This window comes from Miscanthus floridulus, chromosome 8 (assembly GCF_019320115.1).
Source record: "Miscanthus floridulus cultivar M001 chromosome 8, ASM1932011v1, whole genome shotgun sequence".
Lineage (NCBI taxonomy): Eukaryota > Viridiplantae > Streptophyta > Magnoliopsida > Poales > Poaceae > Miscanthus > Miscanthus floridulus.
In genome coordinates, this window is record NC_089587.1 from 184,080,007 (window position 1) to 184,152,095 (window position 72,089).

Sequence of the window (72,089 nt, forward strand, 5' to 3'; positions counted from 1 at the left end):
CTAGATTCAGAACATGGTCGGGGTGGTCGTCTTGATCAAAGGTGATCACCTCCTGAGACCAATCGAGGTACCGGGGAGTGGCCACCTTGACCGAGAAGACCTCTCGGCGTTTCCTCTTCCGCTGCCGCACCGTAAGGCACGCCGAGGGTCCATCGAAGATCATGAAGGCGTTGCGTACCTCAAGGAACCCATCGTCCTTGTTATCGTCTCGGTCACCGACGCCCTTCTGCTTGGCGTCGTCGTCGGGGAGCTTGAGCCTGGCGTAGTAACGTCGCAGCATGGAGCAATCCTCGAGGGCGTGCTTGACCGGGCCTTGGTGGTAAGGGCAGGGTTTCTTAAGCATGTCGTCGAAAGGCCTAGGGCCTTTGAGGCCTCGGGGATTCTTGCGTTCTGCGGCTGCGACCAGATCGGCCTCCAGGACCTCCTGCTTCCCTAGGCGCCCCTTTTTCTTTCTCTTGGGGAGGTGGGAGGCTGAGGCCTCAGGGGCCTCATCCCTCCGCTTACCCTTGGTGTCGCTGTCGGGGAAGATGGCTCCAACAGCCTCCTCACCCGAGGTGAAGTTGGTGGTGATGTCGAGGAGCGCGGCAGCTGAGCGCGGCACGTTCCGACCTAACTCTCGAACCAAGTCTCGGCAGGTGGTGCTGGAGAGGAAAGCCTGGACGATCTCCGAGTCGTCGACACTGGGCAACTCGGTGCACTGTTTGGAGAAGCGCCGGATGAAGTCTCAGAGAGACTCATCCGGTTTCTGGCGACAGCTCTTAAGATCCCAGGAGTTCCCAGGGCGCACGTATGTGCCTTGGAAGTTCCCGATGAAGATCCTAACCAAGTCGTGCCAGTCGTGGATTTGTGAGGGAGGAAGGTGCTCGAGCCAGGCTCGCGCCGAGTCTGACAAGAGCAAGGGGAGGTTGCGGATGATGAGCAGGTCATCGTCCGCGCCACCTAGCTGGCAGGCCAAGCGATAATCGGCAAGCCAGAGTTCGGGGTTGGTCTCGCCGCTATACTTCACGAGATTGGCTGGTTGCCGAAATTGGGCCGGGAAAAGAGCAGCGCGGATGGCCCTGCTGAAGACCCGAGGGTCTGGCGGTTCAGGAGAAGGACTGTGGTCCTCCTCGCTGTCATAGCGGCTGCCTCGGTGTGGGTGGTAACCCCGAGCAGGCCCCTTGTTGTCGTGGCGTCGTCGCCTGCTGACCACCTCATGGTCTCCCTACACCTCGCGTCGATTGCCGAGGCAGTCAAGAAGCACGGGGACCCTATGGGCTATCGGCGCTCGAGCGGGCTCGGGACGAACCGAGGCTTCCCTATCCTACCGAGGCAGTGCTGCGGGCAAGTTTGAGGCGCCCCCATGCCGTCGGGAGGCAGAACTTTTGGCCTGCTGTACCGCGGCGGTCTCTAGGAGATCTCGGAGCTCGTCATGGACCTGCCGCCCCTCCGTGGTAGAAGGCTCGGGCATCGCGCAGACCAGCATTGCTGCAGCCGTGACGTTCTGGCTAGCGCGATTGAAGATTGGGGGTTGCTCACTCCCCTCGTCGTCGTGGATGCGGTGATGTACATCACGAGCCCTCCGTCGGGCCCCCCCCCCCCGCCTTCACCGCGACCTCGCTGCTCCTATTTGAGAGAGTCCCGAAGCTGCTGTAGAAGAAGTCAGTCTTGTTCGACCTTGGCCTGGAGCTCACGGAGTTGTTCTAGGTCTGGGCATTGAGGTCGCGCAAGAGCGGGGTTCTCGTTCCGTGCTGCTGGCATGACAATGCACGGAGGTGTGGCGGCGCCTGTACCCGGGCGAAGCGAGGAATGGCTACCTACCCCCTCGTCCTCCTCGCCCGCCCTCGGCATCCCGAGCCTGACGTGAAAACACTCACGAGTGGGGTGGTAGGTGCCCTCGTCGTCGGAGTCAGAGTAGCCGAAGCAGTAGTCGCTTGCGGCCAAGAAATGGCGCATAGCTCCAGGGTCGTGGAGTCCAGAGAAATCCACTCCGAGCCATGCCTCGTCTTGCTCCGAGGAGTCGGCGTGGGTGTCCAGGTTGAGAGAGAAGCGCTGGCGGTGTCCCACGGTATCCTTGTGAGCGGCAGTGTAAGCGTAGGCATAAGAGGCGGCGACATTTCTCAACCCAAAGGGGTATGGGGATGGTGCCGCCGCCGGGCTCTGCTCCGCCGGAGTTGGGTTCTCAGGGAGTGGTGGAGCGGAGCTTGATGACTGGGCGTTGCCGCGTGCCACCGGCGTCTTTTCCTCGTCCAAGCTCAGGCTAGACAGGTCCCCAACCAGGGACCTTGCGCCAACAGCTAGTTGTAGGATATCGGCGGGGAGCGGCGTGTCGCCCTGGATTCGTGTAGCGTCGGGGTGATCTTGCTCGTGTCGTGCCTGGCGAGCGCGGCGAGAGCGGCCGCCCGGGCACCGCCTGCGCCTAGGCTGCCGGTCCGTGACTTCGTCGTCGGTTGGTAGGGCTCGAGGAGTGAGGAGTACCATGTCGTACTCATGCCCTAGAGACATGAACTCTAGGCTCCCAAACCAAACCACCGTGCCGAAACGCAACGGCTGTACGGGGTCTGCCATCTGGAACTTGCTGGGATGACGAAACTGATACGCAGAGGCCCCTACCTAGCGCGCCAACTGTCGGTGTTTCGGACCGGGGGGTCCTCAACCAACTAGTGAATTTATCCTGTGTGTTCCCAATTCTAGATGGTGATGCAAAGAGACACAAGGTTTATACTGGTTCAGGCAATTCGGGCCCTACGTCTAGTCTGGGAGATCGATCTTGTATTCCTTGCACCGAAATGCTTGTTGTAGGGGGTTACAAGCTAGGTAAGAGAGGGAGTTAGTCCCAGGTCTCGGCGAGGTGTGGGCTGCTTGAGACGTTGCTCTCAGGTGGCTGGGAAGTGTGTGTTACAGGGCGTTCTTCTCCGTCAATCTCCCCTCTAAAATGGCCCAAGTCCTCTCCTTTTATAGCCTGAAGGGAGGACAAGGACAGTACGTGTGCTAACTATATGGTGTCGTGTGAATAGAGGCGGCGTGTCCGGGCCCTATAGCCTGTTCCTGTGGCAGCGCGGTCGTTGAAGTGGTGCGTCCTTGGAGCGCTGGGGCGATGTACTAGTCACATCTGACCCTGTGCGTCATGGGAGCTCCTGGGCTGCCTCGGAGCGGGTGTGGCAGTCAGGGTGCGGATCGCTGTGGATTGACTGTGCGCGAGGCTGAGGCTCGGTCGGTGCCGAGGCCGAATCACGGTGGGGGGTCTCGGCAGATGTGAGTCCCGAGATGGCCGAGACCTTGGTGTAGAGTGCCGAGGCCTGGAGGGAGCGGTTGATCTAGTGTGCCGGTTCGGAGGCGATGATGACCCAGGCGAGGCTGCCCATGTCGTGTTGTTTTCGAGGCAGGGATCGCGGGGCACAGTGTAGTGCGGGCGCTGATCGCGGGCACAACGTCGGGATACAGTGACCGGTAATCCCCGCCATGCCCTGTCTCAGCTGGTATGGCGCTGATGCGACCTCACGTCCCGTCGGCCATTCCGCGGTGTCAAGCCATCGTCCGGCTGAGATTGCGGGAGTGGATGACATATTAATGGGACATGACGTGCTGTCGGGAAGATCGGTCAAGGTGGGGGTGACAGGCTATGGACAAGCCGGCCTTGAGCGATACGGAGAATGAGGCCTCGCGCGAGACGGAGATTGGACTCCTTGCCGAGGCCTTCCGTGAGAGGCCTCGCGCGAGGCGGAGATTGCGTCAGGACGCCGAGACCTCCTGTGCAAGGCTCGAGGCGAGGCGGAGAGCCTGGTGGGCTCGGACATGGCCGGTGATGAGCCCATGGCTTACCTTCTAGCTTTGTTTTTGATGGGACTTAAGTGACCCTTTTGATGTACGCTCGGGGTACCCCGTTCTACGGTACCCGACACTGTGGCTCTAAGGCCGCTTGCTGTGAACCAGGGCCCTAGTTCTTGATCTTGTTCGCCTGTGGCGATTAGTCCTTTCGAATAAAGACTTGAACTCCTTCTCATTATCATATGCCTCATATTTATTTGCAATTTCAGATTGTGTTCATCATGTTCTTGCTTGTGTTCTCGATTCGCTTGCAGGAAAGCCTTCTCGGCGAGGTCAATCGCGTTCGCGTGGTTGATAACCAACGGAGCAGTGGTGTAACGGTTGCGGGGGTCCAAATCAGTCTTGGTTCGAAGCCTAGATCATGAACGTCGAGTCTCCACCAATCGACGCTATTGTACCTATCGGAATATCGAGCCTTGTCTACATCAAGTGGTATCAGAGACCTTGTTGCCCGTTAGGTATACTTTTATTTTCCCTTTTAGATTGTTACTATTTTTGCTTTACCAATAGTCCACAAAAAGCCAAAAAAATATACACCGCCTCATATTCCCTATCCTATAGCCTCGTTGTGCCGTGCAATTTCATCTCTATTTCGCGTTGTTGAGTTTGTGACCTAGGGCAAGTTCTGGTTGCTAGTTTTAGATCGTTTTTAGTCCAGTTTGTGTCTTTTCCTTTATTGTTCATCATAATCCGTGAACACCTTCAAGTCTTATTGTGTTTTCTTTGTATCCATCAAACCCTAGTCCACGCCATCTAATTTGTTACACTCATCTTCATTGTTTGCATTTATCCATAGCCGCCGCAATAACTTTTGCGCGTATTGTTCCCGTTTTGTCCTCTAATTCGGAGTCAGTTGTCAAAACTGATCTAGTTTTCGCATACAAACTCGGATTTTGACGTTCCATATATCAAAATCGATCAGAAATGTTTTTTGGATCCGTTCGTCCCTGGTCTTACCGGGTTCGAAAATTTTTATTTTGACCAAAAACTGGTCACAAGATCATCTTTTCGTGGTCATAAGCTTTTTGTCAATTTTGAGTACGACTTCTGAATTTTCCACAGGCCACGCCTTTCACTTGTCTAAGCTCATATTTTCTGTGGTTACTTCTTTTGTGCTCCTAAGTGAAGAAAAAATATCAAAAAAATAAAAATAAAAAGTCAAAGAATCCCAAAAAACAACGACAGCCCAAAAATAGAGAAAAAAGAGAGGGGCAAAAGTGGAACAATATCTAGAGGAGCACATAGAGAGCACCATTTGAGATGTGTTTGCGTATGCTGATTTCAACCTTGTTCCTAATCATATTCCTGTTGTTCACATCACTTGATACATATGGTACTTAGAACGTGAATAGGCCAGCAACTAAGACAAGTACTCGGGATAATTATTCAGCTTTGCTATTCAGTTACGGATATTGCTATTCCTTGCTACTATATTGTACCTGTCCAAGCTCCACTTTCTTCAAACCAAGTAAAGGTTCACCTTGCAACTATTACACTCAAGCTACAACAGTATCACAGTCACCGACCGATTGTACCGCCTGTTGCTTTGGTAAGAACACTTGTAAGACCATGGTAAGACGCTTGAGAGTGTGTGACTTTACTCCTTGACCACATCCTATAGTAGCTGATAGGAAAATACATACTTGTGTGTTTTCTTATTTGATGATAACAATGACAGGTTACAACACGTACCGATATGAGACATCAATGATGCATGAGCCACGCACTATTGCTGCTACACCTCCTCCCGTAGGTCAATCTATTCTTTCTTCCCCGCCTACTTATGATGGTATTGGTGCTGATGAGTACATTGAGTGGGAAACTAAAATAGATAATATTTTTGCACAAAGCTATATGTGCGAACGAAGGAAAATTAAAAATGCAACTAGTGTTTTGAGACAATCTGCATCAACTTGGTGGGAGTCTTTAAGTTTTTTAGATAAACCTCACACATGGAATGATATGAAAGATCTTATGAGAGAAAATTTTGTTAATCCATGTCTTAAATTAATTCAAATGATGAGGTGCATCAACTAGATCAATCTCTTGTTATTCCTCCTGCAATGCCTAACCTTTTGCAGGACAATGTACAAAAGAGCGAGGATGACATGATAGAAAATGATATGCTCATAGTCTCATGTGAAAGGTGATGCCCATGATGCTAAACTCACGAAAGGTGAGTTCTCTTGATGTGCTGAATTTTTCCACCAATCATGCTATGATAGAGCAAATTTTAGTGGAGCCTTCGCTTGATTTATCTTTGTCAAAAGATGATTTGCTTGATGTTCCTTGTGACGAAGATAACTTGCATGATGATATTTATGTTATACCTATGCAATAATTGAAGAATGATCATACTATATGTGTGCTGAAATCGAACACTTGTGCTGAAAATAGACTTGTTATTCATAATACTAGTAAAGTTGATGAGCTGAAATTGTTGTCTTATTTAAATACTTTGGGTTACATTGAATTTGATGTTCCGTGTAATCTTAGTTCTTTAGAGGAGAAACTTTATGCATATGCTGATTTACCATGGTTCTCTAGACATACATATCATGTTTTTGGCAAATATAACAACCAAAGACAATATTTGATACAACGAGTTTACATTTGTACAAATCTGAATTCTCCTTTTGTTGTGCAAAGTAATGATCAACTAGAGGATAGTAAAATCAACATTGTTGTTATGCCATATTCCTCTAGTTTTGCTTTTCGAATAGAAGTGGAATCCAAAGAAAAGGAGCATATGTTTCTTGTTAGTACTAATCTTTTGTAGGATAGTATTAGCAAAGATCGTGTGTATTTCAATCAAGCAGACTACATGTCTGTAGGACAAGACATGCTACAAACCTGGACATGTGGTCATATTCTTTCTCACAACATTGTCCATTCCCATTATTTTGGAGACCTTGTTTGTCCTCATGCTGTGCAGGATCGACATCAAGCAAAATCGACGCCGAGGATGGCTTTTCATCAAGAAAGGGAGGATGATAAGGACATGAGCTCCATGCATACGAGGATGCTTGGAGATAGAGGACGAGGAGATCAGCATGGGTGTCCTAACCGAGAAGGAGGCCCAAAACTCATCCGGTTCGAGTCACCAAGGTGGAGGCCCAAATCAAGTTCGAGCCCATCTCAGGTTCCAGGACCAGTCTGTCATAAAACTGGTCACATGGGCATGTCCGAGCTTTGTTTTCGATGATCCACATATGGATGGAAAGCTAATTAGATATGGAAGCCAATGCAAGTGGTCTCACATCAAAATCCCTTCAGAATCAATGGGAATCGTCGAAACAAGTCAGCGTCCAGAATCTGCCAGGGTGCTGCGACACTGTCTTTTGGTCCGTTGGATCGTGTATCGTGTTTGGGCCCATTAGGGGGCGCGTCCAGGGGGGTGATGTCTGGGGCTCTATAATTAGCAGATGTCGCTCTTCTTAGGGTTTGGGGTTTTGTTTAGTTCTTGATTTCCTCGTGAAACAGACATCGTTTTGCTGCAACTGTGCCGCCAAGGCCTCTTGCTGTGAACCATGGCCCCAGTTCTTGATCTTGTTCGCCTGTGGCGATTAGTCCTTTCGAATAAAGACTTGAACTCCTTGTTATCATAAGCCTCATATTTATTTGCAATTTTAGATTGCGTTCATCCTGTTCTTGCTTGTGTTCTCTATTCACTTGCAGGAAAGCCTTCTTGGCGAGGTCAATCGCGTTTGCGTGGTTGATAACCAACGGAGCAGTTGTGTAATAGTTGCGGGGGTCCGAATCAGTCTTGGTTCAAAGCCTAGATCATGAATGTTGAGTCTCCACCAATCGACGCTATCGTACCTATCAGAAGATCAGGCCTTGTCTACATCAGTGCCGCACTCCCTCTAGTAGTAGCAGCAAGTCCAACTCCGATTCAAGGATAGAACCTACAACCCATTTTTGAGGAAGAAGATAATGAAGATCTAGAAGGTGGACAAGAGGCCATTGATCATCCAAGGCTAAGGCAAACGATACAACGGGATCATTCTGTTGAGAATATCCTTGGGAGTCTTCGAAAAGGGATAACAACCCATTCACATTTAGCAAACTTTTGCCAATATTACTCGTTTATTTCCTCTTTTGAGCCTCTTAAGGTAGAACAAGCACTTGGAGACCCAGATTGGGTGATGGCCATGCAAGAAGAGCTCAATAACTTCAAAGGAAACCAAGTGTGGATTTTGGTGGAACGACCCAATACCAATGTCATTGATACCAAGTGGGTCTTCCGCAACAAGCAAGATGAGAATGGAGTGCTGACAAGCAACAAGGCAATGTTGGTTGCTCAAGGTTTCACTCAAGTAGAGGGCTTCGACTTTGAGGAAACATATGCACCGAAGGCAAGACTTGAAGCAATCTGAATGCTTCTAGCCTATGCCGCTCATCATAATTTCAAGCTATATCAAATAGACGTGAAGAGTGCATTCCTCAATAGCCCCATTCAAGAACTTGTCTATGTTGAGCAACCACCGGGTTTTAAAGATCCCAAGTTCCCCAACCACATCTACAAACTCCAAAAGGCACTCTATGGGCTTAAGCAAGCACCAAGAGCATGGTATGAATGCCTTAAGAAATTCTTGCTTAAACAAGGCTTTGAAATAGGCAAAGCCAACCCTACCCTTTTCACTCACAAAGTTGGCAAAGATATATTTGTATGCCAAATATATATCGATGACATAATATTTGGTAGTACTAATCATTCTTTTTGTGAGGAATTTAGTAGGATCATGACCAAGAGATTCGAGATGTCCATGATGGGTGAATTGAAGTTCTTCCTTGGATTTCAAATCAAGCAAGTGAAGGATGGAACTTTTATTAGTCAAACGAAGTACACCCATGATATGCTTGAGAAGTTTGACATGGTGAATGCCAAGCCTATCAAAACTCCCATGCCAACCAATGGACATCTGGATCTCAATGATGAAGGGAAAGCCATGGATACCAAGGTATATCATTCCATGATTGGCTCTCTACTTTATTTGTGCGCATCTAGGCCTGATATTATACTTAGTGTGTGCATGTGTGCTAGATTTTAAGCTATCCCGAAAGAGTGTCACTTGGTGGCCGTTAAGAGAATCTTGAGATATTTAGTACACACTCCTAACCTTGGCTTGTGGTATCCTAAGGGCTCTAAGTTTGATCTACTTGGGTATTCGGATTCCGATTTCGCCGGGTGCAAAGTAGATCAAAAAAGCACTTCGGGGACATGTCAATTCCTTGGACGATCTCTAGTGTCTTGGAGTTCTAAAAAGCAAAATTGTGTAGCCCTTTCCACTGTCGAGGCCAAGTACGTTGCGGCCGGTGCATGTTGTGCCCAACTACTTTGGCTAAGGCAAACTCTTCAAGATTTCGGATGTCACTTCACTAAAATCCCACTCTTGTGTGACAACAAAAGTGCCATAAAGTTAGCCAACAATCCCATAAGCCACTCAAGAACTAAGCACATAGACATCCGACATCATTTCTTGAGAGACCACAAAACCAAAGGATATATCAAAATTCGCCATGTGAGCACCGAAAAGCAACTAGCCGGCATCTTCACAAAGCCCCTTGACAAGTCAAGGTTTTGTGCTTTACGTTATGAGCTAAATATACTTGATTCTCGTAACGTGGTTTGAATTCTAGCATGCCTCTGTTTGATAAACTAGTATCTAGGCAAAAGAGTTGAAAATTTTCATATTGTGCATAAAAATAATTTATAAAAGGCAACTTATATATCATGATCATGGTCTCTATTGATTATTTGTTTCTAGTCATGGTATATAGGTGATATGTGTCCATATCTCATATAGAGTTAGTCATATAGATTATAGCTAACTCCCACTGTTTTGGGGAGTGCGGCAGTGCCACACCTACCGTATGGCAGTGCCGCTCTACGGTAGTGCCAGGCTAGGTATGCGGCAGTGCCGCACTTTGAATCTCAATTGAGATTCGGCCCAAACGGATTTACTGTGGGGCCCATTTATTCTTCCTCTTATCCTCAAGCCCATAGTAACTTCTTTCCCTCTCTCTCCCCCAATGCCGACGCCCGCGCCGTCGCCGTCGCTTGGCCACGCGTTGTCGGTCTCTGGCAGTGCCGCGGCAGCTGCCTCCCTCAACGTCACTGACGGCTGCTACTGCCCCTAGCCCGAGCAGTTTCTTCCCTCTCCTCTCCTTTCCTCATTTGAGAAGATGGAGCATGGAGATAATGACTGAAGGGGAAAAGGAAGATCAATGAGCAAAGAGACAAGGATCCACCTCTCTGTGGTCAAGGAAAGTCAACAGCAGCAGGCAGTAGTGTAGCTCCAAGGGGACTTGGTGACAGGGGGAGGCGTGAGCAATACATTGAAGATGAGACCACTGATGCCATTCCTAACACCCCACAACATCTCTCTGAGTTTGATGGCAGATACATGAGATTTTGAGAGTGAGATCATCATGAGACCTCCAGATGACTCCCACCAGCATGTAGTTGTCAACTATTCCAAGAGTTGGAAGCTGGTGGAAGAGGCAAGGGGGATCAATCCCTATGTAGTGCGCAATGATTTGGGCATTGATTACATATTCTTGAATGAGTTTCATTCTAACTTTTATGCCACTGCCATTCGTGCATCTAAGAAAACCAAGATCATCAAGATGCAATATATTGATTGGGATGAGATACAGGAGAAGGAGGAGCCTGAGTTTGACAAGGTAATCAAAATTTGTGATAGGTTCTAGCTTTCAGACATCATGGGTTTCCAGTATAACTGGAATGAGGAGGTCCTTGTACAGTTTCATGCCACATACTTCTATGATCAGACCTCTGATGAGATTCACTAGATGACTGATGGTCGGCACTACCGAGTCGACTTTGTCACTTTTAGCTAGATTCTTGGCTTTGGGAAGGAGCACAGAGGTTACACTTACATTCATGATGAGCCTCGAGCTAAGATCCATGACATCAGTTACATGTGGAGAGATAGAAGGATTGCAGATGGCAAGAGTGGTCTACATAGCTTCTATTACATCCTCAACAACCTCATTAGGAACACCATCAACCCAAAGGATGGAGCAGCCTCCAATATTAATGGCTATGTGAGAAATGTGTTGGCTAGATTTGCTCCAGGTGGGGACAGGTTCAATGTCTCTAGATTCATGTGGACTGAGTTGAGATTTGCAGTGGAGGATGGGAGGAGGGGGCTGCCCTATGCCCCTTACCTCATGTTCATGATTGAGAGGGTCACTGGATTTTATTTTCCAAAGGATGGGATGTACACCATCTATAAAATTGAGAAGACACAGCCAGCTACAGCTACTCAGGGAGCGGGGAGCTCTCATGCTCATGTAGATATCCTTGAATCTTCCCGCTCTAGGTCTCACAGAGGAGGCAAGATAAAGAAGTTTGGCAAGTGGTTGAAGGCAATCTTCGGCAAATGCACCTATGTAGCTGACAGAGTGTATGAGACATGGCTTGAGCAGCGTCAGTAGCGTGGACATGACCTTCCACCACTTCCTCCTATTCCACTTCCTCCACAGTATGACCTTCCGAGTCTCTCCGACATAGATTTAGATGATGAAGATGATGATGATGAGGAGGAGTTGGGACAAGCAGTAGATTGGGATGAGACCCTGGAGGGATACCGTCAGAGACAGGAGCTAAGGCGTTCCACTCACTACACCTCCACTACTCACCGTCATGGTCGTGCACGTATTGATTCCGACGGCGATGATGGTGATGGTGGTGCCGGGACTGCTATAGGAGGTGCTAGGGCTATAGGAAGTGATGATATTGATTGGACGAACATCTAGGGAGATGATGAGTAGGTGTTGATCTTTCTTCTTTTCTTCTCTTTTTGGGGCTTTATGCCAAAGGGGGAGAAAATTAGAGGGGTCAGCAACTTTTCAACAACTTTTCGATGCCATGGTCAGCAGTTGCGCTTCATGTCCTATTCGATGAGGGTTAGTCTTCGCTAGGTGAAAAGTTTGAGAGTCGCTCAAAACTCTAAATTGTGAAATAATACTACTATTTGACTTTTGTGTGGGATATGGATATATATTAATCTATGTTGTCGCTTGTGATATAATTGTGCTAGAATGTATGTATCACATGCTGTGTGGTGTCTGTTCTGATCTGTGCTGTTACAGCAAGTGCGGCAGTGCCGCACTCTAGTGTGGCAGTGCTGCACCCAGCTACAACAGCAAACCATGTTGTGCATAAACTGTCATTTGCATCATGTTTTACATACTTGACACGGTAGCAGCACCCCATAAGACCATGGATTTAGGGGGAGCCCCATCACTTTCACTAAAATATTAATATTGGCTTCTTATGCCAATTTGGGAATTCAATTCTCTATTCACATACTTAGGGGGAGGCTCTACACCTATGGCTCAAAAAATCTCAGTATTTATTTCATATCTTTTGTAAGCTCTAATTGGGTTATCATCAATCACCAAAAAGGGGAGATTGAAAGTGCAATCAAGCCTTAATTGTGGGTTTTGGTGATAATGACCACGCAATTAGAGAACTAATGAGATTTATCGAGATGACAAGCAGGAAATATATATTCGAGGATGCTACACGAAACGGAGGAGCCGCCAATTATAAATATAGATGGCTTCAAACTCAAAGGAGGTTTAAATTCTTTTATATATTGAATTTGAGTATAGAAAAAGCCGTACTATAAAGGGGGGCACAATGCTTAAGCTAATATGTGCTACCAAGTGCTCAAACAACCACAAGCATCCTCAGATTCACAGCCAAGACAGTCTACACTTCACTATTACCCTTACTGTCTTGCGGGGTGCGAGTTCCGACTTGCTCGACCCCTTGGGCGCGAGCTTCGACTCGCCCGACCCCTTGGGCCCGGGCTCCGGCTCGCCCGATCCTTTGGTCACGGGCTCCGTCTCACCCGACCCCTTGGGTGTGAGCTCCGACTCGCCCGACCCCTTGGGCGCGAGCTCCGACTCGCCCGAGCCCTTGGGCCCAGGCTCCCGTTCGCCAGACCCTTTGGTCGTAGGCTCCGTCTCGCCCGACCCAAAGGTCGTGGGCTTCGGCTCGCCCAACCCTTTGGTCGCGGGCTCCGTCTCGCCCGACCCCAAGGTCGCGGGCTCCGGCTCGCTCGACCCTTTGGTCGTGGCCTCGTCTCGCTCGACCTCTTGGATGCAGTGTCCGTTGAGGGCTGGGGTATATATATACCTTTCCCTTTTCTCCCCAATAGCTATCTGCGATTTAAGTGACCGTTGGGGGCTAAGGGGTATATATCCATTTCTCCTTCCTTCTCAACGGTAACATGCCTCTTCTTCCTCACTTCGGAACATTCAAAATAGAGCAGGAGCTAAAATGATTTAATTTTGTAGTTTTATGCTCATCAAAACATGGGGAAATAATAAATTTTCATTAGATTAAAATTTATCTTAATGTAGAAACATGTTTGTTGCATTCATGTCGGTCGCACCTTGTGTTTCTATGTGCAAAATATGTTTTTAAATACATTTAGGAGACGAATATCTATCTCTAGGAATTTTCCAGCTTCTTTCTGGAATTTAATTCCTACCTTATTCACCTTAATTTTTATGTTCCAAGTTCCCAACAATCTTTTCATGAGATCCAAATACTTTATTTGAGTTTATCATGTTCCAAAGTGTCTCTGGGATTTTTTCCCAAATTTTCAGAGGTCTCGGAGTATTTTTCGTGGCTTAAATATCAATTCTAGACTTTTCTAGAATTATTTTATTCACGAAATTAATTAATTCTGAAAATAAATAATATGTCTCATTTTCCAACCAACTCTCAAAGCCCATGTACAATAATCCTAATAAATCTCAAAGACACATGTATTTATTTACTAATGGGCTTTAATGATTATTTAGGTCCATTAGTAAATGTGAAGGGTGCAACATCAATTAATACCATGTTGCTAGTTGATGTAGATGTGGGGAGTTTTTCTCCCTATAAATATATACCAACCCCTTGAGCAAAGCACACCAAAACTATATAAGGGGAGCCACTAGTTTGGGAAATCCCTCGTATAGTAAATTAGATTTTTCTCCTCCTCTCGTCGTCGCCTTCGCCGTCGTCGCCGTGCTGCCCGACACCGTAGATCCGTCGTCGACCCCAAGAAGGCCCTAGGTGAGTTCGCCGTCTTCTCCTCTTGTTCCCTATGCTCTCGGCTCGTCAAACCATGGCCTCTAGGGCTCAAACCAAGCGCTCCGGGGAGCTTCTCGCCGCCGGTAATGGAGCTCCGCCGTGTCGGTTTTCTTCTCCGGCCGGTGACTCTCTCTCCCCCTCCTTTCTAATCTGGGCCATCCAGATTCAATCCAACAGTCCAAGATCGCCCGTACCCCTTCGCCGGGTTTGTTTGCAAAAGAGCCCCTGCAGTTTCGTGTAATATAACCCGCAGTCCATGGCGCACTTTCAGAATACGTTTTCCTATTCCGAAAGTGTAGTTTCTTTCTAGTAGATTCAGAATACGTTTTCTCTTTCAAAAAGCATAAAATCCCTCTGTTAGATTCAAAATACGTTTTCTTCTTTTGAAAACGTAGTTTCTTCGGTTAGATCCAAAATACGCTTTTATCTATTTACAGTTTTGCCACTAGTCTTATTTAGGCCATAAAATTTTTGTTTTAACTTTGTTTTGATCCATTCAAGTTGTATTAGATTCATAATTGAGTAATCTACATGTTCATCCTACTGTTAAATATATTTTCAACTTTTGAAATTTGAGGTTAGATTTAATCTATTATTTTATTAAAGGAAATCTTGTTTAATTCATAACTTTTTTGTTATAGCTCCGATTAGAGGGCTTTTCGCGTCTGTGTGTTCGTAGCGAGACATAGATTCGTTTTATAAACTTTTCATCTTGATTTTATGTTTGGTGTACTATTCTAATTTAGATCTATTATTTGCTTCGTGTATGATTGCATGGATGCTTGTGTGGTGCTCTATGATCATATTCAGTCGGTGAGCTATATGTGGTGAATCAAGAAGCAGATCTTTCAAGGTTTGGACTAGAAGAAGGATCTAAGTTTAAGGCAAATATAGCATGTGATCTTTCTTGTTGTCCTATACACCTTTAATCACTTAATTCATATTGCATGTGTCTACCTTGATTACCACTAAGGATTTTCTAGTACTTTGTACCTTGTTTCTTGATACCTATGGGGTATTGCATTGGGTAGTATGATGCTAGTGCTCAACTACAACCATGATCTTGTAACTTGACTAATGGTATATGCAATAAACATTAAAAGATGCTTTTTAGCAACATGGAACCAGAGGGCTAGAGCATTTGACTGTTTTATGGTGTTCTAGATTCCTCTCCCTAAGGACTTATCTGTAAGCGAACATCCGGAACTTACAATACAGCTGTGAGGGCTACATGGCTCTGGCTTTAGCTCAGTATGAGGACCTTTTCTAGCTTGTTAGCAGTTACCTTTATTGGCGTAAGAATGGCTTGCCGAATTGGATATAGGACAACCTCTGTCCCCTTGTGTATAGGCTGCGTGTCATTGTGCCATCGGGAAGGGGGTTCCTACATCTATTTGCCGAGTGAATCTAATGGCCCTAACTTGTTAGACGAACCTTTGAAAGGCTTCATAGTGAACCCTGCCGACCTTCCTTGGTAGTGGGTCAAGAGATTAGCTACCTTGGGCGAAAGGGTAAATCACGACTCACAGTGAAAGTGTACAACCTCTACAGAGTGTAAAACTGGTATTTTAGCCGTGTTCACGGTCACGAGCGGTCTTGGACCCCTACGGAATAGATGATGAACACTGATGATATTGATGATGAAGATGATCACTAATGATTACTGTTTATGCTATTCATTATTCATGTTTATCTGATCATGTGTGTATATGGGCTTATGAATAAACTTATTGCCACCCAATTGCTAAAAGATGACTCATTAAAAGCTAATCGCAGTTAAACCAGTGTCAGCCTTTTGAGCCTCATGAACCCCATGTTATATTTGTTAAGTATGACATGTACTTACGCTTGCTTTACTTTTTAAATCTTTGGAAAAAAATCCCGGATGGGTACCAGATTGCTATAGTTTGGAGGAATTAGGCTTATGATCAACTAGTCAGTTGTCCCTGTGGAATTGGAGTATTCACCCGAAGATTAGAGTTGTCTTTCTGCTGTTTGCTGTCTAAGGTTATATCATTTATACTAAGTACGTTATATATTGAGCATTGTCTTTTGATATTACCCTTATTTGTAGCTATATGTGAGATTTGATTTCCTGGGCTCACATATGGTGTGTATCTGGTTTTGTTCTTAAAACCGGGTGCTACACCCGACCCCAAGGTCGCGGGCTCCGGCTCGCCCGACCCTTTGGTCGTGGCCTCGTCTCGCTCGACCTCTTGGATGCAGTGTCCGTTGAGGGCTGGGGTATATATATATACATTTCCCTTTTCTCCCCAACGGCTATCTGCGATTTAAGTGACCGTTGGGGGCTAGGGGGTATATATACCTTTCTCCTTCCTTCCCAGCGGTAACCTACCTCTTCTTCCTCACCTCAAAACATTCAAAACAAAGCAGGAGCTCTCTCTCTCCCTCCATTGTTGATCTTGAGCCCTCAAGCAAATCCATTGATTTTCCATCAATCTTTGAGGAAAAGGGTCCAAAACTCGATTAGAGAGCAGCCCCATTGATTTCCAACTCTAAAGAGCACTTGGTTCACGTTTTGGCCGGTGGTTGTGTTTGTTACTCTTGGACCTTGACTTCTAGCCGGTTAGAGCGTCGCCCGTGGAGCTTGCCAACTTGTGTGGTAGCCCCCGTAGGTTTGTAACCATCTTTTAAAGCTAGTAAACTCACTCCTCATCTCAAGAGTTAAGTCTCTTGACTTGAGAACGAGGAAGGGTTGGAAAGCCCTGAGCCTTAGTGGCTAACCTCAACAACGTGAAGGTAGGCAAACTTTGGTGACGAGCCGAACCACGAAATAAATTATTGTGTCACTTGTGCTTGATTTACATTACATGCGTGACATATTGTGGTTGATGTGATTTCTAGGATTTGAGACCGATCTACTTGTGTGTGGATTTTCCACCACTTTCAGCTGTTGATCTGTGATCTACTACCTGTCTACCTTGCAGAAAGCTGAGAAATTTACCCGATCTAAATTTCGTTGGATAGATTTTGAACTGTGAACTAATTTCTCCTACAGATGTGACAGTGCTGCGCTCACAGAGTGGCAGTACTGCGGATGAATTTGACTTCAATTTGAGTTAAATTTTTACAAGCCTATTCACTCAACTTTTGTTCTTCGGACAATGTGGATGGCGCATAGTAACACAAAACACGATCCCAACGCAAATCGTACATGGTGGCATCTCATCTGCTCTATGTACGAATGAATGAAACCCATAACCCAGCTAATACAAACAAATGTTAATATACATGGTACACGAAACATGACTCATTGGTTGGTATGCACTGGTGCACCGGACCTTGCCTGTGATATCCGATTTGCATAGATAGTTACTAGGCGCAGCTGTGTGCTACTAAGACCCTCCAGATATGGGTACAAATGCTTTCCCAAGCATGATGTAGATATCCACTAAACAGAATACAACAGCATGAAGGAAAGCGTAAATGATATCAGATATACACTGGAAACATGCAACAAAATTATAACAGTAGATATGTCTTACATAACCCAAATAACATCGGCAGTCACTAAGTACATGCTAAAGAGTGAATAGTGTGAGCTAATAATGACCAAATATGGACAGATGATCTATTCAGAAGTCAGGACAGTGCAATGAAGCTTAAGTGAACAAGAGCACTTCAGTGGTGTTATCGGATCTGCAGCATATCTGGAAGGTATGCTAGTGGCAACGTAACTATTGAGTTAATGATTGACAATAAATAGGTTTAGTTATACTTTTCTTATATAGAACCTGTTTGGATAGGTGGGGTTGGGATACAGATTTTTTTTTTCAAGAATACACAAGAGGACCGCACACTTCGCATTAAGGAGGAGAAATAAAAATTCCACAACACGATTGCTGAAAGGTCCTCACAAGGCTACTTTTGTGAGATCAGATTATACAGCAACCAAACTACCAAGAGTTCTACTCCCTCAAATTATAGGTCATTTTGGCTTTTCTAGGTCCACAGCTTTGCTATGCACCTAAATATACGCTATGTCTAACTATGTATCTAGAAAAAAGCCAAAACGACCAATAATTTAGAACGGAGGGAGTAGTTCTTAGAATTTGGTAACAAATCTTAACTTTAAAGGAAAAATCCTAGAACAATCCTGCTCATCTGGTTACAGAACCATACACATTCCCGTTCTCTATTCAGCTCACAACCAGAAAGAGATATCACTGTTTGCATATAAATGAATGTCAGGTCTCAATGCTGTAAATAAGCTTAGCACCCTTATCTCTCTGTGTTTAAGTACAAGAAAAAGATTCCTTTTTTATTTTTGCATAATCTTCAAAGTTCCCTGACTGAAGAACTAACATAGTAACATATCTGTAAGAAAGACGTTTCAGAAGAATAGGTAAGCACCTTGCAAACTTCTGGACTCCGATTACTGAAAGCATCAAACAGTGCTGGTAAAAATGAAGGCAGTTGAGTAATCAATTCCACCTGTGAGAGGCGCCCCACAAGCTGCAAGATTACCAGAAGATCAAAACAGTAAACCATCGTTGCTCAGAACATACTCCACAATGATTCTGAATGAGTGTGATTCTACGAGCAGTACACACTCAAATAAATAGTTGAATTGCATTGCAATGCTACGCAGGACAATAATCCAAACCATTGTAGGTTTCTGTTGATATAATATAATGCCAAACTGCCTCACTACAGCTACGGTCCCTAACAATGGTCAACAAGATCAGGACTTCTGAAGGAGACAAGTTACATGTATTAAATGTAGGATGCTTGTTTATTGCTCAATAATAGGGAAATATGCCACATAAAAATGTGCCAAACTAAGTGAAAGTTCATTATTTTTGTTATCTGACTGCTCATACAAAATTACAATGGCAAATGGAGTTTAAATTTTAGCATTCATAATTACAGTGTGAAACCTAGATACCTTTGTAAAACAGTTGATAATCATGACAAGTGTCTTTTCATCATCACTAGCCAGCAAAGGCACAATAATCTGCAGCGCAAGCAAAGAAAATCCAGGAAAGTGTAAGTTGCTTGTTGTGACAGGTAGTGATGTGGGAATATTCTTTTCATTAATAAGTACTGGACATACAGAAGGGCATCTGTAAAGGTCATATTTTGCCAACATGACATTTAAGCATCGATGTGCTTCATTTGCAACCTGTATTAGCATTAAGAAAACATTAGCATGGAAAAAAGGAGAGAACTTCTGAAATGAAAGAAAATATACCTTCACAAAATCATCTTTGGTCACGTGAAGGAGCTTTTCAAGAACAATCTCAATGGATTCTTCCATAGAATCTTTCTGAGAAAAAATAATTTGCCATTATTAATCCAACAGGTTACCAATTAGATTACTAGGGCCCTGTTTGGATGCAAAGTATTTTTTTTAGTAAAACACCATGGTTTTCTGAAATAATTTTATTTTAAAAACAATAAGGTGTTTGGATGTAAAGATCTATGTAGTTTTGAAAACCATAGTATTGCTAAAACTATAGTTTTTTTTGAAGTTTTAGAAACTCCACTCTAGATCGCTTTTTTCTAAACCATGTTTTTGCACCCCTCTTGTTCTAAAACTAAAGTTTCTTTATACTACAGTTTCTTAAAACCACAGGATCCAAACAGGGCCTAAGTATATATGAATGACTAGTGAGCAGAAAACCTGATTGTGGAGCATCTCAGCAACTAACAACAGACAAATCTCCCTCACAGAGGAATCAAAATTGTCCAACACTTCGAGGACCGACGTTAAAATCTGATTGAAATACTATTGAAACACAGAAAAGTTGATATTAGACATGAATTTTCATAAACAGAATAATAGTAATATTTGATAGCACGAGTATGCTGTAAAGTACTCTTTGAAAAGCACGCAATAATTAATGGAGATAAAATAAAAAGATTCTGTTGTTATGAAACAGTGAATCATCATCTTTCAAAGAAACCAGTATCGATTTTTTTAATAAGTCAACATTTGAATTATACTAGAAAGCAGGTATGTTAAACACCGCGAATGATTTCATATGTTAAACAAAGAAGTGAAAATAAATGCAACTCAACAAGACAAAAAGAAATATGATGCAACTCGCATGAAACACGTGTCTATTGTTTTTCACTTCATGCAACCTGAACAGACTAAGGAACGCTCATTTATTCTCTTACAAGCCACAAAAGGATTGTAGCACCAGATGCAAAAGGGTATGATATTGAGTAAAGTTTAGTACAATTGTCAAGAGAAAAATTCACAAAAAAAGACCCAACAGATAAAAGAAAGCAATAACACCGGAGTTGTTCTTCCAAAGAAAATGAAAAAGAAATTGAAAGGGTACGGAAGCAAAACCTTAGTCCATATAAAGTTATCTTTATTGGAGGAAGCTTTAACCAACTGCTGTAATGCCTCCTGCTTTTCTAGGATTGAAACGTCACCATCATTGCCAATCTAAAAAATAATAATCGTTCTGTACTGAGCACAAAATAAAAAATATAAAAGAAATACATATGCAGCAATACAGGCAGAATCAACAAAGCTGAAAAAGGAAAATGGGCATAATGCAGAAGCACCTGATGAAGAAGTTGTGGTATGCTAGGCCCATTACTGACGCGTGGGATAATATTCACATAGCTAGGATCAACAAACTGATCTACCTCTTGAGTGTGCTCCCTAGAAATTGCTAGAACAGAACTATGTCCATCAGATGGAATATGGCCCAAATCCAAGCAATGAGTTCCAGTAAAATTTTCATCATCCATGGTGGCATCTGATTTTTCAGGAAAATCTGCCCATGAATGCACAGTTTCTACAACTGAGCGGGTATTGTTGTTTAGTTCCCTACTCTGCATAAGAACTTCAGCTTCAGAGGTGCGTTCAAAACATTGCTTAGCGTGATCAATAGAGACATCAGAGGTAGTTCGACCAATTGGAACATTAAGTAATGCTGATTCTTGCACTGTACCCATCTTTTTCCCTCGTTCAGCATCAAGCAAACTATCAGAAAAGTGCCCAAATGGAAAGCTATTCTTCAATGTCACAGCATAACCATCTTCAGAAGAAGCGCTAGAATCAACTCGGTCAAAAGATTTGGGACGTGCACGCTCTTTCTTGCTCTGAAGGTAGTTGACCAAATCGACCTCAATACGAGGAGTATATTGATTCAAAGCTCGCCTCACAATGTTTTGTACATCAATCGACAAACCAAGGATGAAATTTAGGACTGCGGCTGAATCAAAATGAGAATAAACTGGTATGATTCCATAAATAGATGCTTCTTTCAACTTAGCATTCTTTTCATGTATTAAAGGTGCTAGCTTTGTAAGCCACAGCTTAAGAAAACCACTGCTACTGTAACCTCCAGAATCTATTCTGTAATTCTTGAATGATTTAATTGCAAACTCAAGAACAGCCAGTTTTGCCTTTGGAGGCCTTTGTTCATCCAGTGAACGTACTAGTGCAGGTAGCAACATGTCAATAGAATATGTTCTGCCAACAATTTCTAAGGTCGAGGAACATGGTTGCTGAACCAACTCTTTTGGATCGATGAGTCTTGAAAAGATGCATGGTAAGATTCTTTCAACATAGCTCTCAAAAGGCTTTTTGAATGCTGGAATAAGATCTGCAAGTGTGGAGAAAGCTGCCTGTGCAACTTTGTGACGAGGATCATCCAAAAAACGAAAAAATAGTTTCATAACCTTTTCAAAGTTCTGAGTAATACCTTGAATGCCTTTCTTTCCTTGTTGCAGCAATATCTGAATGCAGTTGAATGCTGCAACTCTAGCTGTCCAGTCTGAACTTGGACTAAGGCCCTCAGATAGTGCATCATTTAGAGACGCCAGACCATCTGTATATCCACATATGTCATTAGATAGGACATGATCATCATCAAAACTGCACCTGCCACTTACAGAAACCCTTGATGCTACTTGCTTCCTAAGAGGCCTCTGGAAGTGTTGAACATGATTGTTAGGTGAATTTCTGTAACCAGCATCCCTATAGGGCATATCCACATAGTGTTTGTCCATCTGCATTTTTGGTGATCTCATGGTTGGCCATGTATCATGATTCTCATCCATAATGCTACCATCTTGAGATCTCCCTGAAGATCTTCTTAAAGATGGAAGTGACAAGCCTGATACTGATACAGAAGATAAATTACGCAAATAAGGTGAGCTTGGTCGTTTTTTGGTGTCCACCAAACAAGAACCACCATTTCTTGAGCTAGTCATGCCAGCCAGGGATGAATCCAGAGAAGGTAGAGCAGATGGGACAGGAGGATCACGAGAGGATGGGTAATCAACTCCTGCACTAGGAAGAAATGAAAAGGAAAGTAAGAACTTTTTAGTATTAGATTAATATATTATAAAACCATAAGGAGATGGCACTGCACAACAGATGAGATTCATTTTTTATAGGAAAATGCCAAATATAGCTTAGAGAATACCAAGGTCCAAGCTTGTTGAGTGAACAGCTGAGAACTTGTGCCAGTCTGACATGCTTACACCTTTCAATAAACTTTCAATGGCTGAAACTTTTTGTTTGCTTGGACTCAGCACACTCTCTATACTTCTTTCAGCTCTATTGACTTTCTGTGATTGTGACAACAGAAGATGGCTACACGAGGGAGATGATTCAGAAGAAATAGCTCCACTCTTGTCCATTGCAACAATGGCTGAAGTACCATATCCATAATGGGTACCATCTGCATGAGATGAAGCACGAGAAACTTGACCACCCCTCTCGTACAATGATGGAAAAGGATACCTCTTGTGCTTGCCCCCATCTTCATCGTTTATTATCTGAAGATAAATCCATCTTTAGATCAAACTAAAAGAAATTCTGTAAATAAAACTGTCAAACATCCATGACTTTTTTTTTTTGAACGAAAAAAAAACATGATATAACATATATTTTTTTACAACAAAACTGCTACCATACAGGTATACAAAAAGGCTGCTTTTGCAGGAACACTTATGTCGTATGTTTAGGGCATTAGGCAATTAGGATTGCTAAAACCACAACAATGTTCATAAACCAACTAAGTAGCAGTGCTAATCTGCTTTTCCAGGAATACTTAAACTGTATGGTTAGGTACTTAAGCTTCAAAAAAAATATACAATGTTCATAAACTAACTAGCAGCACTAACCTATCTGTACCTTGAACTAATCTGGGTAAAACATATGAATTACTCATACAGATCTCTAGAAGTACATCTACAAAGCTGTCAATTTACAGAGTACAGACTATTATGAGCCATGTTTTGATCAAATGAAACACAGGATTGTGATGGGAAAATACTTGTGATTTTCTTCATTGCTGTAACCAAGATAACCAGCTACAATTATGATTCCATGAAATCAAGTGACCCACAAAAAGATCAAGTATGATGTTTTTTCGTGGAAGATAAAAGTACATGGCTCTCTCAGTAAAGAGCTATTTCTCAGATTTGTTTGAACCACCAACATAAGCAAAGACATTTTTAAAAGGAAATAAATATAAATCAGGTTCAAGAGCACTTTGATCCTTCAGTATTACCTTTATATGTACACATTGTACAGAATCTAAATGGAAGAGCATCTTTTTAATGCAATGATACACAGCTCTCTTGTGTATTCAAGAAAAATAAATGGAAGAACATGCAGAGAAGTAAAAAAGTATACCCTCTGTATGGCAGGATCAAATGACATGAAAAGCCGGTGTGAACGCTCAGGCCATGTTTTTGTGAACATCCTATAGCAAGTCCTTGCCGTTGCACGGACCTGTATATGCAAATATGGCATTAAATATAGAACATGTACAGAGAAATTATTCAGGATCCCAAGACTGAACATTAATATGAACTAAGTCAGGAAATTTGGATGGTGTTATTCCAACCTCAATACCTCACTCATTGCATCTGCAACACAGGACTTTATTAGGTCTTCATACAAATCAGCTGAGCAGTGTATTTCCGGAGCATCACCCAATACTCCAATGTTAAGAGTGCATATTCGCAGCACCTGCCATAGTAGCAAATAGGCATGAATTGCTTGCAAAACAATGGATGTCCAGATAAATATGATGCTAAAATACGAATACCTAGCACGGAGGACTGCACTGCGGTCATTCTTCGCTGTATCAGCTATATGTGGAAGAATACGTGAAACCTTGCAGTTGCACAGGATCTGCAAGATAATACATGTCAAAAAAAGGGAAATATGTAATGTAGGGGGGCGGGGGGGGGGGGAGCACAATTCAATGAAAGAATGTAGATGTATTACAGATTTTATGCAGTTGTCCGCAGATTCGGCAATCACAAGCACAGTTATGATAACAAGCTTAAAAAGTACCTGACAATTTCATTGTATATTAACCTTAATTAAGTATCAAGCCACATTTGTGGAGTACTGAACTGGTTTCAAGGATTACCGGAATAAATATTTCAGCACATGGTTAAAAATCACCAAGAAGTTCCTTTGATAGTACATTAAGTAGATGGCATGCCTGTAGAGAAGATCAAGTCAGCAAGGTCATCATTAGTCACTTGTCTTGTCAGAAAAACTTTTCTGACAGAATTTCTGTAATTAAGGTAGAAGAGTTTTATATACAAAGCAGGGCGCTAGCAAAACCGTAAGCCACCCCTAGAAAAGCCCGCCTGGGTCCAACGACCCGCACCAGAAACAATTAAATGAAACATAATTTGTCCAGCTACTTGAAGCGGTGTGGAGTGGATATTGTCGAAAATCCTACGGCTCCATTTGTAATTCAAGACAGTCTGAACTGAATATTATAGGGAAGAACTTAACATTACATATATAGACCCATAGATTTAGGTACTGTGATGGTTACATTAATGTGTGGCTACAAAATGATAGAAACTGTTGGCCTATGCTCCTTGGCTACAAAATGATAGAAGGATAGGCTACAAAGTGAGTAATGGTTACATTAGTGGGTGGCTTCCCACCACTGAATAATAAACTTCCTAAGTCACTGCACTCTGCAGAGTGCAAGCTGCTTACATCCTAGTCCTAGCTACAAAAAATTGGTGGTGCAGTCTCCTGGCACAGCCTCTCCTCACTACAAGCTACAGCCCCCGAGCATATCTCCGAACAGCTTCTTGACCAGAGACTAGAAACTGTTGCTCCATGCTCCTTGGCTCCGGATGATTCCTGAGTTAGTTCTTGACCAGAAAGTACTCTTCTACTTACATAGCAACGAGCAGCCACTGCCCAGCGTTCCGGTGGCCATGTTGCCGAAGTTCGGTGCCGCGCAGTTGGTCTGCGCATTAGTCAATATTGACCTGCAGAAGTCATCGAGGTCTACTGCCACCCAGCTACTCTGGACCCCTGTTGCCATGGCACCAGTATTGGGCACCACCCAGCTGCTCTGGGGCCCTGTTGCCATGGCGCCATTGTTGGGCACCACCCAGCTGCTCTGGACCCCTGTTGCCATGGCGCTGGTGTTGGGCGCCACCCAGCTGCTCTGGGCCCCTGTTGCCATGGCGCTGTTGTTGGGCACCACCCAGCTGCTCTGGACCCCTGTGTACTGCTCCTGATCAAAACTGTTATTGCTCTGCACATCAACCCCTATCGAGCTCCAGAACTCCAGTTCTCCTGCAGACAGCTGCTCCGCCACCGGCATGGTAGATTGTTGGACCATCAACTGCGGCACCGCGATGTCCTGCTGCTCTGTAGTGAGCACCTGCGCCTCCAACTCCGTGTACTGCTCTGACGCTGCGGACGGGAAGCCCTGAAAGTCGCTGCTGCCAAGAAGAGGGCTCTGCCGGAAGTTGTCATCGTCGATCAGAACGAGGTGTGAGGGTTCTTCGTCTCCAGAAGCATATGCCACGCCTGAGGAGCCGTGATCGAGCATCGCCCCAGAACAAGGAAGCGCTGATGAACCGCTGGCCGCGGTGGCGCAGCTCGCATGACCACTACTCTGGCGGACTTGTTGGCCATCCGGCACACGCATGCGCATCCGACCGTGGCCGCTGAAGGCGATGTGGCAGATCTTGACGAGCGACGGGCAGGGCGGCGAGGCGATGCTGTACTCGTGCATCACCCACCCCACGCTGCCGCTGTTCTTGCCTTTGCCCATGTGCAGGTTGAGGTTGCTGACGTGGACCCTGATCCTCTCGCCGCGGACGCGCAGGGACTTCTCGACGCTGCTCTGCATCTTCCACGTCCCGACGCCGCCATCGCAGGCGCGGTCCTGGCGGGCGCCGGGTTTCTTGGCTTCGCTGGAGCGCACGATGAAGTAGGCCTCGTCCTCGCTCCCCACGCCGTGGCGCTCGAAGAGATCCCAGGGCAGCGAGCTCCCCGCCGCGTCGTCCTCGAAGATGACGCCGGGGAATGGGTCCTGGCCACGGGCGCGCGGGAGGAGGTAGAATTCGACGAGCTCGCGCTTCTTAGGCCGGAACCTGTAGGTGGGTGGGGATGGGATCTGCTCCGCCGCCGACGACGACGACGACATGGATGGGATGTAGGTGGGTGGGGATGGGATCTGCGCCGCCGCCGACATGGATGGGATTTGCTTCTACGACGGCCAAAGGCGGATCTAGTACACCCCAGATTTATAGGGGTCCACACCAGCCTCGGGGATTCAGATTCGGTCACCGCGTGGCTTTCTGGCGTCTGTCTACCGTTCAAATCGAATCTGATGGCTCCCACGAATTTGCAGCACATCCTTTAGCTTTTCCTATGGAAAAAATAGGCGGGAGGGGCTGCCCATCTGCGCGCGCGCCGCGCTGGTCTCCCGCGCGCTGCGCCGCCCACTGCCTGGAGGAGTCGAGCTGATCTGCAACCTCCGACTGGAAGAGCCAAGCGGTGCTACGCCGGTAGCCCAGCAGCTCAGCACCGACAGTCCGACGGCAAGACGCCGTCCGGCAGCGCTGTCCCCGAGACACCGTCGAGGAGCACCGTGCAAACCAGCGTTCTCGTAGGCACGCCTTCCAGGAGCTCTGCAGCTGCAGGGACATCATCAAGGGGCATCACACTCGTGAGTTCCTTCACCGCCTCTCGTCAGGTTCAGAACAAACCCTTTCCTGTCAGATTGTGATGGAACTAATGCTGCTATGATGTCGTGATGCTATTGACAAGATTTTGATTGGTTTCAAGGAGGCAAGTGTAGTTTACTCTCTCTGCTATAACACTTTTTTGAACGGTGATAAAGCTAGTATTGTGTTATGAATCTTGAGTACCAAAATCTGTAGTAGTCCAGTTACTCTAAATCTATTTGTATTTATTCTTTACTAAAGTCTGTACCAGTCCAGCTAGTATCTATGTTTAGCTTGATAAAAATTGCAAATCTGCAATCATGTGCTAGTAATTGTTTGCTGTAAACTTTGTTCTTTGTGACAGAATTTGACAAGGAAAATTTAGTTAGATATTTGAAAGGCAATGGCAGAACTTGACAAGGGAACACCTCAAGTTGGTTCGATGTTTCGAAATCCAGATGAGGCTTGGCAGTTTTGGGTGGCATATGGGGGTCGTACAGGCTTTGATGTGAGAAAAAGATACACAAATTTAAGCAAATTTTATGGTAAAAAGCTGCACATGAGATCGCTAGCCGTCAAGTTGGCGAAACATTTAACCTTACCTTCGCTTGTCATGATCGCAAAAATTATTTGCAGAGCAAGAGGCAAAGGGAGTTAGCATTTGGACAAGCTGGTAGCATGCTAGAGTGTTTTCATGACAAGTTGAATTTTTATTGGCAGCGAAAAAAGAAAAATGATGTTGTACAACCCCAAGTTGAGCTGGAGAACGATGGCAGCAACAGAGATGCAACTCTGGAGTCTGAAGATTACAATGTCCTTGGCAGTTTTACTCAGATCATAACAGCTCCAACTTGTGCCGAAGATAACCTTCAATTCTAGTATGTATAGGCTAGTTAGATAGCATTTTGGACAGGGCTAACTATAGTCTTTTGAGGCCTAACTATAGTCTTTTGTGGCCCGCCTAACTATATATATGCAATGGCCTATAGAATTTCAGTAGCCTGTTCACTTATAATCCGTATTTTTTCAGCGAACGAACAGTATTTTTCTCTCACAACAAATCAGCCAACAGTACTTTCAACCATGGCTTATCAGCCAAGTGAATAGGGCTCACAAACCTGAAGGTGCTTTGAATGATTTTAAATATGTGCTTTTCAAAATGGCTTTATTTGAGTGCAAGTCTGATGTATTTTGTTCATCAGTGAAAATTTGGGGCTAAACATGTACTCAGTGTATTACTGAATGAGTACCTATTGTGTCTGAGCTCTGAACACACCTCAAACAGACATTAGCAGTGTGTCTGAACTCTTTTTTTTTCTTGAATAGTGTGTCTGAACTCTGAACACACATCAAGCAGACATTAGTAGGAACAAAATATTACATTTCCATTTCCAGATTTCAGTACTTCACAAGAAATCCACTCGTCGCCCCCACCCGCCCACCATGGATTTGGTCTGTTTGGAACAGAAAGGCACACGAAAAGTCGATTTTAACTCCGGCCCTTTCTAAGGCAGTCACTCCGTGAATCTTTGATATTGTAATTAAATACCTGTTTATGTTGCAAGTGTTGTGCTATCATGCACCATAAAATCTACTCAAGCGTGTCAAGGAATGGTGGACAATTTACTCACACATCAAGTTTCCCTAATGTCTAGGCTCCATTAGACTTACACTGTGGAGCTTCCATGTTTGGAGTTGTTACCTTTTTCCTTACATAGGCTCATACTTCAATGGCAAGAAGGCAAGAAAAGATTACCTGTTTAACTATGCTGGATCTTCGGTCAGATAGCTGAGAGGACAATGGGGGAACCAACTGTTTTAAGAGCATAAGAAATGATGGATAATCAACAGCACCTGATAAACAGAGGAGTGTTTCAAACAGGGTAAGCAAATCATGTTAACAAGAAGGGTTTAGTAAGAATTAGTATGTAATGTTACATTCGAACAGTCAACATTAGAAACTATATCTTCTAAAATTATGTTAGTAAATGTGAGGCAGTTCCACTTAATGTCCAATTCAGTTTCATGGTGTTAGCGTATCTGGCTCACATGAATCTCCATTTGCATAACTGCAACTGTAAAGTGCTGATATTGTATTCATATATATGATGACTCAAGTCAATTTGTCGATATTGATTGTATTGTTCTTGGATTTCTTGAAAATTTTTACTCTCCGTATAAGATGTCCGCATTATACTTACCGCACTGCATAGAAGGCCACGGCCATTTCTAATATCAAACAATTTTACCATGCTTCATATCATCTCATTTCAAATGCCAAACCTTGTATTTTTATAGTATAAAAATACAAAAATTGAATCCTGCTCATGATGGTTGACTCAAAAAATTTAAATTTTAAAACATTACTGAACTTAGGTGCTAATAACTTGTCAGTTAGTGCATTGGTACATTTTTCAAGAACTTCAAGTCCTCCATGGCATCTATATGTTCTAACCAAAGCTACTCATTGACAAACCAAATGTAGATACTAGATAGTACTAATATAGGACACAGGTGATAAGTGATAACTGATAAATACCGACCTCCAAATACCAAGGCTTCGATTCTTTGCATAGCAGCAATACGTATAGACCAGTCCTTCTCTGGATTAAGGGCAGATGCAATCTTTTCGAAATCTCTAATTAGTTCTTTCTCTGAGTGAACTCATATGGGCTCCACTGGTTTCTTGTTAATATCCACATCACCTATAAATAGCACAAAATCCAGTGACACGTGACAGAAAAACAAAACATCAGAAATGGTAGTTTTGCTAAAATCCAAATGAATACATACATTGCTTTCTAGTTTTTTTTGTTTGCCACTGGGGGGGGGGGGGGGGGGGGTGCGCTAGAAGCTTCTAGCTTATATATCCAAAAAGAAGATGCTGTTGCACCCAACTCCCAATAGAGATAAAATATGGTAACCGTTACTTGAAATCTTTGTAGTCACAGACTAATATCCCTTGTGTATATGGTGCTAAACAAATTGAATGAAATGATCCAGAAAGCTAAAGGTAAAACTTGCCTCCAAATAATGTGTGTTCCCTTGGCATGCCTTTTTTCTTTGGACTGCCTCTTTTTGGAGCACTAACAGATTTCTTGGCCTTACACTACATTCTAGCTCCATCGGATGAGGGGGCATTTGGCTCTATTTTATCCAATCTTGAATTTATTTCCTTTAGCTGCAAATGTCAAACAAGGCAAAGAAAGGATATTCACAATATGCTAGCATGGTGAACTTTAGATGTAAAAACATGACAAAAGGAGTCCACATGGGTTACCATGTAGGCAGGTAAATTATGGCGCTGCAACTCTTCATGGAACTGAGATCCCATGTTTCTGTACATCTCCTACAGTGAATATTGATAATGCAAGCAGTCAAGTTACATACAATGTGCTTTAACTAAAGAAATATTAAATGCAGGTCTTTAGGGAGAATCACATGCTGGAAAAAAATATATGTTCAGCCATTCATCCCACAAATGACTCCACCCTCCACCCCAAACACACACTGACGCGCGCACACACACCACCACCACCACCAAAAAACAAAACTTATATGTAGACCAAAGGGACCCTTTTCCACTCTAAGGCCTTTGAGAAAGCCAAATAGATTGCATATTTGGGTGTGGGTAAAGTGCCGGACATCAACAGTTGCCATTGATGCATTTTTGAAAGCAATATAGCAATAACATATACAGCAGAAGTAAATGCTAGTATAAAACAAGCAACACACAACAAGGAATTAATACTAAATTATTAAATAAAGTGGTTATGAAATATCAGAGAACAGGCACTAAGCATGAGTGTGACTGATGTTCTGAGCAATAGAAAGCAACCAGAAAAAAAGGGTGCAAGCTACAGAAGTACAGATTTTTCGCCTTTTTGGTATATTAGACTTATGTGAGATGGAAATAAACCTAACATACAAGACACTAAGTGTATGAACAATGGAACTATAGCAAGAGTTTAGACACAAGTGGAAAACACATAAAATTAATAAACAAAACAAGAAGTGTGATTTGTACAACATATTTTTTATGAATTGGAAAGGAACTATATGGCATATCTGTAGTGACACACCTCAATACATGAGATTGCAGCGTCTCTAACACTTTGGTTTAAATCACTCATCAATTGTAGAACCTGTGAAGCCAAAGAAGTTTACCTTTAACAACTATGGAACAAACTAAAGGGAAATAACCTTCGATAACAAAAAATGAAATCATCCTTGCATGCAGGTGAAAGCAACACTCCTGTAGTGGGAGCTCTGTAGAAGCAAAAAGCCCTACTGCAGCTGCAACTGTGTGTACAAACTCTTCCCGCACCCTCCAGTTCTTATGAGTCCATGCATAACTTCCAGCTCTTTCAACAATGATTGTTGGTGAAGAAACCTGAGATACAGACAGGGTTGGAATATCGTTTTCTAATTGCAACGTGGAAAAGGAAATCAGTTCAATTTACTCTGAGTGATAGCCATATGGTACACACAAAAAGGTTGTCAGGTACTGATTTTTAACATGGACACATGGTACAATCAATAGGGAATACCATACCAGAACACCATATCAGGGATATGCACCATAGAGGAAACAAAGCGAAACCAGAACACCGAGGAACTTCATTTATTAGAAGAGTTCGAATTAATTAAAAAATTATGTGCGGCATCGTGTTGTCTTAGAGCAACTCCAAGAGACTCTCTAAATACTTCCTAAATGCTAGGAATAGAGATTTTGGTGAAAAACTACCATCAAACAGCTTGTCTAAATGATTATCTAAATATAGCCGTCTTCTATTCCGGATTTCTCGCTAGCCAAAAATAGAAGACGATAATGACTCTCTAGAGTGCGTACGGGATATAGAAAAACTGTTGCAGAGTGAAGAAATAGAGAAAGCGGTTTTTATGCAAATGACTCTCCAAATAATGATTTAGAGAGTGAAATTTAAAAAGGCTCTTGGAGATGCTCTTAGTCTGGGACTATTTTTGACTTCATTTATAAAAAAAGGACCAAGGGTTTGTTAGCCCACAGGATCACCGGCTCAGATGAGTCGATCACTCACCAGTTTTGCCGACCACGGCCGAGCACGACAGACGTTGTCTGACTACACACTATGGTCAGAGGTAGAAGAAGAAAGAGAGAACAGAGCACACACACAGTACAAGCATTAGCGTTGGCCGGAGCCCTGTATAGTAGATGGCAAATCTGAACTCTCTTTGTTGAGTTGCAGTGGCAAACTATATATACAAACTCTATTCATCTAGTCCTAGTAGAGCTGTCATGCTGCAATAGTGACTAGATAACACAGCAGGACTGACTTCTGCGTCTGTCCCTGCATGTGGCTACAGTACGGCAGGTGAGCCATTCGGCGCCTGCCCCTACAGCTGCTACAGTACCACAGCAGGGAGCCTTTTCGACGCCGTATTCCCTTGCTGTGTGTTCACACAAAGAAACAGTAGATTATCTAACAATTTTTCTCTTAATCCTACTGCTATCTCTTGTACCCCCTCCATGCCGATCATCTCCTTCAGCTCCGTGAGTCGAAGACGTCCGAGCGGCTTGATGAGGACGTCCACGAGTTGCCGACCAGTTTCGACGAACTCGATGACGATCTGCCCTCCTTCGACACAGTCCCTGAGGAAGTGGAACTTCACGTCGATGTGTTTGCTCCGGTTGTGCAGAACCGAATTCTTCGTGAGGGCGATGGCGGACTGGTTGTCCACCATCAGTGCTGGTGGGTGAGCTTCCGCACCGGTCAGCTCGCCCAGCAGCCGGCGCAGCCACACAACTTGGCATGCCATTGTGGCCGCCGCTACGTACTCTGCCTCGCACGTAGATAGTGCCACCACCTTCTGTTTCAGCGACAGCCATGAAATTGGAGCCGACCCGAGGAAGACAGGCACTCCAGAGGTTCTCCGCCGTCCGTCGATGTCCCCTGCCATGTCTGCATCGCTGAACACATTGAGCTGCAGCCTACTCCTGCTGGTCTTGGGGAAGATGATCCCCTGATACACCGTCCCTTTGACGTAGCGCAGTAGCCGCTTCACCGCAGCCCAGTGATCCTCTTTGGGATCCTCTATGAAGCGACTGACGTAGCCCATGGCGAACGCAATGTCCGGCCTCGTATGGACTAGGTAGCGCAGACCGCCGACAATGCTCCGGTAGAGTGTTGCATCCACCTTCGCCGCGGTGTTGGCCTTCGTCAGCTTCAGCCGCTCATCCATCGGAGTCGCGCATGGCTTGCACTCAGCCATGCCGCTCTGCTCCAACAGCTTCGAGGCATATGCGCTCTGACCGAGCGTGAGTTCCTCCTTCTCCTGTCTCACCTCGATGCCGAGATAGTAGGAGAGTGCGCCGAGATCGCTCATTCGAAAACGAGCCGCCATCTCGTGCTTGAAGCTGTTGATGTCCTCCGTGCGCGTGCCGGTGACGATCAAGTCATCCACATACATGCCGACGATGAGCTCCTCCTTCCCTCGTCGCCACGTGTAGAGCGCATGCTCGGTTGCGCACCGCTGGAACCCAAGCTCGCCCAGTGTGGCGTCAAGCTTGGCGTTCCATGCTCGTGGGGCCTGCCGCAGCCCATAGAGCGCCTTACGCAGTCAGAGCACCCTGTGCTCTGCTCCCTTGATGGCGAAACCTGGAGGTTGCCTGACGAAGACGGCGCTCAACCTGCTCAAGTGCAGCCCTCGTAGATGGAGAGAGCAGATCTGCAATGACAACACCACTACGAGCACCTCCTCTCTCTGCGCGCTCTGCGGCCTCTACAACTACGGCTGCTCTCGTTGTATCTGCATCAGGGTACTTGCGCTTCCTTGTTGCTAGCTTCTTTGTCGCCTTGCCTTTTGCATCTATAGGCTGGCGAGGCGAGGGCCTCGGATCCTCATCACCGGGACCTCCTCCGACATTCTTGACACGAGCCATCAGATGAAGCTGAAAAGAACAACTGCCCTGACAAGAATCAACTACCAACTGTCACTTTCGAGGCTTGGCCTCGATCCATACTCGCGAGCTTGGCCCTGAGTTAACTGACAACTGCCAATGGGACCACAACGGCACTGACTCGCTGCACGATAGAATAGATAGGATATACAAATAAATACAATATATCTAGAGATACGAAACCCTTAGAAAGCAAGCAATGGATACGAATTTGGAAACGAGGGCTTGCTACCTTACGAACCGGTGAAACAACGAGAAGAGGAACGAATCGGGGAACCACTGGATTGACAATTCAAGGCTAGGGTTAGGGTTGCAGCGAGATTCAATGGCCGAGCAATACAATGAGGGCACGAGCGTGGGCGGCGGTGCTGGAGCTAGGGCACGGGAGCAGAAAGCATGACGTTAGCGCTGGTGCACGGCGGCGTAGGCAGGCGGTGCTGGTGAAGCGACGCTGCTGCTGAGGGAGCTCGGCGGCGTGTGGAGCAGCGCGGGCTAGCGGCGCTTGCAGGTGACGCGGGTAGTGGGAGCAAGGCAGCGCAGCTGCAGTGGCGTGGAGCAGATGGCGGCGTGTGGGCTCGAGACGGCGCGGTACGACACGGTGGCGCGCAGGCGGCAGCGCAGGAGCACAGCGGCGCAGGCAGGTGGCGCAGTACGACGGCGCGAGAGGCGGTGTAGCGGGCAGGGCGTGGCGGCGTGGGCGCGGCATCGTAGGCAGGGTGCGGACGGCGATAGTGTGGGCACGGTGGTGCAGGCAGGGCATGGCGGCGTGGGCGCGGTGGTCGCTGCGGTTATAAGAGGTCCCCCAAGACGTAACAGAAAAGGAAACAGGAAAGAGACCAGATCCCGTATGTTTTCTACTGACCAGACGCTCCGGTGGCAGCGACCGGATGTTGCCACCCAGCGTCTGGTCGATTCCAGAGAGGTCCAAAACCCCTGGAATCGTGACCGGACGCGTCCGGTGAACCGCGACCGGACGTAGACAGAGTCCGGTGCAAGCAGTCTCCTTCGTCTTTGATCGATCGGACGCTGGATCACCATCTAACCGGACGTTGGGAAAGCACTGTTTCAGCGTCCGGTCACTCCTTCTTAGCAGCAGTTCACCTCCTGTAAACTAACCAGGCGCTAGACTTCAGAGTCCGGTGCAGCATCAAGTCACTCTTTTTCTAGCAAATCTTCAAAGTCCTTCGTGCTGCCTGTTCCCAATCAAGTCCCAACTCCAATAAGATCCAAATAAACACCAATTGGGACAGATGTGAGTGACCTCTCTCAAACCCTCAATTTTTTCAAAATATTTTGCCTTAGGCTATAATTCTTTTTAAGAAAATAAGCAACAAGAGGGCAATTGAAGATAAACGACAAAGCAATATTCATGCATATGCAATGCAATACTTGAAACTAAATCTAGTTGCTTGTCAAGTTTGATCCAAGGTTAAGCTTCTTCACACGCTTTTCGGCGGTTATCTTAACCATGTTAGACAAGCCCTATATGCATTACCATAAAAAGTATACATGTTGTATATTACAATGCAATGTAAGGGACAACACAAGCTCATTTTTTAGTGAAGTTACTAAAATCAAGAACATTGAGCTCATTCTACAATCGACAAAAAGTCACCTCATCTAGCGGTTTAGTAAAGATATCCGCCAATTGATCCTTGGTCCTTACACCTTCTAATGAAATATCATTCTTTGCAACATGATCTCTAAGAAAGTGATGGCGGATATCTATGTGCTTGGTGCCAGAGTGTTGAACCAGATTATTTGCAGGTTTTACCGTACTTTCATTATCGCACAAAAGATGTACTTTTTCTAGAACTACCATAGTCTAGCAAAGTTTGTTTTATATAAAGTATTTGTGCACAACAAGCACCCGTGGCAATGTATTCCGCTTTGGCGGTGGATAAAGCCACACTATTTTATTTCTTGGAGGACCAAGACACAAGTGATCTAACAAGCAAATGACACCCTTCGGATATACTTTTTCTATCCACTTTGCAACCGGCATAATCCGAGTCAGAGTAGCCAATCAATTCAAATATAGCTCCTTTGGGATACCAAAGGCCAATGCTTGGTGTGTGCTTAAAATACCTAAGGATTATTTTAACGACAATTAAATGAGTTTCCTTAGGATTAACTTGAAATCTAGCACACATACACACACTAAACATGATGTCGGGCCTAGATGTGGTTAAATATAACAAGCTACCAATCATAGAGCGGTAGAGAGTTTGATCAACCGTGTTACCTCCCTCATCTAGGTCGAGATGTCCATTAGTTGGCATTGGTGTCTTGATTGGCTTACATTCATCCATCTTGAATCTCTTGAGAAGATCATTTGTATATTTCTCTTGAGAGATGAAAATCCCTTCTCTCATTTGCTTGACTTGAAAACCAAGAAAGAATGTAAGCTCTCCAATCATTGACATCTCGAACTCTTTCAACATCAATTCACCAAACTCTTTGCAAGAATCTTCATTTGATGATCCAAAGATGATATCATCAACATACACTTGACAAATGAAGATATGACCATCAAGCTTCTTTGCGAATAGTGTGGTGTCTACCTTCCCAATGGTGAAGCCCTTCTCAATGAGGAAGTCCCGAAGACGCTCATACCAAGCTCTTGGGGCTTGCTTAAGCCCATATAGCGCCTTGGACAACCGATAAATATGATTAAGATATCTAGGGTCTACAAACCCGGGAGGTTGATCAACATAGACTAGTTCATTAATAAAGCCATTTAAAAATGCACTTTTCACATCCATTTGATATAATTTCATTTCATGATGTGATGCATATGCTAGGAGGATATGAATGGCTTCTAGTCTTACAACCGGTGGAAAGGTCTGTCCAAAATCCAAACCTTCAACGTGAAAGAACCCCTTTGCAACTAGTCTTTCATTGTTTCTCACAACAACGCCTTGATCATCTTGCTTGTTGCGGAACACCCACTTTGTTCCAATGACTCTTACACCTTTTGGTCGCTCTTCAAGAGTCCAAACTTCATTACGGGTGAAGTTGTTCAACTCTTCATGCATGACATTTATCCAATCCAGATCTTGAAGAGCTTCTTCTACCTTAGTAGGCTCAAAACAAGAGACAAAAGAGTAATGTGCAATAAATAAAGTAAGTTTTTGTGAACGTGTCATTACACCCTTCGATGGACTCCCTATGATGAGATCTTGTGGATGATCTTGTAGTAGGGGTGTGTTTCTTCTATTGATCACTTGAGGAGGAGGTTGTGGAGCATCGAAATCTTGTGCTTGTACCACCATTTGATCATGGGAAACATAAGTGTCTTCATTTTCTACTCTTTCATCTTTATCACTATCTTGTGACACATTTGATGAAGAAGGTGGATCAATCAATTGTACACCATCTTCATCATCTTTAGGCTTGATATCTCCAACCGGAATGTTCTTCATAGCCTCCCTCAATGGTTCATCACCTACATCATCAAGATTCTCATGTACTCCTTAGGAGCCATTAGATTCATCAAATTCCACATCATATGTTTCTCTAACCAAACCGGTGGCATGATTAAATACTCTATATGCTTTGGACTTTGATGAATAACCAACAAGAAAACCAATATCACAACGTCTTTGAAACTTTCCTAGGTGTTGCCGCTTCTTGTAGATGTAGCACTTGCAACCAAACACCCTAAAGAAGGATACGTCCGACTTCTTCCCATTGAGCAACTCATAAGGTGTCTTGTCAAGAAACTTTTGAAGGAATAGGCGGTTGGATGCATAGCATGCGGTGTTAATAGCTTCCGCCCATAGAGTTTCAGGGGTGTGTACTCATCTAGCATTGTTCTTGCAAGAGTGATCAATGTCCGGTTCTTTCTCTTAACTACACCATTTTGTTGAGGAGTATATGTTGCGGAGACCTCATGCTTGATTCCAACTTCATCACAATATGCTTCTATGTTTATGTTGTCAAATTCTTTGTCGTTGTCACTTCTAATCTTCTTGAGTTTCACTTCAAATTTATTTTGTGCACTCTTGGCAAACTTCTTGAAGCAAGATGCAACTTCAGATTTGTCATGAAGGAAGAATACCCATGTGTATCTTGAATAGTCATCAATAATCACAAGACAATAAAGATTTTCTTCCAAACTCTTGTATGTTGTTAGTCCAAATAAGTCCATGTGAAGAAGTTCTAGCACTCTTATGATTGACATGAAAGCTTTTGTTGGATAAGTATTTACAACTTACTTGCCGGCTTAACATGCACTACAAAGCTTGTCCTTCTCAAACTTCACATCCTTCAACCCTCTCACTAAATCATTTTTCATTAGCTTCTTGAGTGAGCTCATCCCAACATTAGCAAGTCTTCTATGCCATAGCCACCCAAGTGTTGTTTTGGTGAAAAGACATGTCTTTAAGTTAGCATCTTCGGAGGTGAAATCCACTAAATATAGGTTGCTATATCTAAATCCTTTGAATATCACTTGATCATCATCCTTCTTAGATACAACAACTTTCTTCTCGGTGAATAAGCATTGGAAGCCAAGATCATATAATTGTCCAACGGATAGCAAGTTGAAGCTCAATGAAGCAACATAGAGCACATTTGAGATAGAATGATCATTTGATATTGGTACTTTGTCCAATCCTTTAACCTTGCCCTTTGAGTTATCTTCAAATGTGATTTTTTGTTGTCCGTTTACTTCTTCATCTAGTGAGGTGAACATATGAGGATCACCGGTCATATGTTGTGTGCAACCACTATAAATAACCCAATGACTTCCACCGGTCTGGTAGTTCACCTACACACAAGAGATCAAGCTTTAGAAACCCAAACTTGTTGAGGGCCCTTTACCTTCTCAACAAGTGACTTTGCAACCCAAATTTTCTTAGGCCTATTCTTGTTTGGAGGTCCTAAGAATATGACTTTTATTTTTCCACTAGAATCCTTTCTAAGCATGTAATGAGCATTGAAGGCAAAAGGTCTAGCATGCTTGGGCAAGGGTTGTGGTGGTGGAGTTTGGCACTCATGAGCAAAGTGGCCTTCTTGTCCACACTCAAAACACTTCTTTGGCTTTGGCTTTTGTTGTTGTTGAGCTTGAGCCTTCTTCTCTTTGTTTATCAAGTACCCAATGCCACTTCTATCCATCTTCATGACGGTGTTCATTAGTAGCTCACTTTGAAGATGCTTGCCTCTTGTGAACTTGCTCAATCCAATCTTGAGATGCTCTTTCTTCAACTTGAGCTTCTTGTTCTCTTCCTTGAGAGCATCATTATTTTTCTCTTCCTTGAGCTTCTTGTTCTTATCTTTGAGCTTCTCATTCTCAAGAGTCAAATCACTATCATGATCAAGAGTTTCTAGCATAATAGTGTTGTGGCTTTTGATCTCTTCAAGATCTTTCTTGAGCTTTTTATTATCATTCTTGAGCTTGACAAACTCATCATAATCATCGGCCTCAACCACTTGCTTGTCCTTACTACTATAAGTTTGCTCAATGCTCTCAATGATCAAATCATCACATGATGTAGCTATATCAATCTTAACAATATTGTTAGTAGCATCATGTGGCTCATTGGATAGAAATTTTTGAGCAATGATAAGATTATCATGATTAATCTTAAAAGTAGTATATTGTTCTTTTAGCTTGTTGTGGCTAGTGATGAGCTCATTGTGTATCCTCTTAAGTTTATCATGTTTATCTTTAAGCTCTTTCTTAGAAGATTTGAGCTCCTTGAGTTTAGATGATATAGCATCATTTGCTTCTCTAAGCTCAACACTAGCCTTTTCGACTAGATCACATTTAGCTAAAAGATAATCATTTTTAGCTTCTAGCTTGTCATTCTTAGCTCTAGTCTTTCTAATGATTCTAGTATATTTGTTTAGCAATTTGACAATTTCATTATATGAACATGATTCAAATTCATTATCATCACTATCGCTATCACAATCATCATTGTTAGCATGATCATCACTACTACTATCATCATCATTTGATACCTTTCATTCACCCTTGGTCATAAGGCATAGGTGTATAGAGGATGATAGCGGTGATGTTGGTGGAGATGATGAGGAGTCAATCACAATGGCGACCACCTTCTCATTATCACTATCATCATCGGATGAGCAACTTGATGAATCAATGTATGTGAGCCAATCACCGACGATGTATGCCTTTCCACTCTTCTTCTTCTTGTGGAAGTCCTTCTTCTTGCCATCTCTCTTCTTCTATGGCTTGTTTTTCTTCTTCTCATCTTCTTCTTCATTGCTTGAGTCATCTTTCTTGTCCTTGTACTTGTTCTTGTACTTGTCTTTCTTGGGCTTTGTGCATTGATGTGCTAGATGACCAAGTTCTCTACAATTGTAGCAATCTATCTCCGCGATTGGCTTCGTTCTAGAGCTTGTGAAGAACCTCTTTTTCTTGCCATCGAACTTGATGCCACTCTTATTGAGCTTCTTTAGCATCTTGGCGGTTCTTTTCACCATGAGAGCAAGGCTTGCATCATCAACTTCATCATCACTTGAGCTCTCATACTCAAGTCTTGCTTTGCCCTTCTCTTGGCTAGCCTTGAATGCCAAGTCTTTGTCTTTCTTTTTGTTAGAGGATGAGTCATCTTGAGGTGTGATGTGCATGTACATCTCATGAGCATTGATCTTTCCCAAGATTTGTGTCGGTGTAGCGGTGGAAAGATCACCTTGATGAAGCACGGTCACAATATGCCCATATTTGTCAATGGGGATGACACTCAAGATCTTTCTTACAACATCGGATGGTTGCATTTGAGTGAGTCCAAGCCTATTGACTTCCTCTACAAGAACATTCAAGCGTCAGTATATTTCATTAGCACATTCTTTAGGAAGCATTTCAAAAGAGTTAAGCTTTTTCATGACAAGATGATAGCGTTCCTCACGCTCACTCTTTGTTCCCTCATGAAGCGCACAAACGTCCGACCATAGTGTATGGGCGTCTTTGTGATTCCTCACCCGGTTGAACACATCTTTGCAAAGGCCTCTAAAGATGGTGTTTCGAGCCTTTGCATTCCATTTTCATAATTCACCTCATCGCCTTGTAGGTGTGTAGTATCCCAAGGTTTTGGGAAGCCTTGTGAGGTGACTCTAAGTATTCCAACATCTAGAGCTTCTAGATACGCCTCCATATGGATTTTTTAATATAGAAAATCATCCTCCTCAAAGATAGGAGGAGGTCCATCCCCATGAGACATCTTTCTCTAGACGGTTAAGCCTAAATACGTGAGCACGAGGCTCTAATACCAATTGAAAGGATCAAGATGCCCAAGAGGGGGCGTGAATTGGGCTAATTCTAATTTTTTTTGCAATAATTAAGTCTTATAGTTAGCCCAATTAACCTCTTGTGCCTAGAAAGTGTTTCTATTGATCTACCGTACAAAAGTTTAGCAAACTATGTTCCAATCCTACTCTAGCATGGCAATTCTATGAATGTAAATGACAAGAATTGAATTGCTCAAAGTAAATGATCAAAGTAAAGAGAGAAGGAGGAACGTGGCAATGCTTTGCCGAGGTATCGGAGTGTCGCCACTCCCCACTAGTCCTTATTGGAGCACCCGTGCAAGGGTGTAGCTCCCCCTTGATCCGCGCAAGGATCAAGTGCTCTCTACGAGTTGATTCTTTGACACTCCATCGGATGATCACCAAGCTTCCAATCACCACCAAGCCGTCTAGATGATAGCGATCACCAAGAGTATCAAACATGAACTCTCAGTTGACCACGACAAGCCTAATGAGAAGGGTGGATGCACACTTTGCTACTCTTGATCTCACTAATGAGGGCTTTCTTTGGGATTGTCAAATCTCAATCATCTCACTAGGACCTTGCTATTTTTGGCACTCACAAAGGTGTTTCTTAGCTGTTGGAATGAGCAAAAGTACCCCCACACACGAATGGAGGAAGTATTTATAACCATGGCTGAAAAACGAACCGTTATGTGCCTCTGCGGGGTGATTGAACGCTCCGATCATGTTGACCGGACACTCCGGTCAGTTCTCCCCGAACTCCAGTGTTTAAGTGGTGACCGGACGCTGGACAGTGTCTGGTCAACACTGACCGAACGCGTCCGGTCGAGATTTTCCCTCTCTAGAACCTTACTAGAATCGACCGGACGCTGGGACTCAGCGTCCGGTCACTTCACCTCTCAGCGTCCGGTCGCACCAGACGATTTCACCTTGATCAAATGAACCGACCGGACTCTGCGCCAGCGTTCGGTCACACCGGAGCCAGCGTCCGGTCAGCATTTGACCCTCCATTCACTTCCAACTCTCAATCATATGTGAATGAAGTTTGCTCCAATAGATCTAAGGGCTTTTTAGGAGCTACCTAGTGCTAGATTTAGCAAGTGTGCACCACACCTAACCCACTAGACTCACCTAGGTTAAGCTACCCGTCCATACCCCCCTTAATAGTACGGCTAAAGGAAAAAAAAGTCCTAAACTACTCTAAGTGTCTCCTCAACACCAAATGACACTTAGAACTAATCCATCCTAAACCATGTCGTCCATCCTTTGAAAACCGAAACGATTTTCATCATAGGGGCATGACCACCATGATAGCCCAATAGATCTCCATTACCATGACCTAACTTAATTGCCTCTGCAAAACACCCCTTAGTCATAGTAATCACGTATTGTCATTAATCACCGAAACCCAACTAGAGGCCTAGATGCTTTCAAGACCATCTCCGCCAGCTCGTCGTTGAGGAAGGTCGATTTAACGTCCAAGTGATGGATGCGCTAGTCCTTTGCCGCTGCCAAGACTAGTAGCAAATGGACAGACTCTATGCGCGCTACTGATGCAAAGACTTCCTCGAAGTCGATGCCCTCGCGCTGAACAAAGCCTCGGGCAACGAGGCGCACCTTGTGCTTGACAATGGCGCCGAGCTTGTCCTGCTTGACCTTGTACACCCACTTCAGACTGATTGGACAGCATCCTAGAGGTGGATCAATGAGCTGCCATGTCTCATTTTCCTCGATGGCCTTCATCTCCTCCAGCATCGCTCGTCACCAGTTTTCATCACGCTCCGCCAACGCGAACGTGGGTGGTTCCTCTACACTTACGAGCAGCAGCTCTTGGACATTGAGCAACCGACCAGCAAGGCCTGAGGGCCCTGTGCCACCGACGATGTCATCCAGTCTACGGAACCGCACCTCCTCACCTTCGTAGAAGGCATCCACGAACTCAGTGATGTCACTTGGAGGTTAGACGAACTCGATCGGTATCGATGGAGTTCCCTATTTCGCCTGAGTGCTCGGCATAGCACCTGGAGTGCTCAGCACCCCGGTTGTAGTGCTCGGCACTACTCCTGGACAGCTCGTCACCACTCCTGGAGTGGTCTGCACCCCTCTCGGAGTGCTCGGCACACGTCTTGCAGTGGTCGGCACCACTACAAGACCCCTCGGCACTGCTACGGGAGTGCTCAGCATCCATCCTGGAGTGATCACCACCACTGTAGAACCTCCCGGCACCACTCCTGGCGTGCTCAGCATCCGTCCAGGAGTGCTCGGCACTCCTCCCTGAGTGCTCGGCATCCCTCCCGAAGTGCTCGGCACTGCCCTAGGAGTGCTCGGCTCTGTTGCTGGAGTGCTCGGCACCTCTTCCCCAGCGTGTCCACCACCATGGATGACCAGGTGCTCGACGACAAAAGTGTTGGTGAAGCCGCCAGCTTCCCCCGTGCTTGAACTGTTCTAGTCCTAAGCCACCTTCTCGTCGAACACGATGTCGCGCGAGACAAGCACCTTGTCTCCGTGTGGGTCGTAGAGCTGGTATGCCTTGGTACCCTCCACGTAGCTCAGGAACACCATCGGTGTGCTCCTGTCCTCCAGCTTGATGAGGATCGGCTTTGTCTTCCTAACGTGGCCGATGCAGCCGAATGTCTGGAGGAAGGACATGCTCGGCTTGCGCCCATACCAAGCTTCGAACGACGTCTTGCCCATCAAGGCCTTGGTCAGAGCACGGTTGAAGATAAACACCGTCGTGGTCACCGCCTCACCCCAGAACCTTGCCGGCATGCCTTTGACCTTCATCATGGATCGAGCCATGTCGACCACCGTCTGGTTCTACCTCTCCACCACGCCATTCTGTTGTGGCGAGTATGGTGCGGTGTGGTGTCGCACCACACCCTGATCCGCGCAGTACGCAACAAACTCCACCGAAGTGAATTCATCGCCGCGATCAGTCCTCAGCACGCAGAGCTTCTTGCCGCTCTCGGCCTCCACGCGCATCTTGAACTTCTTGATCACCGCCATAGCTTCGTCCTTGCTCGTCAAGAGTTGCAGCCACATATAGCGACTGCAATCATCCACGAGCAGGAGGAAGTACCGCCGACCACCGTTTATAGCTGGCGTGATTGGCCCATAGAGGTCGTCGTGGATGAGCTCGAGAGCGTCCTTCGCTCGATACTTGGCCACCTTTAGGAATGGTAGCCTCCTCTGCTTCCTGGCCAGGCAGCTGTCACACAGCTCACCTCTATGCTTGATGTGGGGTAGCCCTCAGACCATCTTCTCCAGCCGACCAAGTGCGTCGAAACTGAGATGTCCGAACCGGGCATGCCACAACCATGGTTCCTCGGTGTGCCTTGCCGCCAGGCACACCGGCTGCTCTACCTTCAGGTCGAGCAGGTACAACCGGTTTAGGGACCACTTCACCTTAGCGAGAAGTCGCTGCTCCTGGTCCCTGATACTAAAGACTCCGTCCTTGATCAGTACCTCGCTACCGCGCTCATCTAGCTGACCAATGCTGATGATGCTGGAACGCAGTTGCGGGATGTAATATACATCCATTAGCGTGTGGTCCTCCCCGTTCTGGTACCTAAAGATGATGGTGCCGCACCCTCGGATAGCCACCCTTGAGACGTCACCAAACTTCATCGTACCGGTAACATCGTCGTCGAGCTCGGAGAAGGATGCCTTGGAGCCCGTCATGTGGTTGCTGGCACCAGAGTCCAGGTACCACCGCTGCTCTTGATCGGCGCCCACACGTCCGAGGTGGCCCATCTTCCCGCAGCGTCGACAGGCGTTGGGCTCGACTTGCTTCTTCTTCTTTACCGAAGAAGCCTTGACGCGGCGTTTGCCATCGCCACCACGGCTGGAGGAGGCTACCCCGGAGTTCCTCCGAGAAGCCCACTCCACCTCTGTCAGCAGCAGTTTGCCGCTATCCTTCGTTGCTGTCGCCTACTCCAGGCGCTCGTCCATCACCCGCCGATGGCCTGTCACATCCTCAATGGTGAGGGTGGACAAGTCCAGCATCGTCTCTATGGAGAGAGCGATCTGGATGTACTTTGCCGGCACGGAGTAGAGGTACTTGGAGACCGCCTCCTCTTCGTCGATGGTGACACTGTGGCTCTTCAGCTTGCTGATGAGCATCTGCAGGCGGAGGGAGAAGTCCTCCACCATTTCACCATCCTTGAACTTGAGGTTGGCGTACTCCTGCTTCAAAAGCTGTGTCATCGCCTTCTTTGCGTGGTCGGAACCGACGCGCATCGCCGCAATAGCCTCCCACGCCTCCTTAGCAGAGCTCTTCGCCCCCAACGGCTCCCTGTACTCCGCCGGTATAGCAGCGAGGATAGCCTCCAACGCTGACATGTCATCTTCCTCATTGTCGGTGCCCTTGTCAACAGCATTCTAAAGCCGTCGGGCTCTGAGCTTGACTTTCATGGTCACCGACCACTCTCTATAGTTGGTGCGAGTCAGCGTCGGCCAACTGGTGCTGCTGACCTCCCGCATCGTGCGAACAACGACCTCCTGTTGTGGTTGGGCAGTCACAGCAGTGCCACTGCTGTCGTCCATCTCCGAACCATTCGTCATCGCCAGCGGTTAGTCCGGCGACGACGCTTGTACGGCTCTGATACCACTTGTTGGCCCACAGGATCACCGGCTCAGATGAGTCGACCACTCACTAGTCTTGCCGACCACGGCTGAGCACGACAGACGTTGTTCAACCACACACTATGGTCAGAGGTAGAAGAAGAAAGGGAGAACAGAGCGCACACACACAGTATAAGCACCAGCGTTGGCCGGAGCCCTGTATAGGAGATGACAAATCTGAACTATCTTTGTTGAGTTGCAGTGGCAAACTATATATACAACTCTACTCATCTAGTCCTAGTACAGCTGTCCTGCTGCAACAGTGACTAGATAACACAGTAGAACTGACTTCTACGTCTGTCCCTGCATATGACTACAGTACGACAGGTGAGCCGTTCGGCACCTGCCTCTATAGCAGCTACAGTACCACAACAGGGAGCCTTTTCGATGCCGTCTTCCCTTGCTGTGTGTTCACACAAGGAAGCAGTAGATTATCTAACAGGGTTTTGTCCTTTGTTTCTCAAGTAAAATGGATAGTAAAAGTTGGTTTGAAACTTTGAGATGTTCACTTATCAAAAAGCTGCATCCAACTATGACAAAATAGAGATGGTGCCCAAAAAAAAGGGAAATACTTCTTCGTTTCATAAGCTCGTCATGCCAAAAATTGATTCTTGCCCCTAAAATAAATTTCATAAATTAAGATTACCCTACAGGACGATAATAAAGTACCACTGAAATGCAAAATGCAGTAACCATTCAGGTACACCTATTTTCCAAATCTCCATCCTACACTCAAGTAAGCAAAGTTGACCATTTTGGAGCCAACGGAAAACTCTAATTGTCCTCGGAACTCAAATTCATAACATTCAAGCCCAGAATGCAGACCACAGCAAAATTCAATCCACATTCCAGTCACCAGAATGCTAACAATACAACTTCTGTTCTAGCTCGAACCATGCATAGCAGCAGTACCCCAGAAAATAAAAGACCACCCCATCTTTACTAGTACAAAAGTTGCCCCATGACATCAACGTTCTTATCTTGCCACGTGTCCAGCTGTTCACAGGGCCACATTCACCAGCTATTCACAGGGCCACGTAACGTGCACTTCTTACCTTGCCACGTGTTCAACCATTCACAAGACCACGTTCACCAGGCCACAACACGTAGCTTCTAATTTTGCACAGCTCAAGCCATGTTTCTAGAAAGTATTAGAAAGTCCTGATGGCACACCAAGCGTATAACCTGGTACTGATACCTTCCTTTTATTTCCTTTCATCCAATGGCTTAAGGAGCTTTTGATATGGGTTGTTTTCAACAATACACAAATTACATATTTGGTAGTTGATATTTTATATTTGGTACTTATCTTAGTTCCTGTTTTGTTTTTATTCTCCAATGAACTCCAACAGCACATTAAAATTTAAACAAATTTCCTAGGGTTAAATCATTGTGCTTACCAATATGTTCTGTATTATAAGCTCCACAGATTCAAATATGAGTACTAACTGAAAACTAATAGAAAATGATCAGCAAGATGAAATTAAATTTGAATATAAAGAGACTGATCATATTGTTTATGCCACCATATATATAAGATTAGATGTTGCATAAGCCTAACAGTTGTTATACCCCGTGTAGAAATAAAACGATTTTGGTGAATGCGGATCAACCTAAAATTGAGAGTCCAATTTTTACAATCTCGCCATTTTATTCGGTGTCATCTGCTTGTGTGGATATCTAATTGTAAGCACTTTGAGCATTACTGTACAGATACAGAGCCATATTGAACGCCTTCATGAAGACTTAGGCCAGTTTACTGAAGATTTTAATCATGGTATTAGCAATCAAAATAGATTTTAAGCATTATCTTGCCTGCCATCCCTAGATCTCATCGAACCGATTATGGATTTTTCTCTCTCAATTGCAGAAAGGAAGATACCTCCAAATCAACCTCTACTCATGGATGTAAAAAAAAAGGAGGCTTGGGCACTTGGCTTTAGTGCGCCTCAAGCATCAAAGAAATTTAGAGGAATGGAACAAGCATGCTCACTCTGCAGGAGCAAGATTTGGATGAACCATAGGGTTGATAACTATCACGTGCTTGAATGCTATTCAATGGTGCTAAAACAGAATATAGTTTTGAAAATACTTTACTTCCTCATGAACATAAGAGTCAACAGTACCATTTTTTTTCATATGTGAAATAACTTCGATTGCTGTACATAAACCAACCATAGTACTAGCAGGTCAGAAACGTGTCTGAGTTACATTTTTTGTGATCCATCTTAGACAATTTCTTTTGACATCGAATGGATTCTAATAAGACATGACGATGATAAAGAGCTTTGGGCAAAACATGTGAAATAGATTTGCTAAGTTTTGATTAGTCTTGCGAAATATAGAAGATCATATAGCTAGATTTCATTTCCAAAATCATAACAACAAAATAACACCTAGGCACAACAGCTTAAGTATATACAAGCCGCGCCTGTGTTTCTAGTTCCATCCGAAGCATACAAGACTACAACTCACAATATCAAAGCACGCGAAATTGCAGACCTTCAGCCAACATATTACTGATGTTTTCCACTAAACGACAACCAGAAGCGAGCAAAGCAAACTCCCTCCTCCTCCTCCTCCTCCTCTCTCTCTGAAAGGCAACAGCTAAGAAGCAACTGACCTCCATGAGGGTGACGAGGAGCTGCCGCGCGGACGGGCTGCTTGCCGTCGCCGAGGCGCTCGACGGCGGCGGGCACGAGCGCGTTGAGGTGGATCTTGAAGCGGTTGCCGGCGAGCACCGCGGCGGCGGAGAGCGCCTGGAGCCCTCCCTGAGCAATGCGGAAGTTGCCGTCCCTGGCGAGACCCATGCAGGTGTCCACCACGGACGTCACCTCCCCGGCACTCAGGCCGCGCCGCGCGGTCGCCTCCAGCGCCTCGTGCAGACTCTCCACGCCAGCCAGCCGCTCCTTCTTGTCCTTGGAGCGTGCCGCCTCCAGCGCGGCCTCCATCTCCGCTTTACCCGACGACGAGGGGCAATGCCGTGGGTTCGGGGAGTGGTAGTAGGGAGAGGCGAAAGGGAGGAGTGGCGGTGGGATCAGAAAGTTCAGAGAATAGAAGGGAATTGTGCAACAGTGCGAGAGTATCGAGACAGGCAGTCCTATTTTTTTACTATTTAACTCTTTTTTTTAATAAAATTTACATTTGGTCTCTGAGAGACTTAAATTTATCTTTGGACCCTGTGGGTCGGCGCCATAAGTCATGGCGCCGAGATAACACGTTTCGGCGCCACAGATCTTGACGTCGAGGTGTCTGGCCGTGCACAGAAGAAAATCCTACGTGGCTGGTACGTCAACGCCAAAACACATGGCGCCGAGCGACTGAGCCCTGCCCAGACTGGCTGCCCCCGCTGGGTGCTGCTCGACTGCGCACTTTACGTTGCGCCTTGTTTAGTTCCACCCCAAATTCCCAAAAAGTACTACAGTATCTATCACATCGAATGTTTGTGGCCTGTGCATGGAGCATTAAATGTAGACGAAAAAAAACTAATTGTATAGTTTAGTGGGAAATTACAAGACGAACGTTTTGAGTCTAATTAGTCCATGATTTAATACTAATTGCCAAATAAAAACGAAGTGCTACAGCAGCCCTAAATTCTAACTTTCTGAAACTAAACACGCGCTTGGCTGCCATGTGCTGAGTCTTCACACCTCACAGTGCACACTGGATGCATGGATGCGCCATCAATCAATTGTTTGTCAGTCCATTCAGCGTCGTATCTGCTCTCAATGTCCTAGGCTCGTAGCTTAGCAGTGTTCATTCAGGACTAGACGTACAGGGAGGAAGAGACTATAGGGATCGACGATGGATTGATAATTGGGTAAACAAGGAGTAAAAGAAATGGAAAAAAACTGTTTGTGTCGCTGAAATTTAGCTTATGCTTATGCTAATGTTCATGTTGATTTGTTGTGAGAGAAAAACATTATTTGTTCGCTGAAAAATACTGCTGCAGTAGTTCAAACTGTCGGAGAACTTCATGGTGTAGTTTTATGGGAGTTGATAAATCAGCATCGGAGAGAGAAAATGGTTCGTCGTCACGTGTTGACGACTGAGTAGTTATCCTCTGCCTTATCGAGCTCAATGCTTATATATTACTCTCTTCGTTTTAAATTATAAGTCGTTTTGATTTTTTGATTCATACATTTTATTATGTATCTAGATATATTATTATATTTAGATGTATAGTAAAAATAGATGTATTAAAAAAGTCAAAGCGACTTATAATTTAGAATGGAGGGAGTAAAAAAAATATGGATACGCAACGAACAAAACATAACACCCTATCGATCAGAACTGATGTGCAATGTTTTCTTTTTGCCGAGGCAGAAATGGAAAATGGTGGTAATAACATCCGAAATGGGAAAGCGACACAGTACCATTTGAAGTTTTGCATTGTGCAAGATTACTACCTATAGCTTCAAACTGCCGTTCCCACAAGTGCACGCACAAAACACAACCTTTGTGTGGTACGACGTGCTGGACAATCACTGTGATCACATGTGGAGATGTCTGGGTTTTTGGTATCCGATGTCATAACTTGCTTGAAACCTTCTCAATTTTTTACCACAGCCTCCACATGCGATAACACGACGCCTCGACAAGTTTCGTAATTTTCGGACTTCGTTTGCATTTTATATAATTTAAAATCATATTTCCGGCAAGTACCTCGACATGTTACGTCAACGAGATGCTCGAGATTTCATGTGAGTTCCTGGATAAGGCCTAAACATACCCTAAATATCATGAGTATCAATTTTTTGATGACCAAAGTCCATTATTCCATGTACCTGCAGTTCAAATTTGAAATATCCCGAAAAATTCGACGAAACGAAATAAACTAATGAAATATATCAAAAAAGTCAAAATTGCCCCAAATTTTAAAATAGAGTTTGAAATACTGTCATAAGGCCCCAGAAAAAAAATTTGGGCCCAAAATAAAAAAAATTGCCGAGTGCCGGCCCAAGGGGCACTTGACAAAGTTGAAATAACAAAAACTGGGCACTAAAAGCCCACCGGCCCAACCCCCGCGCGGCCCAACCCTAAGTCACGCCCCCAGCCACCCGCCCGCTCCCCCGCGCCCACCCCAGTCGCCGTCGCGCCCACCCCCGCCGCTGTCGCGCCCTCGCCAGCGAATCGCCGCCGCCGGCGAGCCCCGTCCTCGTGCCCGCGTGCGCCCGCGCCCTCCATCGGCCTTGTAACACCCCAGGTGTTTGCCACCAGTTAAGCAATGAGTTTGAGCTCGAACATGGCATATTAAGTGATGATGAAGATGTCAAGGTCCAACCTATAGAAACGAGCCCCAACCTAAACTTGGATATTGCACCCTTGCTTTACATATAGGCTCTTTTCAAGATATATGCTTGGCTAGTGTTATTGGAATATCTTCATATGTCTCACATCAATACCCATCTATATTGATCCATGGAAAAGTTTCGTGAAGTTTGGAATCAAGAAGTCACATGAAATGACGAGTTATGTCCTTGCTTGAATTATTTTATAAAGTGAAGGGAATTCTCGATCGTCAACCAAATCTTGCAACCATGCCCAAATAACACTAGATGAACTCTACAACAAAAGTCATGAAATGTTCATGTTGGGCAAATGCCAAGAAAATGCTCCAATGGATCAAAAAGGATAATTTAAGCTTCATCGTGATCCTACTTTGGTCAAAGTAGAACAGTAGGTTCTATACTAGTTTTGAGGTTGGACCTTAAATGAAAGTTGTAGTCCATATCATGTAGAACAAACTTTGTTTTTGGACCAAGAGCTAGATCAACTTGGAAATAAGTCAAACAGAGGCTCGAAGTTGGAACCTGCTGCTGATTTCAGCACTTAGAAATATTCTAAGTCTAGAAATTCATCGACATCGGCATTGACGTCTCGCGTTCTCCAAATTTCGTTAAGTAACTTGACTTGAACCCAAAATGGAAGTTGGAGCTAAGTTCATGGAGAAGGGCATGTAAAAAGATGGCACCAGTTTGACCTCGTTTTCACCATCAATTTGAATGATTGCTTGTCGCTGTCAATACACTGACACTAGCAGTTTGTGGCTTAATTACCTGCTGTTGAAGAGCTCTAATGACCATGGTCTTTAAATAGAAAATGTAGAGCAGTTCGTGGGCTTCAAACTTCGTTTTGGGCCCGAGGTCTAAATCGGCCCAGATCTAGCCCAATTTGGCGCCCACCTTGCCCTCACCGACGCTCGCCACGTGCTCGACGTTTTGCCTGCGTGGCCGCCATGCACCAGAGCTCGCCCCCCATGGCCGACGCGCGTCCGAACTCCACGCCACGCGCCGCCCCGCTCCCTGCGCCTCCAAATACGAACGCCCGAGCGTCGCCACGCATCCCGCACTCGCTCTCGCCCTTCCTGGAGCTCTCCCTCTGCGCACGCACGCCAGAACGGAGCCACCATGGCCGCGTCCGCCATGGCCGAGCTGGCCGCCGCCGCGTCCCCACTGTTTCGGGCTTCCCCGCGTCCTACCGTGTGCGCCACCACATTCTCCGTCGTGCGCCGCCCCTCCTGCGTCCCTTTTCCAGTCACTTCGACCGCCGTGGCGCCGTCGCCACCGAGCAGTCGCCGGCGCTCCGCCTGCTCGCGTGGCCAGCAGGCCACAGGCCGCCTCCGTCCATGTCGCGGCCACCTGGAGGCTCACCTGGATCCTCCTCTGCCGGAGCCTGCAGCTGCACGTCGTCGGCGCCGCCTCAGCCGGCCGGAGCCACGAGTCCGGCCATCCTCTGCTCTATTTTCCGACTAGGGACCTCACGCAAGAATTCGACAAAGGGAAGGTGTCTAACTAAAAAGTCTGTGACTTAAATGAATAGTGCCGATAAGGACCTATTTGCAGTAAATTTGCTGAATCTTTGGAAATTCATAGTAATTCATAGGAAATTCGTAAAATAGCAAATGGGGACTTTTTGGAATCCTTGTGAAATTCTCTATGCATTAGATCTATAATATGGCATGTTCTAGTTTAAATATTTTGCGGTAAAAATAGATTTGTGCAGTAAGGTTGTAATGCTAGTTGAATTTGTTATTTTCCATAACTGCAGATCTAGGGCTCCAAATGAAGTGAAATTTTTGTGGCATACTACTCATGTGATGTTTGATGTGTGGTAAAAATTTCATGGTCATTGGTTGCTGCATGAGTGAGTTATTGGTTTATCTTGCTCTCACATGATTTCTTGCTTTATCAACTTCTCCTTTTCATAGAGGTTGCTATACATATTCAAATGGAGTAAAATTTGTACATTAGACTATTGAGAGTATATGTGAGCCACTATAATTTTTGAAGAAGTTATTGTGCACTTTTGGTATATGTTCATTAAGTCACCTTGTTATCTAAAATAAATTAAGAAATGTATTAAAAGAATTTATTTGGTCATGGACACTAGGTTTTCTGGTGTTCTTTAGTCATGTGTGAAATGTTGGTAAAGTTGGTTTTGCCCAATTATATATTTTCAACATAAGTTAATAATTATATTCTTGCCGATGTGGTTTATGGACAGATCTGAGAACTTAGCAAAGTTCTTCATGATAATGTGCTTTGTTGTAAAACTTGTTTATACAAAAGTTGTAGATAATTCATGTATCTAGTTTCTATTAAAATTTGGTGTCATTTGGCGAAGTAGTTTAAGAGTTACAGCTGTTTAAAGTTGGGTTTCAGAAATGGCTGCTTTCTGTCAATTGTGGACCAGTTTCTATAAATGGATATATTTGACTTAGTTAACTTGAGAATCATGCTAAGATGATTAAAGATGAATTGTAGAAAATTTCATAAGCTTTCCATAATGTCTTCTTGCAAGTCATTTGGATTTGTGTAACTCCAGTTATAGCTAAATCTTGTAGCTGCTGTTTGCATGTCCAGAAATTGGCAGATTCCAATTATAGTGCTTGCTTGTATATTGTTAAGTGTGACGTATGCCTTGAATGATGACTGAGTTAGAGCACTTGAGATCTTGGGAAACTTGTGTCATGCTTGGTGTTGTCGTCTTCTTTGCCATCTTAGCATGATAGATTGTGTGATGTTTAAGTTAAGCATTGCAAAGTACTTAAGTGTGTTAGTGTAAACTATGCTTGTCTTGCTTACTATTTTGTGATGTGTCTCATGGTACTATTCTTCATATTTATGCACTTGCATATTGCATCTCATCTAGGTACGCTAGATGAACCACGTGAAGGACGTGATGTTGGAGCCGAACCCGAAGACGGTGTATGGAGGATCTATCCCGAAGATGGAAGGACTAAGCAAGTGCTAGGACCGGAGATGTCACCATGACGGTGTAAGCTAACTGAACTGACTTGTGTCGGATCCCAGGTAAGCCCCGGAGCATTCTAAGTCTCCTACTTTATAAAAGCAATTCTTTCTATATACGAGTTATATATTGTTGCATTAAGTTGTAGGAGTTGATTGAAACCGTTGATGCATTTATTACTATCCTTGCCTACCTTATTACCTTATTACCCTGTTAGGTCGGGATCGAATAACTGCTTAGCCTTGCTTAGACCGGTAGCGATCGGTGATATCCGGTCACCTACATTATAGGTGGTTACTGGAAGAGTTTAGCTATGGAAAGAATGATATCCTGGAATTAACCATGTGTGATGGATAATTGGAGACCGGACGGAAAAAAGTTGGAGGCAACCAGACAGGGTTCTGGGGTGCTGTTAGTTTCCATCTGTGTCGATTAAGGACCGACCGTTGTTGGGCCTCGAGTCATGTTGAACGCATGCCTTACATTTAGCTGGCCGAATAAAGTACCTTTCGACCGCGAAGCTAGGAGATTATTCGGGCCGAGTAGATTGCCCGCAGCGCACTGTGCCGGAGCAGGTGTGGTAGGACATGGGGGCGCGATGATAAGACCAAAGGGCAGTCGGTCGGCCCCCGGGTACATGTGGTTCCTGGCAAACTCGAGATTCCTGGATAGTTGACTCGGTGATCGATACCTCACTTTAGCGGGTGAGTGAGGTTTGTGTAAGGAATAAATCACCAGCTGGTTAGGAATCGATTCGAATCGCCATCGCTCCTGGATAGTGAGCACTTGACTCGAGTTATGGCATCGTAGTAATTATTATGGAACAATGATGGTTATCTGGATGGTATGCGATATGCTAAATCTAAATTGGTAACTGGATGTTATTTGTTTAATCAAGTGATTGCTATAGTATAGGTGCTTACCTAGATGGATAGGTCATAATAAAGATGATGCAAAGTACTTAAAATGGTTTCTTCATGATAGCTTATGCTTTTTGCAAACGAGTCAGCTAGCCCACTAAAGAAAGCCTTGCATAATCCTTGGTGTCGCTTTATTTTGGTTTAAGACGGGTAAGTCTGGTTGAGTACATTCGAGTACTCAGGGTTTATCCCACCTTGTTGCAGGTGATGTTCTCGACCTGTTGTTGATGGTGGCTAACCGCTGGTGGGCTCGGTGACTCTATACTTACTTCTCATCTATATGCTTTTGTCGGATGATGTCACTTATGCTAGCAATATATTTGGAACTTATATTAATGTAATCATTTGAAAGCTATGTTGTTTTCAATAATTGGTTTTGAAACCCAAACTGGTACTTTTATTTGTGAACCCATTTGTAATATTATTTCTGCTGCAACCCTGTGTATGTGATGTGTATTTGCTTAATCACACGATCTTGGTTGTGATGTTGATTTACCGAGGTCTTTCGGGACACTCGGCGGACTACCGGGTTTATATGAGTGAAAGTATGGGTGTGTCAACGTGTTAGCGGGGACAACCGTACTTGATCTTGTATAAATTGGGCAGTTCTGTCACAGGCCTCGCCCGCGACCGCGTCCGTCGCCGGCCGCGCCCGCTGCGCCCACCCCAGCCGCCAGCCGCGCCCCACCCCGGCAGCTCCCCGCAGCCCGGCCCCCCTCGCTCGGCCACCTAGAGGTGGTTGGCTGGTGCCGGCCGGCCATTTCCGGCAGCGGCGGCCGTGTCTCGGCCATCCCTTCCCTGGCCGCGCCGCCCGTAGGAGCAGGGGAGGTAGGAGGAGCAGGGGAGGAGGGAGAGAAGGGAAGGGGAGAAGAGGAGGAAGAGAAGAGGAGGAAGAAGGGAGAAGGGAGGAGGAAGAAGGAAGAAGGAAGAAGGGAGGGAGGAGAGGAGAAGGGAGGAGGAAGAAGGAGAAGGGAAATGGAGAGGAGAAGGGAGGATGAAGAAGGGAGGAGGAGCCCCGGCCACTGTCCACGCCTCGTTAGCGGCAGTGCCGTGCCCTCGGTGCCCCGCTCCCGACTCCACCCACCATCGACGAGCACACTAGGTTCACCCTTCCCTTTCTATTCAAATCGTGCAATGGATGTCAGCCATCGAGCCCTTGTTAGTAGTAATAGTTGTTGTATGTGGTTTTCGGCCATCGAGCCATTGTTTGTGGATGTTGGCCTTCGTGTCGATCTTTTTTGCAGGTTTTTGAAACCTCCCCGTGCAGGGGAGGTTCTGCCGAAATTTTCAATTGTCACTAATGTATTGCCTTTTTATGCAGGAGGAGGCCCCGGCGGAGGGACCTCGGTGACCCCGATTGTCTTTGTTAGCGTTGCGGGTCTGCCTGCACCGCGTCACGGCGCCACTGCACCGACTCGCCACAGCCCCGCTAGCCTGACCTCATCGGCACCCTAGGTATAACCCCTCTATCCGTATCATGGTCTTAGGTCGCTGATCCCAGTTAGACGTCTCCCGTCCGAAAGAGATACGGTCGGAGTTATGCAGGTCTTTGCATATCTACGAGTGTTTCTGTTTCAGATTGTCCATATTTTTTGGACAGCCCGCGGATGCGTAGATAGGTTAGTTTCCATGGTCCGCTCCGGTCCGAGACGGTGTTTTGGCATCACCCCCTGTTGTTCTCCAGATACACACTCTCCCTTGCAGGACGTGTATCGGGAGAACAGCGGGGAGGTGCTACCGAAATTCCATCTCGGATAGGAGCGGAGCATGGAAACTAACCTCATCTATGGATCCACGGGTGGGATTAGGACCTATCCTCACCTATTAGAGAGTAGGGACACCGCGTAGATGCAATTGATGGTGACTCATATGTGTTGATATGTCTGTTAAAGGATGGAGGACCGTGAGTGGATGTACACGCTCCGGAGAGACGAGCATGATTACGACTTGCTGTTTATAGTCAAGGTCGAAGAATTCTTACAGCATGCATTTGGCGAGAGTGCTGGAGGCCATTCTCTAGTGGTTTGTCCATGCAGCGGTTGTGACAACAGAAGAAGGAAAGATAGGTTAACCATGGGTAAACATATTGTGAAGTTTGGATTTACTCCGGGCTACCACCGGTGGATCCACCATGGTGAAGCCGATCGTATCAGGGAGGAGGTGGTGAGACCATGGCTCGAGGCTTTCGATTATGATGCCGGGGTAGCAGACATGCTGGATGACGCGCACCAAGCTCAGTTCGCTGAAGGACGTGACAAGGAGGAGATGGAGGCTGCCGCAGATGCCTTCTACCTGATGTTGGACTCGGCACAGAGACCCCTTCATGATCATACTAATGTTTCTCAGCTAGATGCCATTGGTCGCGTAATGGGGTTGAAGGCCGAGTTAAACCTAAGTCGAGAAGGCTTCGACAAGATGGTGGCCGTGTGGAGCGATATGCTACCGAAGACACACATTATGCCGAAGAACTTGCATGAGTCAGAGAAGCTCCTTCTTGCACTTAAGATGCCATATGACAAGATACATGTGTGTCTGAAGGGGTGCGTCCTATTTAGGAAAGAACACGCGGATGCAAAGTACTGCCCAAAGTGTAAATCCTCTAGGTACGTGGAGGTAGACTCAGGCAATGGCCAGAAGAGGCAGCTTAAGATCCCCATGAGAGTCCTACGACACCTTCCATTCCTGCTGAGGATCCAACGGCTATTCATGACCGAGGAATCCGCGAAACAGATGACATGGCACAAAAACAGCACACGGTACAATCCTGAGAAGATGGTACATCCATCCGATGCTGATGCATAGAAGTACCTCAATTCATGGCATCCTCTCAAAGCAGAGGAGGCTCGTAATGTACGTGTCGCGCTGGCAATAGATGGGTTCAATCCATATGGAATGATGGCTGCACCATACACATGTTGGCCCGTGTTTGTCATCCCCCTGAATCTCCCCCTCCCCGGTGTCTCCTTTCAATGGCATACCGTGTTCCTATCATTGATAATCCCTAGACACCTAGGGAGTAATATGGGTGTCTTCATGGAGCCTGTGATAGATGAGTTGATCGATGCTTGGGTCAAAGGGGTGTGGACATACGACCGAGCTACGAAGACTAGCTTCAAAATGCACATCTGGTACCACTACTCCCTGCACAACTTCCTGGAGTACGGGTTAATGTGCGCCTGGTGTGTTCAGGGGAAGCTCCCATGCCCAATATGCAAGGAAGCTGTGAGGTTCATATGGTTGAAGAAGGGTGGCAAGTATTCGTCGTTCGACAAACATCGTCAATTCCTCCCTCTTGACCATCCATTCAGAGAAGACGTTAAGAGCTTTACGAAAGGTGTCAAAGTAACGGACCCTAGACCGCGCTTGAGGACTAGGGCGGAGGTTCGTGCTCAGATAGATGCTCTCATGCCCAACGAAGATGGTGGTTTCGTGGGATATGGTGAGCAACATATGTGGACTCATAAGTCCGGCTTGACGAGGCTCCCCTATTTCAATGACCTCCTACTGCCCCATAACATTAATGTCATGCACACTGAAAAGAATATCGCCAAGGCACTTTGGGCAATGCTCATGGACACTGACAAGTCTAAGGACAACCCTAAGGCTAGAGTGGACCTGGCGATGTTGTGCGATAGGCCAAACCTAGAGATGCGGCCTCCTGCAATAGGAAAGCAGTGGAGAAGGCCTAGGGCCCCCTATGTCTTGAAAATCGATCAAAGGAGGGAAGTACTTCGATGGATCAAGAATTTAATGTACCCTGATGATTATGCAGCGAATCTGAGCAGGGAGTGAACTTAGAGACTCTGCGAGTCAACGGGATGAAGAGTCATGACTACCACATATAGATTGAGCAGATACTTCCGTCAATGGTTCGAGGCTATGTCCCTGAGCATGTCTGGCTAGTGCTGGCAAAGTTGAGCTACTTCTTTGGCCAGCTTTGTGCCAAGGAGCTATCTTCGACCGTCATTATAGAATTAGAAACTATGGCACCTGAGTTGGTCTGTGAGCTTGAGAAGATCTTTTCATCTGGCTTCTTCTTGCCGATGCAACATCTGATTATGCACCTCCCGACCGAGGCACGGTTGGGGGGCCCGTGCAGGCCCGTTGGTGCTATCCAATCGAGCGATGTCTAAAGACTCTTCGCACGAAATGTACAAATAAAGCCAGAATTGAGGCTTCCATTGCAGAGGCAAGCATTCAGGAGGAGGTTGCAAACTTCACGACATCCTACTACAAGCCGAACCTTCCTAGCAAGCATAGTCTACCCCCTCGTTACAATGCTGGCGAAGTTGAATCGACCCTCAGCCTTTTCAAATACCAACTAGGCAGCGCAAGTGGATCGACCCCCAAGAGATTGGATCCAGAAGAGTGGCGCAGAATCACGCTATATGTGTTCACCAACCTTGTCGAGGTTGCGCCATTCATTAAGTAAGTTCTCAACGAACTTGTTTCAATACGATGTCACTATTCTATATCGAACCCCATTGATTCTCTTTGGTACAGGGGATTTGTTTGTCAAGAGTGGCATCAATCAAGGGATCCTACCCCGCACGAACATGATACCCTTCTTTCAGAGGGTGCGGGAGCTGGGAGGCCTGATTTCATTTCTTGGTTCAAACAAAAGGTCGTACGTTCATCGATATTCCTTAGTAGCTCGTACATTCCAATAGTATAACGATGTATCATGCTTGAGCTTGCAGGCGCAAACCAATGCGTCTATGAGTGACGAGTTGAGACAGGTTGCAAACGGCTTCAAGTTAAGGGTGAAGTCATATACCAGTTATGACGTGAACGGATATCGCTTCCACACGTCAAGACACGAGCAGACTCGGCCCGGTCGGAAAACCACCAACAGCCAAGTTTTTACGCCGGGCACTAATGGCGTCGAATACTATGGAATAATTGAGGAGATCTATGAACTTGAATATGAGGGCCAGGTACCTCTTACTCCTGTCATATTCAAGTGCCACTGCTTTGATCCTGGACGAACGAGACGGACCCCTCATCTTGGGCTAGTCGAGATTAGGCATGATTCCGTCTATAAAGGAAAAGATGTCTATATTGTGGCTCAATAGGCCGTGCAGGTGTATCATACGCCATACGCATGCCAAGACAAAGACCATCTTAAGGGTTGGTCTATTGTGCACCAGGTATCTTCGCACGGTAAACTACCTGTTCCAGACGATGAAGATTACACCTTCGACACAAACACATATGATGGAGAATTCTATCAAGCAGATGGGCTACAAGGGAGCTTTGAGATAGTCTTACCTGGTGTGATGACCGCCATGGAAGTAGACAATGAAACGGTTGATGACGAGGACCCTAGAGATATAGTGCTAAATCCGAAGGACATTCAAATGCTTGAGCGATTCCATTTAGGCAAAGACAATGAAGAAGACACAGAACCTTCGGATAGTGATGATGAACCCTCGGCAAAGACAATGAAGAAGAGGACATTCAAATGCTTGAGCGATCCCATTTGGACAATTTTGACAGTGATGATGAGACCTATGACCCCAATCATGAAGATTATTCCTAAACCATGTAATACTATGTTTTTTTTAATTTTATTATGTTTATTCATTTTGAACTATTTGACATGTATGTACTAACGCTTGTTGTTCATTCTTTGTACATTGCAGGTGACAGAACAAAGATGGTGGGCAACCGTTCACCAAGGTAGGTGCTCTTAGTGTACCAGAGGCTATGCCCTCCTGATGGAGGTGAGGGGACGTCTTCGCCCCCAGCAGCGAGAGCAGGCCCGGGTTGCCCCAGCACGGGGAGGGGGAGGGGGAGGGGGAGGGGCCAGGGTCAGGGTCGCCCTAGGAGGGACCCGCCTCCTCCTCCGGCTCTCGACTAGCCAGAGGACCCATCTCCTACCCTGGAGGACCACATGGCGGCCACGGGCACTACCATAGACACTCCATTGGGGGACGAGGGGACTCAGCAGACGGAGGATAGTTCTGCTCAGTCGGCTCCCTACCTGCGAGGTCCCACAAGCCTTCCTCCGGTTCTGCTTCCTGACCGACGCCCACTGGTTTGTCCTGTGGGAAGAAGGTATGTAACTATAGATGTTATCACTAGTACTTCATATGATACGTTGAAAATCAAAAGAGAAACTGATAATTTTTCTTAATCACTTATGCAGGGGCTGGCTAGTTCTGCCGGGTGCTCTTGACCCCCCACGCACCCCCGCTACCGTCTTGGGATGTCTATGCAGGAAACACTTCTCTGGCCTTGTGGACTTGAAAGAGGGGAGGTGGGAGCCAGCCTGGTCGTGGGACAGGTACAAGCTCGGCTCGGATGACGAGCAGGACAACAAGCAGGAGCGGGTTTTGGTGGACTTTTGGGTAAGTGTCTCACAACATAGCTCAATACATCTCCTCTATTGGTGTAGTCTTTTATTGAAATAATGAACGGATACATCGTGTTTGTATGTAGAGGTACTTCAAGGCAGAAGAAGGTCAAGAGACCCTGGCGGATCAGATGGCACACGGAGCCTGTAAGAAGTACGTCGGCGACATGATTCACGAGGCGCGACTCCAGGCCCACGTCGACTACTACAGGTCCATCAAGAAAGAGCCCCTCAACAAAACCGGCGCAAGAAAGGTGGCGCTGACCAAGGAGCAGTACCTTCAGGTAGGTGAATAATATTGATTCGTTTTGAGATTTAGTAGGTCCAGAATTGATCTTCTTATATGTCAAACACTTGATGATGTGTAGGTGCCGGCCTCGTGGTGCATGTCGCATAGATCGGCATGGTCGAGGATCATGGACAGGTACCTTGACCCAGCGTACATCGCAAAGCACGAGCAAGGCAAGCGGAAGCGGGCACTGAGGACCGGTCCAACTCACCACCAAGGCAGCCGCAACCTCCCCGCATTCAAGCGAGCACTTGTACGAGATGTCATTTATCTATTCTAACGCTCAATTTTGCCTGATTTCTAATCATCTTGCCGTCTTTCTCGCAGGAGGTGGCACACCCGGACGTGCCGGTGTCGGAGTTTGGGGCATGGGCTGTGTCCCACATGGGCCCGGTGAAATCTGGTGTCGTCTTCAACCCGGATGCCACTGCCCAGGCTTACTCTGACCCGAGCGTCCACGCTAAGGTCAGAGACTACGCGAAGGCGGTTAGGGCGCTTCGTGGCTCAGATCACAATCTGAGCACTAAGCCCCTTGAGACAGAGGTGATCGTGAGGCTGGGGCAAGGCAGGAAGCACGGGCGGTTGTGGATTGCAGACGGCGCCGACTCCTCGAGCTTTGCACCCTCTCTCTCCGACGTGAGGGCACCGAGCATGGCCAGAAGCCTTCCCATACGTGCACGGCCTACTCCAACAATGTCGCGGGTCGACGAACTTCAGGTAATTCTGGTTTCACTCGTCGTACATTGAACGTTACACACATTGATCAGATTTGCAATACTGAAACATGTGATTGAAACACTATAGGCCGAGCTGGTAGAGACAAGGGAGACGCAAGCGCACCTGACCGTAGAGCTGGAGGCCACGAAGAAGTAGATGGCGGACATGTATCAGATCATGCAAACCATCGGGCAAGCATCGGGTGTCCAAGTGCAGTTGCCAGCTCCAGCTCCGGTTCGACACTTCACTCCTGTGAGTATGAAACTTTAATGCGTTCGTGCCGTTGGGATTGTCGGCCTTCGTGCCGTTGTGATTTTCGGCCTTCGTGCCGTTGGGATTGTCAGCCTTCGTGCCGTTGTGATTTGTCGGCCTTCGTGCCGCTGTTTCTTGCAGGTTGGAAACCTCCCCGTGCAGGGGAGGTGCTGCCGAAATTTTCAATTTTGAGTCTAACGCATGCAATCTCTTCTCTTTTGTGCAGCCTCCGTCGGCGGGTTCAAACAATCCCGCTACCGTGTCACCGATGGCTGATCGCGTCAACCCTTCGCCGCAGTCTAGTCCTTCACCGTAGTCCGGGGGGCCACACAGCAGTCTCCGTCGCCGCAGTAGGGATGTTGAACTTTGTGATGTTGAACTTGTAATAATAAACTTATGATGTTGAACTTTGGTGCATTTGTGATGGATTTTCGATGGATTTATTAAATATGCGTGTGCTTGTGATATATAATGCATGTTGGTGATATAGATGTGATGATTGATGTGTGTATATGTGTGTGTGTGTATATATATATATATAGTCTGTTACAATGGAATGTAAAAAAAATTATAATTCTCGGGGTCTTTGCCGAGTGCCATGGACAAGACACTCGGCAAAGATTTTTCAAAAAATATATATATAATTTATTTGCCGAGTGCCTTGCCGCGGCACTCGGCAAAGTATTTTTTTTAAAAAAAATTCAGAATTTCTTTGCCGAGTGCCTAAACAGGGGCACTCGGCAAAGAAATTATTTTAAAAAAATTAAAAAAATTTTGCCGAGTGCCTGGGCAGGGGCACTCGGCAAAGTAAATTTTTTAAAAAAATAAAAAAAAATTGCCGAGTGCCTGGGCAGGGGCACTCGGCAAAGTACTTTTAAAAAAAAAATAAAAAAAAACTTTGCCGAGTGCATGGGCTGGGGCACTCGGCAAAGTAATTTTTTTTAAAAAAAATTTTGCCAAGTGCTGGGTCGGGCACTCGGCAAAATAACCGTTAACGGGCGGCGCCGCAACGGCCGAAAATATTTTACCGAGTGCCGCCCCAAGCACTCGGCAAATTTTTTTTATTTTGTCGAGTGCCCGGATAAAAAGCACTCGGCAAAGACCCTTTGCCGAGAAAAATGTTGCCGAGTGGACTTTACCGAATACTACACTCGGCAAAGCCTTTGCCGAGTGCAAAGGGCTCTTTGCCGAGTGCAAAGGGCTCTTTGCCGAGTGTAAAAACACTCGGCAAAGCCGCGGCCTCCAGTAGTGCAATGAACAGCAGGGCATTATTGCACCTGTAGCAAAGGAGGATATCACACATAAACTTAATTTATTGGGAGTACTCCACAAAATCCTCAAAGTAAATTGTGTTAGTCACCTTTTAATTTACTGTTGTAAAATAGCATTCGGAATCAGCATACTGTTTTCAAAGTTCTTTTATTTAAATTGAACCACCAATCTGACGAAAGGAACCTTGAGAGGAGCCACTTTAAACCTAATAGAACATAATGCAGTATGACACTTTAAAGAAATAGTTAGGACTTCACAGCAATCAGTTTCCAACACAAACTTGCTTCAAGTTCCCATAAAAGTACCATCATATTGAAGAACTAAGCACAAGCACAAATGGCGCCAAGAGGATGCCCATTTGTGTACAGGCCACAACCACGAAGCAAATCACGCTGCGTGCACGCGGCCACCGCGCGTCAACTGCGTGCCCCTTCCCACTCGTCTCCGTAGTGAGTAGTAGGCGTTTTGCCGGTTCCTCCTCTTTCAGTCTCCCAGTTCTCCCCAGCTTCCGGCCCCCTCCCAGGGCTTCTCCGGCGAACTCGCCGGTGGCTTGTGGGAGGTGGGCTGGCCACCTCTCCCGTCCAGGTACCTTAGGTCTAGTTTGTTAAATAAGTTTACCGGGGATGGGTTCTGTGTCGAGAACGGAGGTTCTCCTCATCTTTATCCTTTCGGTGATGGGCGGGCTACTTGCGGTCATGGTGACTGGCGGTGGTCTTCACCGGAACGATGAGGTGAGTACGAAAATAAAGCCCTCTTCTTCCTACCTTGTTCTTCGTTGCGTGCTTGGTGGATGCAAAGACAGCATGGTGCCGTTTTTACATACGCTCGGGTGCTGCAACTGCAAGAACGTCATGGCGTGCAACCTGGAGGCCTACAAGAAAGAGTCGCAGCACAGCTTCATGGCCACCATGCTGTCCATGCTGCCAGTGCTGGCGCCTGGTGTACCTTTGCTCTCGGCAACCGTCAAAGGCCCGTCGAGCTCCAGCTTGGTGGTCACGGCGTTTCCTGGAGCCTCGCTGCGTGTGAAGCCGGTCGGCGTTAGAGTCATCAGCATGAAGGTGCCGCTCAACCTCAGCGCCGACTACTACTACGACGCCATCATGCGGCCCTACGTGACTACCGCTGTGGTGCTGCCGTCCTCGTCCCTTCCGTCGGTGGGCGGTGAGGCGGTGCCGTACTCATCCGGCGTTGCTTTGCCCATCACGGCCTTCATGCGGACTGCTGTGAGTCTGTGACCCCGCTGGCGCACCAAGGCTGCTACAGGCCTTACCTCCTCCGCGAGGGATCCTGCTCCGGAGTTGGCAAGGCCGTCGCAGGCGATGCTGGCAACTTCACCGTGCTAGGCGCCCCTGGCCGCGCAGCGCCCGACCGGGTCAGCTGTGCATGCGAGCCAGCGAGATGTTGAAGCGGGAATCAGGCGCCCACAGTCCCTGATTCGGCGGCGAACGGAGGACGTCTAGGTCTCCTCCCGGCCGCTGAAGGACTCGCCGGTGCTGTCGTCCGCCAAGGGAAGGGAAGCGGCGGGGGCCTCCGCCGCCGCGCGGATCTTCTACGACACCGCCGAGTTGCTCGGTGCTGGTGGGGCCCATCTGTTGTGATGTGGGGTCCTGCTACTGTGCATTGGGCCCCGCTGGTGCATCGTGGATCCCATGCAGGAGGTATGCGTGCCCCGGTCTGCTCCAAAATGGCGACACGCGTCTGCCACGCCATCATGTGTCTGAATCTCAGTTTATCCCTCGGTGGCTGGCGGATGGCAACAGGAGGAGACAGTCCGTTCGCTCTGGTTGGTTTCGGTCTGGTACGGTATTTTTCTCTCGTAATAAACTACTCCCTCCATCCCAAATTGTAAGTCATTCCAAAAATCTTGGAGAGTCAAACTTTTTCAAGTTTGACTAAAATTATAGAGAGAAACATAAAGATTGATGACATCAAATAGGTATAATATGAAAATATAACTAATGAAGAATCTAATGATACTTACTTGGTATGATAAATATTATTATTTTGTTATATAAATTTGGTCAAACTTGAAAAACTTTGACTCTCCAAGATTCTTGGAATGACTTACAATTTGGGATGGAGGGAGTAGTACTAGCTGGGTTTATCAATATAGAAATCAACCAGCGAATAAGTTAAGAGACGCTCGGATTCTGTCCCCTTCTTTGTTGCCGTGGCGTGGATACAGAGCATTTTTCTGGTCCTTTTCCATTTGCATTTTGGTCTTTCTGCAGGCATGGAAGTGGTAACACAGCCATTGTGTTCGGGTTGACCGCCAACGTCAATTGAAGTAGGTCCTTAGATTTGGCATTGGTGGTTGTGGATTCATGTTTTTGAGTCTGGTGAAGCCTCTATTCTATCTACGGCTTGAGACTACTAATCCTCGAAGACACTGGCTGATCAGACAGTCGAGGAGAGCGCCGACTGTGCTATTGGAGTGCGAGAACGAAAACCTTCGATGTTTCTGTTGTGGCCACTTCTCGTGGGCCCTATGGCCCCGATGGCCCCCGCGCCCCCGACGGAAGCATCACCTATGTCTTCGGAAGCATCACCTATGTCTTCAAAAGCATATCAAAAATAGCTTTTACTTACTATGCTCTGTAATCTAGAAATTTTTTTCCCACGCTGTTGTACTGTGCTTTAATATTATATATTAAAAGTTGTTGTAAAAAAAAACACAAATGGCGCCGCTTATAGTAAACTGACATGGACAAGTTTCATCTGCCACTTCATTTTGTTTGTTACATCGATGTGAAGTTTCTTGAACCATGGATTTGAATGGCAAAACAAACACTGTTTAGAATACCGTGTTGCGCTTTGACATGGTTCTTGTCAGCTGGGCAGCTACACCAAAATCACCTGTTTTGCACATTGTTGTGGTGACATAGCATGCCCACCACAGGTCAGGACATGCAGAAATATAAGTGCTAAGAAATGTAAACTAAAATTTTTGAAGAAAACAAATGCGCTTACCCAACTTCACCTCGCTTTGCTCAGTTAGAAGAATGTTGCCACCCTTAATATCTGTATTATTAACTTTAAAAATGGAGTGCAGGTAAGCAAGGCCCTGGAGAAGAAAATAAGCACGCAAAAGCTCAATATCCGAAGACATTTAGTTGCCCCACAAGGCAGCAAATACCTCAAATCTGATGCAACTATGTTAGAACCTTTAGTGCTTCTCTACATATATAAGCTATTTGGGATTCATCAAGAGGCTCCTCTGTGATGGCTATCAAGTCGGCAACACTTCCACCACCACAGTACTCCATAATTATCGGGTTTAGGGTTTCGGAGTTGGGGGGGGGGGGGGGGGGGGGGCAAGCCTGGTAGCGGAGGGTGAGAAGCCCGGCATCACACATCAAAGATCGGCCGTCGGATGAGTTTTGGTGTTTTATTAGCCCTTGATTTTAATGGAGACGAAATCTTGTGTGCATTTTTCTGGATACACAACAATGGTTGGGAGACGTTTCGTAGGGGGGTCTGGCATAATTTTGATTGGACCATTATAACAGAGAGAGATGTGGTAGACTGTCTAGTGTAGTACGCGTCCACGCCACACGATATGATCATAATCAATTTCACCCCTTGAATGAAAAAAAAAACCCGACTTTGCTTTCATACAACGATAATTCGTTATATGTTGTCATGAAACTTGCTGACAAACATGTACCGCTATCTTACATTACATATATTAGTACGTACGTATACATGGTCTAGGACAACTCGAGCACGTTACATGAGCCACAAGAAAACATATCAAATGGATAATGCCTTTTATTTTACAGAGTAAGAACTTGTCAGGAAAACTGAGCCAGCTGACAAAATTCATTGACGAGTCAAGAATTATCATGCATGTGTGTGCTAAACAAATTAAAGGGAACCGGCGATCGATGAACCAAACAGGCGCGCAGCAGTAGTAATTTCTTTGGAAGACGATGGCACGTCGACCGACGACGACACAGGCCCTAATCATGTGTGCTCTGCGTCAGCAATGGCGCTAATCAGGTTCAGAATGCAAGGTTCTCAAGCTTGCCCCGCCGCGCGATGGAGGCATGGACCATGGTCCATGGAGCCATGTCAAACGTCGCATGTTCGTCCTGAGGGAGCACTCCATTGTTGGACTTGTTCTTCTCAAGTTCTGATCATCGTCACGGACACATCTGCCATCTGTTAGTGCTGTGCTGTGCAACAGTACGGCGGCAGCAACAGCGAGAGGCCTTCAGCCACCATGATTTTGTCCGTTTTCAGGGTCTGTCCTCGCCTCCTCCGTCACTGGCTGCAGCCATTGGCCTTCAGCTTGCAAGTCTGTACGTACTTCATGCAAGTATTTTCCAGTTGAGTTTTAATGTAACACATCCATTAGCCCCGCTCGTCCCTCCCAATGACATGTCTGCTATGTGCTGCTCCCTCTTCTAGGTCCCCTTGATAGAAGCCCAACATAATTATTTTGTGTTCAACTGGAAATTGGAATGTGCGTGGGTTAAACGATGGGGCGAGGCGGTCGTCCATCAGGCTATGGTTCTGGTACGTACCTTGGCACCAAAATTCACAAGCAACTTTGTTGCTCTTCCAGCAGTCCACACTAGTGGAGGTGTCCTCTCCGCGGTGTCAGAAGACTTTACCTTATCAGATCTCCTGCAATACCATTTCAACGTGCAGACCCACCAGTGGCATACAGACGTGAAGAACTGGACCTTTCAGATGTGCTCTAGCCCTTCCCTAGCTCATGTGGTAACTTCATTACATAATGGACCAGAGAGGATATAAGAGAAAATGACGCAGGGTTCCATTGAAGTGGGGTCTCCATCTCCATAGGCAGTGGACTGGGGGTACACCAATCTAGCCTCAACACAGTCTTCAGCAAACTCCATCTTGTAATCCTAACAGCTGGGTAAGATAGCAAGGAGACAAAAGAGGAAGGACAAAATGTACTCTACAAGTGTAGGGAAGTATGACACGAGGGATAAGCCTTAAAATAAGGAAATTTCACTCTAGTTTACTCAAGCACCTAAGCAACTCATTACATTTTCTTAAACACATTGGCAACCTATTTACCAAATGTGATCACCTCCAACACCTTTAGAACCAAACCAACTACATCAGAACCAAAGCATCACATGCCATCCCGAGCACCCAAACCAAACCATCGGATACCATCCGATTCCCAAAACTAACCAAACCAGACCCCACTAATCACAAAGAAGACTAAGCCGCTCTTGACCGTTAGCGTGATTGATATATCATTTTACACTCTACAGAGGTTGAACATATTTACCCACCGGTTGTGTTCTTTCTACCACGCTAAACACTACCTATGTGTTCGGGGAAGTCACGCTACAAGGCCTTTTACAAAGCCATGGTTCCCAATCTGTACACCCACTAAAGTTTCACTGATTTAGTTCCCCTCTTGTGACACACAAACCACAAACAATGTACAGAGTTGTAAACTAATTAATTGTCCAGTTCTAGAGCCATGTAGACCTCATAATAGCACCTGTTAAGTTGGGTTACTTGTACATGAACTAGTCTTAGAATCTATAGCTTGTACTAGCACAAGCCCATGAAACACAACATATAACAAAACCATCATAACTATCATACTTGAATGTCCATCCTGCTCATATATCCTATTCACCATGTTTCTAAAAACATTACCAACCCACATTTGCATAGATCATTAGTCAAAATTAATATAAAACCTTCCCGCCCAAGATTGCAAAGCTAAGCATGAAACTACCTAGAACAACTAAGGTTTCAAGGATAATATATATCAAGTCTAGCAAACTCTAACATAGGATTCAAGATTATGCCTCTAAATGCAATCTAGAAGTCCAACTACACTAGACATAGGGACTGCCCAGGAGCCAACATGGTCATCTACGTGAGCAGTAAAGTCACTTGCATCGACTACTACTTGCCTCCTCTTTGCCCGCGCACCACCGCCTGTTGCTAACCACCACTACGCCCAAATTGACCCTTTGTCGCCCCAAGCGCTCGGACACTCGGTCCTCCTGATGGGCGACGATCACCATGCACCTGGCAGCGGGGGATAGTGAGGGAACCTCCTTGGGGAGGGTGAGAGACTAGAGCGCCCACTTGCCGGAGGATGCCACCAAATACCTCGTTGCAAATACCTTACTTGCCCATGTGTTGAGGCAAGCACTGCAAGCCGCCATGGTGCATGGCTTGAGAAAATGAAACACGCGATGTCTTCCCTGCTCTAGCAAGCCTCACCTTCCGCGGTAGCGAGCATGCAGATCTAGTGACTTGTTGAAAGCAACAAACACGCTCATCCTAAAGGGATGAGTAGAAGAATAGCTTAGTGTGTAATTCTAGTCCAGAGTGCTATAGATGAGTTTGCTATAGACTTTTTATGGATTGTTCACACAATAGTTCATCTGGACAGTAGAGAATATTTTAGACTTTATGGGCTATTTTTGAAGCATAGTTGTTCATAGAGATGGTTTACCTTTGTTTATCTCGAAACCAAACATTGTTATACTAGTAAGATTTTCTTTTTGATGCACTCAAATTCACCGTAATGAAGTGAATAAGGATGAAAGTTAAACTAAATTAATTTACTCCCACTACAATTAATTTACTGGTGGTATATAAATTAGGGAGATTTGTGGATCGAAGTGCATCCACACGAGTCCAGGTCCAGAGCAACACACAATGAAGACTCGTTGGCGGGCCCGACCGGTACTGCCTGGGCGACAGCGGCCTCGGCCACCAAGCCCATCATCACTACCAACCACTACCCGCGCCGCTAGTCTCCGCGCGGCATGGCACCCGCGCCGCCGCTGCCCGACCAAACCCTAGCAATCCCCAACCTCGCTTGCCTCCTGGAGCCCCGCCTCACGGGCGCAGCGTCGCCGCCTCCTGCTGTTGCTGCCAGCTTCCCCTACCTCCGTCGCCAATCGGCCCCAGCGCCGCGGAATCCAGCGGGCTTATGGCCTGACGTCGAGGAGCTTCAGCTCCACGCTACACCGACCTCGCCCTCCAGGCCTCCAGTCCCTCCAAACAGCCTCCTGCAGTCCTGCTTCACGCACATCCAGATCATCCGCATTGTTGCTGTGTCTCCTCGCTCGACGGCAACTGCCAGGACGGCGGTGTCACCGACACTGGACTCGCCATCCTAGCCCAGGCTACAAGCGATTGGTCAGACTGGAGCTTCTGGATTGCGTGGGAAGTTCTGATGGCATCGGGGCCGAGTGCTGGTGCAAGGTGTGCGATGGACTGCTTGAGGCATCAACAGACCAAAGGAAAGGTGCTCAAGCTCAACTATTATGCAACAAGCAAAGTCCATGGTGCTCAGAAGCTTCTATTTCGACCCGAAAGTAGCCACATCTCTTGATACTCAAATTTGCTCAAAATCTGGTGTATTGAAATGCTCAGAATAATTTCACATTCGAGCGAGGACAGGGGGCACAGCATAATTTCTTCAGTGGTCAGAATTATGTGGTGATTTGAAGCAGAGTTGAGGACCCTAAGTTTATCCCAAGAAAAAAACTGAGATTTTCCTTATGAATCTGACCAGAATGCATTTGCCGGCACCCTGAAGAGACAAGAGAGCCATGGTCAGGTGTCTGTGTCCCTGACCTGAGTTGCTTTTTTTTTTACAAAAAGTACTACTAAGTTTTTTTTTTGAGAAATACTAAGTACTAACCTGGCCTGATCTGTAAAGAGTGCAGCAAGGCCATACCGTGGCCCAACAGCTGTGAGGCCCAGTCCAGCAATCCCATTTTCACAACATATAAAGCCCGGACACATCCTGCCAATCTTCCCCTCCCGCGCTCTGCAACTAACCAAGACAACGGCAAAGACTCGAAGTCGGAAATGGCAGGAGCAGAACAAGAAGCCAAGAAGATGGTCACCATCCGGCTAGGCGTCTCGTCCTGCGGCAGCACGAGCATGCCCAGCGCCAGCCACCTCCTCCCGACCCCCTGCACCGGCGAGCCCACAGCAGCCGGGGAGGCCTCGTCCCCAGCCCGCTCCAAGGTGTCGCCGTCGCGGGCCGCCGCGTTCGACGCCACCGACCCCAAGACGGAGCCTGACGTCAAGGGCTCCGCAAGGAGGAACACGAAGACTCTGCACGAGATGTCCACTACTGGTGGACGCCGAGGGCGCTACGGAAGCCGCCCGACCTCCTCCTACGGCGCAGCGTCGCTTACCCTCCACCAGTCTGCCTCGCCGTCCCCGTGCATTCGCCTCGGCGACGAATACCGCGAGCCGCACGGCGGCGAGGGTGCCTCCTCATCCGTCGCCCATTTACTGGTTTGCTTCCTTCTTCTTTGCTGTCCTTGGCGGGTCGAGTTGGTTCTTGATGTGGTTTGCCT

General features: G+C 46.0%; 1 protein-coding gene and 1 pseudogene across 1 annotated transcript in view; one reads left to right on the forward strand and one right to left on the reverse strand.

Moving 5' to 3' along the window:
- Positions 1–17,207: 17,207 nt before the first annotated feature.
- LOC136474243 (CLIP-associated protein-like) lies at positions 17,208–48,643 on the reverse strand (annotated as a pseudogene).
- A 22,946-nt stretch (positions 48,644–71,589) lies between these two features.
- The window catches only part of LOC136470306 (uncharacterized), a 3,005-nt gene continuing 2,505 nt past the window's right edge, over positions 71,590–72,089 (forward strand). The window contains exon 1 of the mRNA XM_066468194.1: positions 71,590–72,027. Within this exon, the coding sequence (XP_066324291.1) occupies positions 71,590–72,027 (438 nt within the window). The remainder of the gene's footprint in view (positions 72,028–72,089) is intronic.